At 34.4% G+C, this 64,937-nt stretch overlaps 10 protein-coding genes across 12 annotated transcripts in view; 5 read left to right on the top strand and 5 right to left on the bottom strand.

Annotated features, from left to right (window-relative positions):
• Cbl (E3 ubiquitin-protein ligase CBL) overlaps window positions 1–2,769 on the bottom strand; it is a 6,347-nt gene extending 3,578 nt beyond the window's left edge. The window contains exon 1 of the mRNA XM_088030760.1: window positions 2,017–2,769. Within this exon, the coding sequence (XP_087886886.1) occupies window positions 2,017–2,558 (542 nt within the window). The 5' untranslated portion in view covers window positions 2,559–2,769. The remainder of the gene's footprint in view (window positions 1–2,016) is intronic.
• A 4,581-nt stretch (window positions 2,770–7,350) lies between these two features.
• On the top strand, window positions 7,351–21,120 carry LOC148178832 (frequenin-2). Its single transcript, XM_088030423.1, has 7 exons — window positions 7,351–7,640; window positions 18,346–18,370; window positions 18,455–18,503; window positions 18,552–18,641; window positions 18,698–18,776; window positions 18,884–18,972; window positions 19,649–21,120. Exons 1-7 carry the CDS (start codon window positions 7,577–7,579, stop codon window positions 19,811–19,813), a joined length of 561 nt encoding a protein of 186 aa, XP_087886549.1. The 5' UTR covers window positions 7,351–7,576; the 3' UTR covers window positions 19,814–21,120.
• A 494-nt stretch (window positions 21,121–21,614) lies between these two features.
• Window positions 21,615–22,180, top strand: LOC148178831 (uncharacterized). The gene is made up of 2 exons (XM_088050923.1): window positions 21,615–21,959; window positions 22,005–22,180. Exons 1-2 carry the CDS (start codon window positions 21,867–21,869, stop codon window positions 22,110–22,112), a joined length of 201 nt encoding a protein of 66 aa, XP_087907049.1. The 5' UTR covers window positions 21,615–21,866; the 3' UTR covers window positions 22,113–22,180.
• On the bottom strand, window positions 22,122–24,400 carry LOC148178830 (transmembrane protein 145). The gene is made up of 5 exons (XM_088050920.1): window positions 23,922–24,400; window positions 23,466–23,871; window positions 23,281–23,418; window positions 22,975–23,230; window positions 22,122–22,893 (listed from the first exon to the last, which is right to left on the bottom strand). The coding sequence occupies exons 1-5, from the start codon at window positions 24,398–24,400 to the stop codon at window positions 22,655–22,657; spliced, it is 1,518 nt and encodes a 505-aa protein (XP_087907046.1). The 3' UTR covers window positions 22,122–22,654.
• A 313-nt stretch (window positions 24,401–24,713) lies between these two features.
• Window positions 24,714–25,810, top strand: Syx8 (syntaxin 8). Its single transcript, XM_088050922.1, has 5 exons — window positions 24,714–24,819; window positions 24,867–25,061; window positions 25,113–25,342; window positions 25,390–25,482; window positions 25,541–25,810. Exons 1-5 carry the CDS (start codon window positions 24,788–24,790, stop codon window positions 25,699–25,701), a joined length of 711 nt encoding a protein of 236 aa, XP_087907048.1. The 5' UTR covers window positions 24,714–24,787; the 3' UTR covers window positions 25,702–25,810.
• LOC148178828 (cytochrome b-c1 complex subunit 2, mitochondrial-like) lies at window positions 25,647–28,000 on the bottom strand. The gene is made up of 5 exons (XM_088050921.1): window positions 27,825–28,000; window positions 27,259–27,401; window positions 26,904–27,210; window positions 25,952–26,707; window positions 25,647–25,900 (listed from the first exon to the last, which is right to left on the bottom strand). Exons 1-5 carry the CDS (start codon window positions 27,867–27,869, stop codon window positions 25,814–25,816), a joined length of 1,338 nt encoding a protein of 445 aa, XP_087907047.1. The 5' UTR covers window positions 27,870–28,000; the 3' UTR covers window positions 25,647–25,813.
• A 232-nt stretch (window positions 28,001–28,232) lies between these two features.
• CSN1b (COP9 signalosome subunit 1b) lies at window positions 28,233–30,023 on the bottom strand. Of its 2 annotated transcripts, none has more exons than XM_088050932.1 (3): window positions 29,851–30,023; window positions 28,450–29,796; window positions 28,233–28,401 (listed from the first exon to the last, which is right to left on the bottom strand). In XM_088050932.1, exons 1-3 carry the CDS (start codon window positions 29,881–29,883, stop codon window positions 28,318–28,320), a joined length of 1,464 nt encoding a protein of 487 aa, XP_087907058.1. In that variant the 5' UTR covers window positions 29,884–30,023; the 3' UTR covers window positions 28,233–28,317. The 2 variants fall into 2 exon arrangements, with proteins under 2 accessions (XP_087907058.1, XP_087907059.1); XM_088050933.1 differs by having other exon boundaries at window positions 28,233–28,392.
• A 6-nt stretch (window positions 30,024–30,029) lies between these two features.
• On the top strand, window positions 30,030–30,930 carry LOC148178826 (GEL complex subunit OPTI). Its single transcript, XM_088050935.1, has 4 exons — window positions 30,030–30,256; window positions 30,309–30,412; window positions 30,463–30,592; window positions 30,642–30,930. Exons 1-4 carry the CDS (start codon window positions 30,149–30,151, stop codon window positions 30,693–30,695), a joined length of 396 nt encoding a protein of 131 aa, XP_087907061.1. The 5' UTR covers window positions 30,030–30,148; the 3' UTR covers window positions 30,696–30,930.
• Window positions 30,931–31,050: 120 nt separating this feature from the next.
• Window positions 31,051–32,112, top strand: LOC148178825 (U6 snRNA phosphodiesterase 1). The gene is made up of 4 exons (XM_088050934.1): window positions 31,051–31,274; window positions 31,325–31,452; window positions 31,499–31,682; window positions 31,731–32,112. Exons 1-4 carry the CDS (start codon window positions 31,051–31,053, stop codon window positions 32,080–32,082), a joined length of 888 nt encoding a protein of 295 aa, XP_087907060.1. The 3' UTR covers window positions 32,083–32,112.
• On the bottom strand, window positions 32,068–34,393 carry csul (protein arginine N-methyltransferase 5). Of its 2 annotated transcripts, none has more exons than XM_088050929.1 (5): window positions 34,293–34,393; window positions 33,874–34,136; window positions 33,205–33,826; window positions 32,316–33,156; window positions 32,068–32,268 (listed from the first exon to the last, which is right to left on the bottom strand). In XM_088050929.1, the coding sequence occupies exons 2-5, from the start codon at window positions 34,127–34,129 to the stop codon at window positions 32,113–32,115; spliced, it is 1,875 nt and encodes a 624-aa protein (XP_087907055.1). In that variant the 5' UTR covers window positions 34,130–34,136; window positions 34,293–34,393; the 3' UTR covers window positions 32,068–32,112. The 2 variants fall into 2 exon arrangements, with proteins under 2 accessions (XP_087907055.1, XP_087907056.1); XM_088050930.1 differs by having other exon boundaries at window positions 33,874–34,183; window positions 34,293–34,376.
• Between the last annotated feature and the right edge of the window lie 30,544 nt (window positions 34,394–64,937).

Below are 64,937 nucleotides of genomic sequence, written 5' to 3'. Positions count from 1 at the left end.
AGAATCATAAATAAATTTCCCATATTTGCTCCACGATAGTCTTAGCCACGAGTTCCGCTGCAGCTATCTTTTCCATTATCCTGATGTTTTGCGTTCCCGCATATCCGGGATGCCTTTCCACAATATAAAGCGTTTATGTTATTCAATTTTCATCTTTTTGAATCAAAGAATTGTTGAGAACTTTCCAACGGGCCCGATAAGAGACATCCTGTATAATTACCAAGTCTGATCACGGCGTCATCGCGTTAATAATATTTAATTAATGTCTTATTTGAACACTTAGAGGAGAAACCACATGTGGAATTTTTTTAATTAAGACGACTGATGGCATGGTAAACTGAGTTTTAGCTCAAGGTTCAATCAATAAATTGGAGGTAGGAACTTTAGCCAGACTTCGTAATTAATCAATTAAGGGCTGTAGGTCGTATTGTTGCCATCTAACTGGAAGTGATGTTAAAAATTAAAATCATGATCGTCCTGAGGGTTTCTGTTATTACGTGCTCAAAATGGGTTGTCATGTACCTACTGGACAAATAAAACGAGCGGACACAGAAGCTAATTAAATTAATAATAAAGGTAAAAATAGGATTGAAGGGCGGTCCCTCCCTTCTGTACGGCATTAAGAAATTAAAAGTAATTTTTTGACGCCTAGTCAAAGGCGATCAACCTAACAACTGCACTTTGCCAACGTCGGACTGCATTATTTTTAAGTTATTCGTGATGGTTTTTATCGGTCTATACGTTTTTACGGGCATTATTCATCAATTGCATAATGGCGTTTTAGTGACAGGGTCGGTTAGCCCACTCACCAGACGATTATATAATGAAAAAACAACAAAAACGGTGTTGACTATTTTCCTGCTCTGATTTGATTTGGAACAGGGTCAAGGGCCCAACCTAATTCGGAGTGACAATAGTACCACATAAAATGATTAGATTAAGAATAATAAAAAAGACAAATAATATTGAAACGCATTTTTTTTTTCAAAATAATTAGCTAAAATTGTGTCAATTTCCGAGTAGATTGGGGCTTTAAAATCACCATTTCTTCATTTCATTAACTTAAATTCAGGTTCGAATTCTGATGTATTTTGATCAAAAATGATTTCTGAAACTGCGGAAATAATACGGAAATGTATCAAGAACTGTATCCATTTCCCAACTCCTTTCAAAACAGAAAAATAAGTTTAATGGTGACTAACTGTCGTTTCAACCCTCTGTCTCTTCAGAGACCAGTTCTAGATCCCCTCGTTTTAAAAACCATCCCCTAAGCCTTGAATTATTGAATGAAACCTCGTCGCGTTACTAAGACACATTAAATTTTCTCTAATCTAGCAAAAACTCCCACGTTTCCACGTAGATTCGAATGAATGAGCAGCAGGAGAGACAGTCATTCTACTACATTTAAATTCCGACGAAATTGTATTTTTGGTCTCGCGCGAATCAATATTTCATTGATGCCCACGCTGTGCCGAGTCGGTCCGTTTCACTCACACATCAGTGTAGTTGCGCAAAGTTACACTGAAAAAATGAATGGAACGTCCTTGGCGATTTTTTTATTGTTTTGCTGATGAGAATCACAAGATTTTCTTGGAGTAAATGATTCATTTGATGATGCGAAAATGGAATGTTGAAATAAAGGAAATGGGGGACAAGGAATTCTCACGTTATTAGACGGACAATGAGTTGGGAAAATAGATTAACTGAGAGTGACAAATATGTAGTTTAATGGGTTAATTTAACTTTTGCAAATTGTTTTTTCGTTATTGTTGTTTGGAGACCTAAAGTAAACATTTATAATTATTTCATGAAACCAAAGTGGAACCCCTTCAAGTGTCCGATAAAAATATACAGTAAACCAATTGATAAATAATGTGAAAAAAGTTATCATAAGAGATTGATAAACAGGGTTGCATTGAAGTGCATCATGAGGTGTTTTCATGGTAGAACAATATGTGATGTAATGTTGAGATTTTCAAACAGTTGTGTTCTCACGATTTGAATGTAATTGTTTACCTGTTCCCAAAGTTGGTCTTCCAGAAATCTGCAGCATCTGATTTTGTTATGCGAAACTGGTCTCCAGCAAACACTCCATTGGGAAACAAGGCCTTTAATTCACTTAACATATGACTAAACACTAAACTAAGCTTCGTTAAATTCCTTCTATAATGCGAATTCTCGTCGAACATTTTCTCTTTACCCTCTTTAAACAATTTAATCGCCTGCTTACACTTCCGCATCAAATTGATAATAAATATATGAAAATGTTCGTTATTGTGCAAAGCAATCATATTGTCTTCGTATTTCGAACAAATAAATCTGAGTCTCTGATAAGTATCTGGTAAAATATCTAAAATAAAAGGGGGCGAATTTTTCAAGTTCATTTTTTGATGTTGGCACAATTTCACTACTTTGTCCATAAGTTTGGACGTTTTTTCCAAAGTCCTTTTGTCTGTGGCATATTTTTGATGTGTTACGGCATCGGAAAAAGCACCCTGTAGCTTCGAAAATATTGTACAAAAGTTCTTATGCTGAACTGGACGATTTCGACCTGCCATTTTGAAACGTGACGGTGACCTCACACCAAAGTTTTTAAAGCACTATCACACGAGATATTTTATAACAATCATTTTATTACTTATTATTAATTTAAAACACTTAATTAATTAACTTGAACAGTAAACATTTACAACTACTGTCGACACACATCGTTGACATTCTTAGCCACATCGCTCTGAAGTTGGCTACAACGCGCATCCAGGACCGCACTGACATGGATAACGGGATATTCGGCCAACAAACGAAACGGACAATAAAATCACGACAGCAACTGATTAGTTGCCAAATAACCGGACAAATGTAAATATATGCCAACTTTTTATGGCACGATGCCGCGAGACTTCAAAATTACTACCAACGGTAAATATACCAATACCCCAAATTAAATCAACATTGCTTTTTTTACTTTGCAACTTTCGGCTTTTTGTAGAATACCTATTCAATTGCAACACATTAAGCACAAATTGTTATTTGCCAGACTCTTCAAAAATTGTAGCTGAAATTTGCTTTTTATTTGAGGAAGTTTTATGTTAAAAGTTAAGTTGGTGTGGCGACAAAAATGTGTTTCTGCGAAAATTTCTTTTTAATCAATTAAGTCGTCTACAAAACAACCAATTATAATTTTGGGTTTAAATCAATTCTTTAATTCACATAATTAAGTTAAATTTTGAAAATTTAAATTTTAATATATATTTTTTTTATTTTTTATAACTTAATCTAGCATTTCTTTGCTATCAAATCATGTTATATTACGAAATCATTGAATTTAAACATTTATCAATTTTATTTTACTTTTGCTTGAATCCGCTCCTGCTCTTCGTCAGTCTAATAAGAAACCGCTAACTTCCGACCACTACCAACATAAACACTGAAATCCCCCATTACTATACGGCACGACCTTCGGTCGGTAACTGTAGTGAATCCCATTCCAGGCCAAGTTTTTTTTCCACATCAAAAATGCATCAGATATGTAATTTTCGATTTGGACTAAGTAATGTCGATACAATATGGTATTGGTATTGATCAGGGTACTATAACTAGCTTCGTTCATTTGATATGCATGTGCACGCGTGTTTATCGTCGAATCGCTTCAAAATTGTAATTTTATTTAAGTAAAAGTAGCAAAATATGTTGGTCATATCTTTTTAAAGTTTATTATTATGTGGGCGCTGATAAGCAGATAAAAGTATGATTAGGTGTGTTTTTTTTCTGCGGTGATTTGAAATTTAAAAATTGTTGATAAGCTTTCCGCTTTGGTTTATTTAGGTGGGTGTAACATAGAAACCACGCGAAATTAATAGTAATTGAGAATAATTTATTTTAAGTGTCTTCAGGGAACAGCAGGAGAATTCTCATTTCGAACATGATCATTTTGCATGAATTTGATTGATGGCCTCGCTTCCTGCTTGTGATGTTTTCTTGAAAAAATGACACTAATTTGCCTATCTGACAACGCGTCAGATGTTCGTCGCAACATCGATTATCTTCACGCAACTCTTTTTTGTCAGAAAATCGACTGAGCTTTATTGATTTGAAATTTAAAGTACCAAAAGCACCAGAAAATGTCTCAAGATTTAATAAATCCAACGATAGTAATCAGTGTACACAGCTTTCAGCCGTAGATCTTATCGGGATCGAAACTCGAACTTGGGTTTCGAAAATCCGTACTTCCCACCTACGTAACAAATTGATTAATTATCCGCCCACTGTTGCTAAACTGCAAGCTTTTCCCACTTCGGAATTAATAAATAATTGTTGGAGTTTTACGGAGCACCGGTTTTCCCGATTAATCTATTTTTAATTTGGTTCAAAATGTTAACCTTTCGATTATTGGTAACTAGTCGCAAATGGCCAAGAAAGCAACCGGAAGAGATTCAAGCAAGTGAAACGAACTGGGTTTTAATGCGCGTTTTTGCGGATTCCACATGAGTAATCGGTTTTCTGCATCGGTTGTCAAAACTTGGTTTTGTGGGGGCTCGCTTGCACGAAATTATAATTATATTTCCGAGTGCGAAACTTCCAAAAGTTTTATAGCTAAAAAGTCATTTAGTACAATTTTTTGCTTACTTCATCCTGACAGGATTATCCAAAAAACGTAACGATTAAATAATAGCCTCGTTCGTGTACTCGTAATTTGCCCCGGCTTCCAAACATCGCTTATTTACGAATAAGCCATCGAAAATGCAAAACTCCGCTCAGAAATGCAGATTAACGTAAAACTGTCCAAGAAACTTTCTAAATGATTCAAGCCAGAATCCATTTAAAGCCTTTTTTAGCCGATGAAATAATTATGGTGAACCTTAAGTAAACATACAAATAACAGTCACAAGTACGAGGGTGAGTTTAGTACTCTAACCCTTGTTTTTTTCTGTTCCCAAGCGGATTATTCGCTTTATTCTGCCACGGCACTATTCCTGGATCCCACAAAACGACGTGTTATTGAGGGGATAAATTAATAATGAGGGAAATATTTTAGGGAAAATTTGAATGCTTGTGGAACCGGGGAATGCTGCTTAGGGATGTGGTTAGATTTCGTGTTTAATTTGGTTTTGGGAGCAAAAAGTGTTATTTTGCGGTTGAGAAATAAAAAAATTATCACTTTACAAAATGAATCTTTTTGTGTTCATCAGAAATGCTTTTACATTCATGTATGTATGTATTAATCAGAAAGGTATCGATTTAATTAATTTATTATAATATTTCAAGTAACGTTTATCTTTATTGTAATTCAAAAACTAATCTTTTTATGGTTAAATGTACTTGAGTGATTCTAGGTTAAGAGGTAAATTTGGTGGCAATGTGAAAAAAATTCAAAAATTACACTGCGCGGCAAATTCAAATTAATTTTAAGTAGCTTTTTTGAAAGTTGTTGTTTTGTGATCTAACCAAAGTGCCAAACAAGATTTTCACCTCAAAAACTATCATGTACAATTTTTTGTTATGTTAAAAAACAGAAAAAAGACTTTATTTTTTCAGGTTTATTTAAGATTATTACATAGTTATGGTCATAGACTCAAAATATATCTGAAAAAACGAAAATTAAAAAAAATGATGAAAATCTATGCTAATCACTAATCATAACTAGTCACATTTGTTTTTGTCATTTTTTTCTCCCCTGGCATACTTACTTCAAGCGTGTGAAATTGAAATAATTTATGTTCAATATGCGTATAGTATAGAGAGGTTTGTAAATATTTAAAATTAGAAATAAATAATACACCAACTGTTTTATACTTTACAAGAATTTGTTAGGGCTTTGTAAGTGTCTTTGCGACACTTACAGTTGATTTCAGTTGATCAAAATTTCTCTTCAGTGGCAGGTCATATTTCCTAATGAATAGAAAGAAGTTAAACTTTTTTAGTTATTTAAAAATTTGCGTCAAAATCTTTGTCCCCTAGCTGTTTCTTCTGGTGAGTTTGTAATTAGTACAAATTATCAGACGATTAGGTAAACGATGATAGCACATTGTTTCTTGAAATTCGGCAATTTCTAACCGATTTCAATTGTCGATGTTTTACAATTTTTACAACATTAATTTAATTAAATAATTTAAAAACTTCTACATATAAATAAATTGCGATGAGTGTTGCAGTTGGATGTTAATGTTCATTTACACTATAAAGCATTTTTATTGCGTCATTCTGAGGGCATAACGTGGCACTTTATAATGCAAAGGTTTATACATACTAGTAAAATAACTAATTTTCATTTTACAGTTACAACATATTGTTCATTTATTATTGGTTTATATTTTTTATTATATTTATTTTACATTAACTTCAATCTCTTCACTTTAAAAAGATTTTTAAGAATATAAGATGTTATGAGTTTATCAAAGTTGACAGTTTTCCTAATTTTACATTTATACTCATTTTACTAACAGTCTTTTTAACAGATAAGGAAATGTAATCATTTCTTTACACTTCTAATTTAAAATTGCGACTTTTAACCTTTAAATTTTATTTTTATTACGGTCAAAGTTCAGGGTCCAAAAACATGCATAATTTTATACATTTCTCCCTATAAAAGCGAGAATTATTTATTTATTTTTTATGGCATTATATGGAGTGAAAATGCAGACGGTTAATTTTACGATGCACTACCCACTTATTACATTTTTCTATATTGTACACGAAAGTTTCAACGTTATTAATATTTTTTGTTGCAATCTCTTTCTGTCAATAAAGAATAGCTATATTTTCAGTAATGTTTGTTGTAAAAAAATTACAGCGCTTTGCCAACTTCAATATTAAACCAAAGTTTTTGGATGTCTTTTATTTATTAGCGTACAAATAAAACTGGCAGACATTTATATTAAGGATTTCCGACATTATTTTCGTTCTGAATTTACCATTGAGTAAAGCACAATGTAATGCGATTATTACTTCTGGAAGCATCAAGTGTTATTCTCATTATCCTTATTGTTTTGGTCTGGAGCTCCCTCTTATCTGTCCTAATACGTAATTACAGCAACAGCTCAAAATCTGGAAACTCAGCACTACTAAAAATTGTAAATGTTAACAATGGCCCTTCTTTGAAGCTATTATTGATTTTCCGTTGGTGCAATTTTTCATGTCTTCACGATTACATCCGCGTCCAGAAAACTTGTTGATGTGAAATACTCCGTTAAGTAGTGTCTAGCTTAAACTTCTTCAGAGCGGTTCTAACGTAATCAATACCATTTCTGCACCAGCCGTGGTAATTCCTCCACTTTGATTACCATAGTATTGACGGCCGAGAGTGGAGCGGCTTGATCCACTGCGGTGATATTGTGTTTCTCTTGGAGGCCTAAGCCATTCCAGATAACCGAATCGATTTTTTCCCAAATTTGTCCCTTGTACTCGCATTTGCAGATAGTTAAGTGCAGGATGTGCGACAGTGGACTTCCTGGTGAGAGGGCGCAAGCGTGACGACGATCTGCCCCGTTTAGGGGGGACTTTGCGCGTCACCCCTTAGTGTTGTGTGATCGGGAGAAATTCGTGCGCTGTTCTTGTAAGTTTCCAGCGAAACTCCGTCATGGGCAAGAAAAACTCAAAGCTAAAGCAGGACACCATCGACAGGCTCACCACGGCCACATACTGTGAGTTTTTCTACACACTTTCATTCACGCTTACGTAACTTTCGCTCGCTGAAATGTAGGACAGCGAAAAATGCAAGTGGAACGAAAATTAGGAGCGGCGATGATGGGACAGACGGTTATGGGTTAATTAGTGCAGGGGGCAGTTATCACTCTTATCATATGTACAAAGCATTGTTTACTTACATTATTCAACAGTTGGACTAGTTTTCAACGTGTGAAACAAATTTATCTGGACTTGGCGACCAAGACATTTGTTGAACGCTTTGATGACATTTCGGGACGAGAAAGTTTTATGCAAGTTGAATGCATGCCACGGCTATTCATTCCAAATTAAACAAGTGCCAGAAATTTAAAGGTAAATTTTCACTTTCACCGGGAAATCTTGCAAAACACGGAATATTAAACGAAGATAACATGATTTTACATGACCAATTAAACCAACCATTTGCATACGAAACACTTCGATTTTACATCACTGATATTTTAAATCGATTATTGTATTACGTGCATAATAAGTGTCATTACCGGAGAGACATGTTCACTTTTTCCATTTAATGTAGGTCAAAGGTAACAAATTTTAATTTTAAATTAATAATTCCCAAATGTTTTGACTCATCAAAAATTAACCATCACCATAATCATTTTTCATGTTGCTTTATGTGCCGTAATTTACATTGGAATGATCCGGAATCATGACAGTACATTAATAAAAATAAATCATAAAATATGCCATTATCCTATCACACATCTAAATCGTCTGCCTAAAATAGATTTTTTATTAAAGCTGTGACAGCGACAGCGAAAACGTGGAATTATTTAAGAGAGAAAATTGTTTTGATATTTGGACAGGTGCACAACATTTTTTAGTGGTAATAATAGAGAAAGTTTTACGTATCAGGAAGAGATGTGGAAAAATTCCTTCGTTTATAGTGTTTTGAATGTAGAAAATTTTTGTAAACTTTAGAAGAAGTAATAAAAGCACTGATGAACAAACGTTTATTTTATAACTTATTGTGAATAAAAAAAATCATAAACACAGAGACAGTTATCGATTTTATTAAATGGACTTTAAATGGATTTTCCATTTCCACTGCTTTTTTAATACATATTTGATAAGTTAAAATGCCGACATAAAGAAGGAAATTGGAAAAAAATTTGTCCTGTTAAAATCACATTGATTCGTTGTAATAAAGGATGATTTTAAAACTTCTCTGAAGATTGGATTTCTAAACATCAGACTTCGGTTTATACGCCAAAAAAAAAAGAATTTTAAAATTTTCTTTTCCAATTTGGAACTCTTACAACATGACTATAGTTTAGTGGTCAACATAATTTTTCACTATTTAAGAAAATAATATTATTTTCTCCATTTAGGCTGGTTCTCAAACTTTTGAAGATAAGACCTTTATAATATAAGTATTGTGTTTTAGAAATTTTAGAGGTCAAATTTAAAGGTACGATCAGAATAGGGGAGAGGGGGGCATAGTGGGGTACCGGGGCATAGCGGGGCAATACTGCTGCTGCTCAAATCAAACGCCGTGAAAAAAGTCGAATAGCCTGTTTTGATTGGTTGTCAGTTGACAGTTAACCATGTGTGTTTTATAAAACAAAGTGTGAAAACCTATATGTTTTATAAAACAAAATGTAAAATTCAGTGTTTTCGTTAAAAAATTCGCGAAGTTAGGGAGCAAGTTTTTTTTCAAATCTAGTCATACAAATGTAATGACTAAATATGATGAACCTGCTCATTTATGTGCAATATGCATTGATGCCTAAGTAATTTTAAAATGTTACTTTTTCTAAGTAGGTACACAGTTATTCAAAAATTTGATTTCCCCATAGGGTACCCCACTTTACCCCTAGGTGCGGGGCAAAGCGGGGCAAATCCCATTTTTCAAAATAATGCTCACATGTCGTAAGTTTTTTATTGTAATCAAAAAAAGTACAACAAAAATCATCCGCAATACATTAGTCTATGATATTTAGTGAAAAAAAATTGTTAATTTCTATTATTTTAAGATGCGTGGCTAATTGATTGTTAAGTACCCCACTATGCCCCCCTCTCCCCTATATTATTTTTTCACTGGTAAAGTCGATAAAAATATTATAGTCTTTGACAGGAAACAATAAAAATAAAATTGTCTAACTATTAACATGAATCGAATAGAGCCATATTTCAAAGACTTCCATTTCGGTGTTAGCATCAATGGTGGATGCGCAGGGTTATCTTTTTATAACTCGACCACAAAGATCTTCTCAAAACTTAGTTACGATCGCATGTTTAGCCCGATGATTAGAACTGAGACTGGATTATTGTATAAATTCTCGCCAATTCGCAATGAAAATTTTCGCCCTACGCAGACAGCTCGATGACATTTAAAAAGCCACCCCATGTTACTTTAAAATTTCCATAAATTAACCACCATTTCCAGCCTCAAAATATCGACTCTCCTTCCAGTTCTCTGACATTTAACATGTTGATCTGCTCGTTATTTATAGTCCCTTAGCAGGCAATCCCGATTCCATCGTTAAGATCCGATAAATCCTGACGTGGGCACCCTTTTTTAAAATGCTTTGTCCAACTAAAGATTGAAATCTTGGCGCAGAAGGTTAGAGAAATGACATTAAAGTGGTTTTCTACTTAAAAACACGTAAATTCAGTTCAAATAACGTCATTCTCATTTAATGAGTGAAAACCAACTTTCCCCTTCCATTTGCTGTACAAATACTCATCTGGACTGAAATTATTCATTGGAAACTTTGTGGATAAACGCACGATTATATCTTTAAACAGACACAATTGGGAGATAAATGTGTGCTCATTAAATTATAGGTGTGCATACATACCGAGCTAATTTACATTTTCAATTTCGAAGAGATTAAATATAAACGCGATTTAATGTGGTGAATTGAATACCTGGAAAGGAATCGAATAAGTTCGTTGGAGGGTAATTTCTGCTTTTTTGTTTTGATGCAGCAAAAGTCTCAAAACTAGCTTCCTGATCGAAGCGCCCTACTTATTTTATTATTTATCAATAACGTATTATTGATCAACAAGTGTCCTCTTCCAACTCGCTGGCAATTTTTCTAAATTTGGGAGCATCACCTGCAAACGTCAACGGTTGAGTTGACACCAGGGAAATAAGGAAATTTCAAAATGACGTTTTTTAATATAGGCCCCAATAAAATTGACGTTCACTGCGAAATTAGCACTTGAGACCTTGAAAAGTCAATAAAACTCCACATACCCAAACTTTTACAAACTTCCCTACATGGTTTATTCAAATTGTGAATCTCATGAGCTTTTACCGAGAAAGACTTTTATTGATTTTTTAATATGAAGGTCAATATTACCACAGTTAAACGATTTCGCAATATTGTTACGACTTGGGAGGGTCGAGCATAAAAACTTTTTTTATTAAAGCCTTTTTATTGCACTTTTGTTTATATTGATTCTTTTGTTGTTTTCAACTGTTACTTTTAGGTGTCGGAACAAAAGAGCTAATCGATGCCGGCTGGTAATTAGTTGAACAAACCCGCCAATAAATGCACAAGTTGAGATATTGATCATAAAAAAACTAAATGAATAAAGCGGAATTTTCGGTCATTATGATAAAACACACATGAAGTAGTTTCGCTCAGTCTGAGTGTTTTTTCGTTTCCCACTTATCTTTCCATCGATTCTGTTATTTTTAGTAATCTGAACAGAATCATTTAATCAATGGACAATAAGTTTGTCACAGTTTTATTTTGGACTTTTGTTCGGAAACAATCAGTCTGAAATACAATAGAAATTTTACCGTTTTGCTGGTTGTGCAACCGTCAGATTGTCTTATTTTATCACAAAAGATCACTGGACCTACACCTTTTCGCTCCATAGAATTTTAACGGGTTAGTTACTGGAAACTATCGAATTTATCTTGGGTGTGAACGGCGTCTTTCCTCCGTAAAACCTTTCTACCTTTTATGCATCAGTAATTTTTACAAAAATGTAATCAGGTTTTCTTTGTCTGAAAATTTATGTGCACTTGGAAATTGTAAAGTTTTAATAAGAACACGTGGAAATAATGTGAAATTTTAACGACCTATTTTTTCGAGACTTTATTTTAAGTGTGAATAATGGTGGATGCGCCGGGTTATTTAACTTGACTCTTCACTTCCGGTTTCCTTTCGTGTCGGATTCCAATAACCGCCCCAATCAGTGAAAAATCCGTTTAAACTGCTCACAAACAAACGTCGCATGTAATATCTTCGTGTTTGCGTAGCGTTATGCTCCCTCCGATCATCTCTAATTTAACGTCACCAAAAGAATCCTCTTTGTGCATTCGCATGCTGACAGTAAATTGGATTCAATGTGCAAATACGTCGTTTAAGTAATCAAATAATGGTATACAGCACGCATACTTCCAACCAATTCGGATAGTTGCGACGAAATTTATGACACAACCTTTAGACTCTATTGAAAAGAATATAAAGAGATAGCGTCTGACGTTCCTTTATTTGAAAATGTTGTGTGCGCGCTAGAATCAATTTCATTATTTTATTTATCCAACACGCGGTTCGAGATCCGAGGATATTGGAACTACATGAACAAATACGCAGTTTGCGACCCGGATAGAATTTTGACGGGGATATGAAAGTACAGATGTTTGTAGCCAAGATGGACTTGGAAAAAAAGTAGGATGGAAGTTTGCGGTTTGGGACGGAGAATGGCGATTTAAAGGGGCTTAGCACGTCATCGTCGGGATGTAATGAATGAATCTAGCTGTCCGGATGTGTTAAGGGAAGTTTATGGTATGAAAATCTTGCGGATTTTACAGTTGCTAGACATGAAGCCGTAGATTCTGAAAAGGTACAGGCTCAAAATCAAAATTGCTTGTCTCTTTCAAAGTCCCACTATTTTAGCTCCTTTGTTGCTTTTTCTGCCTCTGCTACATTACCAAAAGTAGAGGCTCTAAAAGCAATTTTTAGGTATGCAGTTCACGTATGGTAAAATGTGAATGAGCATCGTACGGTGTTTGTCGCCGTCAGCGTCTGGACAGGCGCCGCCAGTCCTGGCGCCGTCTCTCGCAACCCCAGCTGCAGGAAGAACGAAAACAACTTAGGTATATCAGGAGAACTCAACCTGTTCATTCACCTGATCAATCATTTTACCTTTAATAAAAACGAATCACAACGTTTCTTTGATTGATCTGCTATAAAAATAAAGTTAAGCCAGCGAAAACAAAAAGACAAATGTCTCATTTCATTTTTTCCCCAACTTTTTGCCCCACTTTTCACCCATCTACTAACGCACAATTGTCAGAACCCTTCCCAAATCAAGTAAATCAAGATAATGTCCCGAAATCGATGTTGTTAACTCTAAAGTTTGTTGACGCTGGCTTGAAAAGCCCCCTAGAACTGTAGCGTGATTCTCATTTAAAACTGTTCACAGTTTCTACATTGATTTATCATGTCGATTGAACGTATGAGGTCAGACAGGTTTTGAAGATTTGGGGATATTATGCCAAGTTTCGAGTTGGAACAAATAAAAGATGGATAATGGTAGGAACTGTCTGATTTCTTTTCCGAAGTCACGTTGGGAAATAGAAGTCGGAAAGTAAATACTGGAGTTTAAACTAAAAGGAAGTAACGTTTTGTTGAAATATTTATTTGGAAACGAGTTACGTAACTTTCCAGCAGAGTGGAAAAAGCGGTAGGGAAATTGGCTGGAATTATGAGCTTTCCTCTCGAAATGAGAAAAAAATAATGTCGGAGGATAATTTTGCAGTTAGCTTTCGCACACTTATTCGAGGGTCTAAGTGCTGTTCCTATTTTTCCCAAGATATACTCCGTTTTTTGCAAACCTAATGTTAATATTGCCAAATTTCCAAGTTTTCTGTGCTAAATTGGAAGAAGAGCTCCACTGGAATTAATTTTTCCTGTGAAAGTGACGTAGTCCCCTGGCCCCGAAAGTTGTACACCTATTTACGTTATTTGGTTAATCCGTATATGAAAAGATTTTATTTTATAATTGCACTTCAGAGCCAGTTTGTAGCTGGTAAGCTTTTATTAAGAAATTAATCTCGTTTATGACTTAAGTCAGTTTAGAAATGTCTGTGCGGATGAAATATCTTATTTTATCATATCTTCACTTGTGACGTAAATAGACCTACAAAAACTTCAACTTTCGGAGCTATTTTACTGTGTGGAACTGTCATATTGGTCGTAGGCAAATGACATTTGGAATAAGTAAGAAATTGACTATTGTCGAGACTCATTGTCTGTTTTAGATAAAGAGCAGTAGAAAAAATAATGTACATAACTTGTAAAAAAGTGTCTTTGCGCCTCGTGCATTTACTTGACACATTTTGTACTTGTTATGAAAATATTTATTATTTGATTCATTGTAAAATGGTGGATACGCCGGTTTAGTAGGTGCTCATTTCTTTCTACTTTCTTGAAATTTACGCTTGTAAATTGAAAAATATTCTCCCCAAATAAACCGCACTTGCTCCAGCAAGGATGTTGCAGACAATTATTCATAACCTGCAAAGCTCAGTCCCATGACATAACTATAACTCAGCATTCATTACCATGAACCCCTTGTCCCACAGGAATAAACCATGCGCAACACTCTAGAACGCCAGTTCTGCCAACCTGCCAGTCTCAACCAAAAACTGGATTCCATAAATTCCAATTTTAATTACTGTCGGCCCTTTCGACGACGTACACTAATAATTTATACGTTTCTAACAAGCTACGATTTAAGGCAAGGTAGAGCAAATTTGCCAGAATTTACCATAATCCGAGTCTGATTATAATTCACTTACTAAACATGTTGACAATTTTCTCCCGGCGCATCCACCATAATTGCAACCGCAATATTTTCGTTCAATAAGTGGGTGTCTCTGTGCCAAATTAGTTTAAGATATAGCCTTCTGGTCGTGAGTTGTAGTACTGACAGTCTTTGATTTATCGGTTAATTTACGCTGCTGGAAATGATGTATTAGTTCGAGTTGATGAAAGAGCTTAAAACTGCGAAACTTGACAGGAAAATAAAGCAACAATTATCGTGGATGGGATTTCGACTGCCCGGTTATGAGATGATGAGTGTTACAGTCTGAAATTAACACATTTTATTTCAGCTCCACATTTTTTGTTTCGTTGTCGCATTGTTCGCTTCTCTTGTCTGACCTACATATTTCTTGCCACAACTGCATTCAATTGGGGATGCGACGTAAGTCATGTAATTTTCATCTAACTTGTGCTATCTTTTATTGGATGGCAAAAACGACCGTAATGTAAGTTTGATAGTAAATTTTTCCATTCAATATTAGCCTGGGACGTGCCAAATCCTAAATATTTTAAAACACATTGTTATTTCTGTTTCTATATTAGAAACGAAGAGGGATAAGAACGCAAGTTTTTCCAGAGGGTATTTTGTGAATTTTTTACCTAACACCCTCTGAACCGTGATTAGATAAATAAACATACTATCTCAAGCTAGAATCGACAAGTGGATCACGGTTCCACCACTCCCTCTATCCTCGAGTATAAAATAACGTTCAAGCACGCTTTCAGAGCATTTGAGGCATGAAATGTGTTGGGTGGATTGTTATTTTTGTATATTACAAAAGAGCGAAAGTCAATTTCCGACGCACTAGAAACGTGTTATAATTTTAAACGGGATCATTTTTTGTGTGATTTTGAACAGTCAGAATTTTCTGCTTGGATATTTTCGGAAATAATCGACCAGGTTTTTTAAGTATCAATATCGGAGATCATCACAGCAGAGATCAATGATTGTTTGCTTTCAATAATTGAGTAGATTAAAAACAGAAAGAAAGGCTTTTTCCACTCTCGGCGCATCCACCATTTTTGTAGACTTGAAAATTTCGAACATAATTTGTCACGGACTTACTTTTTATTCTCTAATATGACAAATGGAACCATGAAAACCCTCCGACCTATGAATAAACATGCGCAAATTCGCGCCATTCGTGTAGAAATCCAAGCACGAGTTCAGTATTGGAACTCAATCACATGACGGAAATCCTTCTGGACGAGTGTCTAGGGATTTCCATTTTTTCCAGAGCGTGCCAAGTTGCATTACGTCCAGGGATGTATTTGAAATGATTTATTAAAGTTGAGCGAAAGTGCGTTTTATGCGCTCGAGCATAAAGATTATTTATGCAATGTTGTTATGAATCACAAATATAACCCGAAATATGGTTATTTATCGGTGCAATCAACCGTTGCTCGATGCTGGCAAAGTTCCGCCAACGTCAAATTACGATTTACATTAATATAAACTATGATAACAACAGATGAAATTGTTGTTGCAGATCGTGAATATTTACAGAAAGGTGGTGGTTGTTTAGAAATAGCGCAGGCGGTGTTGAAATATCGATTGGACTACTTCACACATGTGGCTATTAAGAAGAAATGTCGCTCTTCGGCCTTGGACGTGCATTATTAATTTATCAGTAAATTGCGAAACTTTCATAATTTATCAAGCTCTTGAAAGGAATTATATATGTGGGTAGTTTAAGAGCAATACAAAATAATGGGCATCGATTTAACACGTAAACGTTTAGCTCCCTCATTACTTATTTATCGTAAAAAATGATCGGCGAGGCCATCGCTTAAAGAATCATTTTACATGTGGAGATGTAGATTGTAAAAACTAGTGGATGAAATCAATAAATTGTTAAACTGAGAATAAATGAAAATTTGTTTTTGTCTCGTCGCCGTCGGCGCATCCACCATTTTAATTCTCCTAATAAAAGGGGTTTGTGTTAGCCAATTAATGTAAATTAGCTGCTACAAAGCTTAAAAGAGTAGTGTAGTGGAAATATGAAAATGTCATCTGAATCTGCTCTAATTATTATTATTATTCCAAAAATAAATTAGCCAATGTAATTTAAAGTTGCAATAAAGTTTTTAATTAAGTTTGTGGCAGTCGCGGTGGAGCTAGAGATATTTTTTTTTCCTCAAAGTTATTTAATTTACCGTTTATTTTAAAATCACATGAAATCTATATCACCACTCTTTATGGCACTGGCACTCTTCATCATCATCATCTTCACTAGTACCGATATTTGCGCACTTAGTCTCCCAATCAGTCCACTGTTTCTTCTTATCCAATTCAAGATATTTCCATATTGCATCTTTGTAATTTCCGAAATAGATTCCTCCAATAAGCCCGATAGTAAAGAGAGCAAGTGTTTGGAAACCCCTCATTTTACAAAGGTAACCATAAATCTTCTTAAACTATTAAATAAATTAACTGACACACCTGTTGCTGACGTAAGTCTTGGTAAAAGCACGAAGATTTGGGTGTACAAAATTTGCACTAACCATGAAATATTTCACTCAATCACAGACCCCAAGATTCATCGAAGGTGTCGGCGAAGCAATTTGAACAAAATTGCTGTAGAGGTAACATTCAATTTGCGACAAAGTGTGACATGAAATGTGGATATTAGAAACGTCAGTAATTGAATCAATGGTCACTCAATTTTAGAGCGTTCAGACAAATTGCGGGGTGAAAGTTTCTTGTTCTCTGAGAATTAAATTAAGGGTTGTAATTCTCTTTAATGGTTTTTTGCGAGCGTGAAACAGATAAACCGTAAGTTTAATGTGGATAAATAAAACACGTTGTAGCAACAGATGCTGAGTTTCTTTTGACGGTGAATCGTAACAGCATGAATTTTCTTATTACAAATCTTGATAAAAGTGTTTAAATTGCTGGAAAAGTGTCTCTGGAAACATTGTCGATTCAAGATAATAATCTGGCACGATATAGCGATCGATGGCAGGCATTGTACATAGCCAAGACCGCGTTATTTGCTGAATTCAGTTGATATAAATTGTACTTTTAAAAGTAATAACGTAAAGTATCATCAACTTGTTCGATCGTTTTATCTGTCTTTGCGGATTCCACTTAAATTGGATTGCTGAGGAGAGTGCTGGTGGTACGTGAAACTTATAATAATGCAACATTACTGGAAAATTTTACAGCAACTTGTGTCTGTAAGCATGAAATTTTTTATTTTTCCACAGAAATTTTATACCACTTTGGTGAATAAAAAGCATAGACCTTGGAATTTTATACACTAAATTTTCTTCTTGGGTGGTTCTAAATGGAAATTTAACATCATGGGATTGTTTGTTACCTATATTATGGTAATTTTGCCAATACAATTTTCTCTATGCTCTGAAATACGAGTATCATTCGGCTGTTTCCAAATTAAAAATCAATAGTACGCCTTCTGGGAAAACTTTAATGTGTTTCAGTTTGAAAAATAACACGGCGTCTAGAGATTTCTCTGTGAATCATGGAAAATTCTCTGTTCCATGGCACTTAAATTGATGAAATAAGTAAAAGGCAGAAATAAATAGACATAAAAAAAAAAACATAAAATTTTTCCTTTCCGTCTGTAATCGGCTCCATTAAAAGAAAGATTGCAGTTTTTCTTCGTGTTATAAATAGGCCCTTAAAACTAGATTTTATCTCAAAACTGCGTTTTAGTATCGATCACTAAATTTTTATGAAAACTTGGAGCATTTATTGACTTTATGTCAATAAATCTCTCGCTTTTATGTCGTTATGAAAATATGTCTAATACGTACTATAAAATATCATCCATTTTGTTTTATATTTCAAATTATCTGTGAAAATAAAAATGAAAAATATTCTAATAATTGATATTTGTTGCAGTTACGGAGAAAGAAATAAGGCAGTGGTGAGTACTAACAAAACTACTCTTATTTTCAGGTCTATAAACACGAACACAGGTGTCCTAAACATTACACTTGCATTGTTGCAGGCACAAAGGTTTCTTGAAAGACTGTCCAAACGGTCTTCTGACAGAACAGGTAAATTAATTTTCGCGTCTTTCTACACTTTAACATTTATTTTCTCAGGGCTTCATTAAAATTTACAAACAATTCTTCCCACAAGGAGATCCTTCCAAATTCGCCTCATTAGTCTTTAGAGTGTTCGACGAAAACAATGTAAGTTAACATGTTCAAAAATGTCATTAATATTTATAAGATTAATTTAATTTCAGGACGGTTCCATCGAGTTCGAGGAGTTTATCCGAGCTCTTTCTGTAACGTCTCGAGGCAACCTCGATGAGAAATTGCACTGTAAGCATAACAGACTGCCTTCCAAATAAAAATTGCTAGTTTTATAACAATACGATGCACGATATCTGATACAAAATTGATGTTATCTCATCTAATATGAATTTCAGGGGCATTCCGACTTTATGACGTGGACAACGATGGCTTCATAACACGAGACGAAATGTATAATATAGTAGATGCCATTTACCAAATGGTGGTAAGTAGTAGAGATGAAAAAACGACATCTTATTTTCATAAAAACGTAATGAGCGAACTGCGAATTAACGTCGTCGCTACGGTTTTATGATGCAAAAAATTCTACGTTTCCATTCCTGTTTTATTACGAGGGACATTACATTTTGACAAGTTGGAGTTGATCTTCGTAACCTCCATTTTGTGCATTAACTGTTTGCATGATTTAGTTTGCACTTTGTCGTTGTAAATGTTTAAATTGCGTTACATGAGAAGGTCAAATATTTGGACGGTTTGAGCTGTTGCGACAAAATTAAGGGACTCGAAACAGACAAATATTAAATTACTGAAGATTCAAGATTAACGCTCTCATTTTTTTAAATGGTACACATTTATTAATCTTCGAGTTTTAATTTTCGTGCTGTTAATTATTATGCTTCAAGCGAGCAGAACTTAATTAGAGTGTCCTTGGGCTCACTACTAAATGATTTAATCTTCAACGGGTCAAACTGAGAAAAATGCTTTTGCCCTAGATTTTAAAAATGGTGGATGCGCTGTTTATGGTTAACTCTTCTAAAATCGATTATAATATTTTTCACGTCATGCAAGCCCTCCACTGCCTCGTTATTCTCAGACGTATCATGCGGGTCATTTCTTTTGATCTTATGAAGAATATCCCTAATTTTTTGTCGAACTTCCAGGGCCAACAGCCGTCCGAGGACGAGAACACGCCGCAAAAACGCGTCGACAAAATCTTCGACCAAATGGATAAGAACCACGACGATCGCTTAACACTCGAAGAGTTCCGAGAAGGCAGCAAAGCTGATCCCAGGATTGTGCAAGCGCTGACGTTAGGTCCCGAATAGCATCCGGGTGCGGGGATTTTACCCGGAACACTCTGACGCAAACAAGGGACGTTATTCGGGATCCTCTTCAAATTTAAAAGCAGTCTCCGCGACATCAGGAGACACAGTATACATCGTATGCTGATCGAATTTTGTCCCTAAATGATGGCTACGACGCTCAATTATTATTAGTAAATCACAATCGTGTATCGAAAGTCAATTTTATTTTGTAAAAAAAAGTGTGAGATGAACACGTTAGGGTTTTTTTCACTCAGACAATCATGAACTTCGGTTTGTCAAGTGGTGTTGGGTTAGATTTCATGTTGTTTTTTGCGAGTTTGTTTCGTTGTTGTTCTCGTGAAAAACGTCAAGTGTCAAAAGTACATTATAAACACCATACCTGTTGTTGTAAAGAGATTTTATACATAGTTTGAGCTAGCAATAACCTTTTTACGTCCAGTGCTGCTGGGTTGAAATTTCAAATAAAACACTTTTCGGGCAAAATGTGTGGTTACTCTTCACACTGTTAACTAATATTCTAAAATCCAGTCGTTGTAGCTACTAATATACTCTAGTACACTAGAACTTTGCGTAGATCTAGGTCCAGTTAACGTAGTTTTCGAACATTCCATGTTAAATAGGTATTGACATTTTAATTGAATCCTTAAAACTTGTCTCATTTTACCTCAGCTTCATGCCACAATTCCGTTCAATGCCAAGCGGTGTTTTATTCTTACATTCAACAAGTTCTAAGGATCTAACTACACATTTTATGTATTTAGGTGGAATAAGTCTTAAAATCTAGTCTAGTAAAACGCATTTTAAAAATCCTTAAAAAAAACGATTTCAGTGTCGAAATGACTACTTTTAAACCTAGTCGCTATCTCTACTTCGCTTTGTTTTATCGCAACTAATCTATTTCTTCAGATTAGAGTTGTCAGTCGTGCTATAACTAACTCACACGAACGAAAGTTCTGACGAAAACACAAAGTACTGAAGCTCGTTCTTTTTCTTATTTCCATGTACATAACGTGGCCTAAATCAATGCGTTTAAATTGTGATGATTTGAAAAATATGACTTTAGCAACGCGCTAAATCTTTCTGTTTACAACCTTCTGTGATAATTACAATCATTGTATCGCAATAATGAAAATGCTGTGTCTTGTATTGCAGTAGGCTGTTCTTGTTGTTTTAGATAATTGATAACATGGTTGTTTCGTTTGACACTGTTTGTTGTTGTATATTATACATAAAATGAAAAATACCTATTGTGTTGTAAGTTTTGTAACATTAAAACTGAATGTACAAAATAAATAGACTAACAGAGCCATCCCAAGTTTTTCTCTGTTTTAACGCATTCTGTATTTTCATTATTATTCGACACCAAAGGACTGAAATCACCGGCATTGAAAAATATAATTTGCGCCGTGTATTTTGACATCTTAAAATCGCCTTTCCATTTCAACCAAAATTATTAGTATTTGATTGAACTCTTCGTTAAACAAAAACAACACACCAATAAGTTGCGAAATGGTATTTTTACGCTCTAAACATCAAATTGTTTAAAATAAACACAAAGGAATCGATTTTTTTTGCATAAAATGCACAATTTTGAAAAAATTACCGAAAACGCGAAGAAAACTATTAGATTTATATACTTAGAAACCTAATATTGATGTACCTATTTATTTAAATAAAGTTGTTTAATTGTTGTAACAAACCACTATGCTTTCTTAGTTGCCAAGGCATTTTTTTTTGAATTGAGTCCGAAAAAGACTTATGGACTTAAATAAGTCCGTAAAATGACACTTTTTTTAATGATCAAATTTGCGCGGGTACACACGTCAAACTTTTGACAATTTTGACTTTGGGGTTGGGTTATTTTTGTTTAAAATGTGGCCAAATTCTAACCACAAAGCTTAAAAAAGTATTATTACAAATAAAGCTATTTGTAGAATTTTACTAGTACGTGTCCCTTCCTCAATATTTAATCTTTAATCATTCTCAAATGTCATAATAACCTCAAAACTTTCACCTTTTTTTCAAATTGCTGGAAACGTTATTAATTATAAAAATGAGTCTCAATCACGGTAAGCAGGAAATCACTGATCCCGTCGAAGAAATGTTAAAAAGAACTGGTTGCATCAACCATCATTATAAAGTCCAAGTAAGTGAGGTTACAGCACGTTTATTTTTTGTAATTTTTTCTCAGGAATGCATCGCAGGGACTCAGGACTGGAGAAAATGTAAGCAGGAGGTAACCAATTTTAAAAAGTGTATGTCAGAGTATGAAGAAAGAAAAAAGCAGGGATTAGTATGAACTCATAGAAACTGTTGTAATAATTTATTTGTGTTATAAGAATATCTTACATTAAATTCTCAAAATTTCTCGATGTGTGTTAAATTGACCATTCAAATACACATTTAGAAAACAGCAACGAATCACAATAGTCACATCCAAACAGTTTTTTTTTTCCGCATTACAATAACATTACGAGTTAAAGACACACAGTGGAAATGTGAATGGGAGACAGTTGGCACGAAGTAATACCACTATAGTGAGGAACTGGTAACAAAAACATTAGACACATAAATAATACGTATAAAGTCTTTCTTAAAAAAAAAACTCATATTCCTATCACATAAATAAAATGATTGAGCAATACCACTACATACATAAATAATAAAAAAGTGAACGTTATGTACACATCTAGTAAAAATCAACACAGTTTCGTGAGTCTTTGGCAACATCTCATTTCAATCGGACATTTAAAAACAACGCTGTAAACTTGATGCCAAAATTTTAACAAGTTATTTACAATAAATTGACAATTGGACTGTAATCGTCGCACTTACATCACATTACGCAGTCACAGATTTATTTTTAGGTGCATCTTCATATCGACAGATCTCTAGAGAACTCATTGTGCTTAAGGACGTGTACGAATTATTTACTATGTGAGGAGCTTCGTTGAATTCGTCTAGTTCCTCGATATCAGCTGAGGAAGGACCCTTCAGCAAGAAGTATTGCTCGGAACGGGTAGGCCATAATAGGTGGGCCATTACACAATAGGCAAAACAGTCAGCGGAATAAGTTATACCTGAAAGTAATGAGTTGTTGGGAAAGTGAAGAGAAGCAAAATGGTGGATGCGCCGGGTTACATAACACATATTTTTCTCACCTAAAAGTAGCTTAAATCTCCACAATGCCGAGACGTGGAGCGCTATTAAAGCTAAAATTGGCAAATAGATAAACCAGACCAAACTTGAAGCTCCAAAGTGCAACAAAAAGTTCAATTTCTGGGTGTTATGCTCGTACAACATGGTTGTGCGCAATTCGTACAAAAACCAGACCATAATGAGCGATCTGAAGACAATAATGAGCCATCCTGGCCACGTTTGGTACTCATCAATGTCTTCAATAATATCCACTTCAGTCTGAAATTGCCAAAATAATAAACCAATAAAAGACACCCCTAAAATCTTACCAAATTCCATACATAAAGAAGAATATGGACGATACCATAGCACAACCAAATCGCAAACACCAGAGGCTTCCATGAAAGTTCTAAACGAGTGACAGCCCAACCTTTAGCCAGCAATAAGAGCAAGAGCATAAAAGATGTCTAAAATACACAAATTAGATAATTTTGAGTATTTTTGAGAACAGTACCCTTGAAAGAATATCAAAAATATCGCCAGACATTGCCAATTTTGGGTACCCTTGTCCATCTAGGGCGAACTTCAAGGTGTGAATTAATATTAAACAGAGCGCCAAAAAATCCAAGAATAAACTAGCTGTAAAAAGTTTTGTGACGGGGTGTTTTTGGGTTTTTACTGCATGGCACTGTAAAGGCACCAACACCATGTAACACAACCAGAACAAGAGATAAAGTTCTAAGGTATTTTGGCGGTCAAAAGAAAATTGGTACGTCAGCGTACTATATGAAGAGGCGTTAGGATTTCCATTCACCAACCATAAATCATATTCTATTGTATATGTATGGGATGGCTGATAATGGTGCCATTCACAAGTCGTCATATTTAGATAACACGCCACCATGGACACGTACCAAAAACTACAACAAAGACATTAATTCATTCAATTCTCAAACCACAACCAAATTACGAAGGCTGCTTGAAATCCTGTATAACATAAGTAAATTGATTTCCTTTCACAACATTCCACTCTTTATCTTCATCAATGCATAGTTTTCCTTTTGGACAAGGAATTCTACGCAAATAATCCTGTCCTTTGGGATTGCACTTGTGTTCATATGCATGTGTACTAATCTTACTGAACATCCTCTTACAAGCTGCCTCTTTGTTATACAACACTCTGTTTTGGTAATACTCTAAAAAATAGGACCTTTCCAATACTGAAAATGTCACTTTTGCTGGAATATCGTCGTGAGATGTGATATTCCCGAAAATGTAACCGTGTGTCACATCTGCTTGATGTCGGTCAGTTTTTTGGAACCCGAACTTGACTAGAAATTTGAAGAACTCGTTGCTTTTAAACGTCCCTTTTAAATGTGTGCACTGTTGCATTTCAAAACACAAGAGAACCACTAGGAGGATCGGAAACAACACATTTTTGTTCCGCATTTTGTTTGAAAATATGGCAACGACAGGTTAGAGTGGTGTCACTCATTTGACAACTCTTGACACTAGTGTTTTTTAAATAAAATCCCCAGATACTTGTCAATAACAAAACTCAAAAAACAGGGAAATAATTAAAATAACCTTCATTAAGTACCGTCCAGCATAGTTTTTCATTTACATCGGTGTTGATGAATTGTGTTAACTGAGCCGTTGTTTCACTCCTGATTGAAGTGACAGTCAAGAATTTTGAGGTTACCACGGGTTGTCAAATTTTTGGGACACTTCTTGGCACTTCTTGGTTGTCTTATTATACTTCGTGTGATTTTAGTCACTCAACACCAGGTTATGTTCTACTGATGAACCAGTGTAAAACTTCCTAAATTTTCAATAATGGCGCTATTGAATCTAGGAGAGGACCCCTGGTAATCATCGCTTAATGATAATTTCTCTTTTATAAACTCCTTTTTAGGCTGCTGGAACATGAATCTTGCGAAAAACTTCACAGAGATATAATGGAACAGCTCATGCAAAGACAGAGGCTCCCGCGAACCACCGATAAGTATGCTCATTTATCGGCGACGATTCGTTTGCGGCTCAAACAATACAATAATGAGGTGGGACAATTGAAGCAAAAGTTAGATATAGCAGCCAGAAGTGATTCTATGTAGGCATCTCCATAGCATGCACTGTCATTTTTTTTATTATCACTTTTTAGAACTGCAGCTGAGTCTGAAAGAAGGACAAGACAAGTGGAAATCTTGCATTCCAAATCAATTCAAATGCAGAAAATGTTTGATGAGCAAGTTACAAGTAAGGTTCAAGAAGATAGAAAGATGCTGATTGGAGATAGTGGGTCTAGTTGGGGCCCCAATTCAGACGGCAGTGGGGAAGCTTCTGGATACTCCGTTGATCAGTTGAAAACTGACCAGAAACGGATGATTGGGGGTTGTTTTTGTTGTTTGGAGAGATTGAGTTTAATGTATTGTTTGTAGAGCAAAACGAGGGTCTTGATAACTTATCGCAGATAATTGCGCGGCAGAAAAATATTGCTCATACCATCTCTGATGAAGTGGATCTTCATAATGGTAAAATCGGTTTTATTTAAAAAAATCATTACCCTAAGAAACAATTTTTTTTTAACAGAAATCTTGGACGATTTGGGCACTAATGTCGATAGAACCGATGCAAGAGTCAGAACCGAGACCCAACATATATCTGTAGTGGACGCAAAAGACAAAACTTGCGTATATTGGGTGATAATAATTTTATTACTTGTAAGTATAATTATCGTGGCTGCAATCTAACGCTTGGAAAAAATAATTTACATTGTGATTGAAATGAAGATTGCCAAAAATTGTAAACAACATAAATGTTTTTTATATTGTATAAAACAAATAAATATATTTAACAATATTTCTATTTCAATTCATCTAAATAAGGAACGCTGCGCAGGTCCCCATACGATGCCATGGATAACTTACCAGAAGCTACTCTCTTGAGCGCCTGAGAAAAAACTTTGTTCACAACCAACGATAATTCTTTTTTTCAACTTACCGAATTAACATCTGACGTGGTAATAGAGTCGATTTCTGCAGCAACTTGGCTTGGAGTCCTCGCTCCTCTCAACAACGCAGACTGAATTCCAATGCTTGCGATAGCGTTGCTTCCGCTTTCATTATCCAAAAGCATAGCAGCCCTCAATTGGTTTTTACCTCTATTAACATCAGCATCTGACAAGTTACCACTTTTAAGTAGCTTCACCGCCGCTTCGGCTGACTTTCCTGCGGTGGCGGCGGGTGCCACAACCAAAGCACCAAAAAGACCAGCGTCGCTGTATGTTGCATTCAGGGCACTAACTGCAATTCCTTCACCAGCTCCAGCACCGATGGCTCGACTTAAAGCTCCATTGTCCAAAGTTCCCCACTTCAGTTGAGGCCCTACCCCTAAAGCTCTTTCCAAAACGGCGTAAGTTAGAGCTTGTTTGGTATCTTTTAAGGCGGCACCTGGACCTCCGATTGCGATAAAAGCAAATTGACCAGCTTTATCAGAGCGGAGTTCGCCGCCGTGGTAAGGAGATGGAGTAGACGAGCCTTCACCGGTTGGTAAAGACAAGCTTTGGGCATATTGAACAAGTTGGGAGTGTTCAACACCGAGACCAACGACGGCAGCACGACCAGAGGTGAAATTGGAGGTGACGTAATGTTGGAGGGTTTCAGCAGAGATGTTGCCGAGGTGGTATTTGGCGCTGTAAAGCGAGTTTCCTAAGCCTCTGCGAAAGGCGGCTTTGTGAAGAAGGTCGACGGCACGCAACTGGAATGGGAAGAATGAATGCAATTGGAATCAGAATAATCAAGTGACCGCACAGTGACATCCATTTGAAATCGAAAACTCAGTTTTTTTATTAGTTTATTAAAAAGTTGGTGCCGTTGAGTTAGAAACTTCAAAGTTTGGCCTTCACAAGAGATTTTGAGTTCATATTTGATGTTTTAATGGTTATAATACAAACCTGTGGAGGGCGAAGTGCCAATTCCAACCTCTGTCTTGGCACAGTGTCGGAAACCTCCCATGGTAGGAAAACCTGCTTTGTCGTAACTTCAGTAAGATAAGGCAAAGATTTCTGAACCGCTTGTCTTGTGCCCTCAAGAGTATAAGCGACAATTTCCCTGTCAGAAGTGCATGACAAGTTAGCCCCAACTTGTTGGATGTTACGAGTAATGGCAAACTGGGACACATTTTTTGTGGATAATCCTGCACAGATACGGAGAGTGTGAGTTACACCAGCATTTTCGGTCACTTCGTTGCGAGAACCAGCTCTGAAATTATTTTTTTAGATATTAAAGCGGACGTGTGGAGTTTAAAACCTGAAAACGATGGAAACACGAGAGATGGGGGCATCATTTTCGCCAGTGGTAACTACCAAGTTGTTGGGGAGAGTTGTGCTTTTGAGTTCATAATTGGTGACGCCACCGATGGGTGTGGGAGCGGTGGAGGCAAAGCCCCTGGTCTAAGAGCGAACAAACTAAAGTTAGTAAAGTTTGGCAAAGTACAACAGTTGAAATGGCTAATAAATTGTGTGAAGTGAAAATTAAATGTTGATACAAAAAAAAGAAAGTAATTGATGGAATTGGTTTCAGTGACCAAACGAAAATGGTTGAATAAGTTAAATAAGCCAAAATCCGTGAATCACCCTGTATATTAGCACCGGTCAATTTTTTGCCAATTTGACATCTTGTTCCATGGCCTTCCCTAATTTAAATTTAAGAACAATCGTCTAAAAATTAATAATTTTAGGTCTCAGGAACTTGATTGGGTGTATTTTGCGACATGAATAACAATTTTATCATGAAAAGAGATTACTTTTTAAAAAGTAAAGGTTAAATTCAGCATGAAGTATTTACATAACAGGTCGACTCTTGTCTTTACTTACCGCTACCGTACGCAGTAATGGAACTTTGGTTATATTGGTGGCCATTATTTCTTTTTTACACCCAAATTGATCACAAAATAGTGGCTAAAACTCAGCCCTTGTAAAATCAACCCTTCGCTGCCCCAACTGTCATATGCTGGGATTGTCGTATTACGTAAGTAAAATCAAAATTCCCTAGATATTTTTGCAAGAAAAAAAATACTAAAAACACATGTAATCGATTTAAAAAATTAGAAACATGACACATTAGTTTATTAACTGAAATCGATTTTAATGAAAAATTTGTAGCTTTTTTCTTTAATTTCTAGTTACCAAACCTAGGGACTTTCAAGTTACATGAGCTTATTGAGATTACTCACACGAGCGGGAAATAAAAAAATTCGTACTATTAATTAGAAAGAACACATCTTTTAATAAATTGTTAGTTATTTACGTTTTATTTCTTTTTAAAATTAACACAATCTGATAATATAGAAGAAAAGCCTTAATTAATTTAATTTCTGGCAGTCAATACGCTGCTAGTTCCTGGGGCCACCGTGACTTCGCCCGCCTGTCCTGACGTGTCTCTCTGTGGACTCTGAAAGTCATTAATTCCCTAAAAAATCCCTAAGACAACTTAAATTACCTTAACATGAATTTTGCTCTTCAAAACCGCAGCTCTCAATATAAGCATCCTCGTTCTTCTCTGATACTCTTTGCCCATCAACAAACTCCTTTCAAAAGTCGTACTTCTTTGGTCAACGTCTTTAGCAAACAGAATTTTATTATGGGAGTCAATCCTCGCTTGGATTTGCCCATCCAAAATCAACTGCATAAGCTCATCTTCTAACGCTGGGACTGTTCTATTGAACGCCACAGCCATTTTATGCATGTCAGCGGACAAGTACGGGCTGAAGTATTGAATAAGTGCTCGGTTACGTATCTGAGTGTATAGAGTGTTAATATGTGGAGCTATGTACATGTCTAATAACAAATTATCTTTGATTTCATCCAACAACTTTAAGCAAGACGCGTATTTTGATTCATAGAACTTAAAAATGATGTCGCGTAGTTGCGGCTCTAGCTCCAGAAACAATTTAAAAGAGCTACTGAAAATTACGTTTTTCTGTAGTTCATGTCTGTCAAAAGTAGCTAGAGCGCATAGTCCGCCGTACATCGCAACATTATTTGCCGAGAGTAACTCAGGGAAATCACAGTGATCCAAATTAGCTTGAAGAAAATGTTTAGCTGCTGACTTGTACTTTTTTGTGGCTAGTTCTGCCAACCCGGCAGCACATTTGAGTTTTGTAACAATAACTTGATTAGAATCTTTAGCTTGAGCTTCTGTAAAATCAGGAGTACTCTCAGCTTTAGAGACATAACTCAAAACATGTGACCAATTTTGTAAATAAACTGATACTTTGATAACATTTAGACACATATTGACTACGTGTTTACCGCTAGTGCAGTAGTCCCTAGCGCGTGAGTAACACTTGAGAGCATTGGATAAGTCCCCACAGTCTAAATAATGGTCGCCCAAATCATCATGGCCCCTTCTGATACTTTCTTTGATTGAATTAGATTTGTAATTCTTGAGATCATTATCAAGTTTTTCTAACTTAAGAGCAGCTTTCTTCGAGCGAGTTTCGGTCCAGAGATTGTCGATGACTGGAATATCTTGAGAAGTCGAGGGGGCTGCCACGTCTGGGACACTGAGTGCAGTAGTGACTTCCGCGAGTTTCTGGTGCAGAACTTGGTACAAATTCACGTTGTACGTTGTCATCACGTATGAAATTGCCATTTTGAGGGCTTCTAAGCGCAGGGAGGGACAGTGATCTATGATGAATATGAGTCTGTATAGTTTAGCCAAACCAGAGTAACTATTAGCGTAGACTTCTAGGTCTAACGACGGATTCTCGACTACATAACTCTCTTCTTCATTGTTGTCGTTGTCTTCCGGAGGAGCATCCACTTGCATGGGCTCCACTGCGTTCTAAAAGAAAATATTTCATGGCTGTGGTTCTAAGAAAAAACGAGGCTTTCTTACCAATGCAACTATTGTCTGCATTTGCAGGGGCATTTGGGACTTGTTATTAACGTTTAGAGTCGAAGAATCCCCTATTTTCGTTTGATTTGGTTCCGTTTTTTCACTAATTTTATTTCGGTTTTTTAGTTATGTCAAATGTCAAAAAGAGATCCGCGCAAAACAAAAGTTCCCAAATCTAGTGAATTTGAAAGGTTGGTATTGCAGATTCGACAGTTGTGTCCAGTGACAGGTCTATTTTTTTTTAATTCGGAATAAAAAATTGGAATGAAAATAAGGACAGTCTAATAAAACGTGTAAAATGTCGACAAAGACCAAAACCGTGGAGAAAAATGGCACAGTGAAATCGTCTGAATTAAAATCTGTCTTTAATAGGGCAATAACAGCAAATTCAGAGTGGCCTGATAAGGTTAGTTTTAGAAATCGGAAATTATTCAATTAAAACTATTCATATATTGCAGGATGAGTTTCTGGATGTTATTTATTGGGCGAGGCAGGCCATTGGTCTAATTTTGGGTATATTCTGGGGCTTAATACCTCTAAAAGGGTTCTTAGGTTTATTATTGTAAGTTTTGAGTTTTAGTCTGGCCAACACGTGATTACCTTTCAATTTAGGTTTGTTATAGTCAATGCAGCTGTTATCTATTTATACTTCAGTAGTTTTCAATGTGTAGATGAAGAGGAATATGGTGGTGCTTGGGAGTTAACTAAAGAAGGATTTATGACTTCATTTGCAGGCTTTCTGGTATTTCATTTATTCCATGTTTTTACCATTTATTACGATTTATTTTTAGGTTACTTGGATTATTATATACTCAGGATTATATCAAGATTCAGGACAGTTATGATAGAACAACCCATTTTTACAAGATTTCCATTTTATATAAATTTATATAAAGTATTGATCATGTTTGTGACTAAAATGTCTTCTAGTGTGGGCCAAGCAATCCCGTTTTAATTATTGGAAATTTGATGTATTTTACTAAGCCCATTGTAAAAAAATAGGTTTTGTTTGATTTTGGTTGTTTGTGAAATTATAACACTGGTTATCAGGCATTCTTAAAAATAAAGTACAAAAACACATATGATCTTTTGTTTTAAAATCACTTGAAACTAACAATAAATAATTTTGAACCGATGGCGATGAATGCATTTTATTATATCATTATTTTGAATTTCCCGCTAACACGTCATTCTTAAGCGATGATCGCCATTGGACAGCCAGTAAACGATTTTTTTCACCTTCACAAACCCAGTGGAATTAGAAATGGGATGAAATTCGAAATGTCCAATAAAGGGGCCTTAGCATTATTAGCCGACTATGGGGGCGACAGTTCTGATGAAGAAGTCCCTGGTAGTCGCGTCTCTACCAAAAGAGTGCACAAAGATGACGACGAAGTTGAACCTCAAACCAAACGTTTAGAGAGGTTAGGATCATACAAGTCTATTTATCTGTATTTTCGTATTAATTTTTAAGATTACCGCCGCCAAACTTTACCATTCAAAGACTTGAAGAAGTCACAGATGACCCGTCGTTGCACGATGGTCGAGTCAGAAGTTTCCAGCATGAAAGGGGCAACTGGGCCACTTACGTGTACATCCCTTGTAATCCACCCCTTTAGAAATTTCTCAAGTAATTGAAGAATTTCAGGTGAAACGAGTGAAGGCTTGCAAAGGTTACTAGACTCTGTTGCAAGAGTAGGGGCAGAGCACCACCTTGATCTGAAATGTTTCAATGATTTACATTTAAGTCTCACAAGAACTGTGATTTTGAGGCATCACTGGATTGAGCCTTTTATTGCCAGTTTAAGAGAAAATTTAGTTCAATTTAATAAGTATGTTATGTAGAAAAGTGGTATTATCAACTTAATGAGTTTTTTTAGATTTATTATCATGTTCAATAGTTTGGAAGTTTATTGTAATGAAGAAAAAACTCGCTCTTTTATTGGATTACAAATTAAGACTGGTTATGATTCCCTTCTGAAAACGGTGCACTGCTTGGACAACTGTCTTGCAGAATTCAAGCTACCAGAGTTCTACAAGGATCCATCATTTCACATCAGCATTGCGTGGGGCCTTGGAGACTTAACAGAAAAAATCAAAGCAATTCTTCCTCAGTTAAATCAAGACTTGGATGATTTAATGAGGGAATACCCCCAAGATAATTGGTATATTTATGTTGAGAGGCTTTTGTGTAAGACAGGAAACAAAGTTTTCCAGTTTCAGCTCAAATAGGATTTATTTTTGTATAAAAGTAAAGAGAGATCAATGCTTTTTTATAAAGTAAGAGCGTCCAGCTGGGTTCATAATCGTGCCTTTTGTGGGGGCTTCCAGAGACCATTCATACCAAACTTTATCTTGATTCTCTACCCTCCAGAACGAAATTTCGATGACGTTTCCGCCTTCAACTTTCAGGGGCTCCTATTAAATATGCGTTAATTAAAAATATGTACTTTGTGGGTTCTTACCATTAACGGGAACACAATTGGGAACCAACTGACCATCTCATGGGTGTGGGTGTCTGGGTGGATACTCAACATCACGTCTTTGTATAAGACAGTATCGAAAAATCCCACGAAACCTGTGAGGACACACGCTTGCGTGCAATGAAACCTCAACTTTTTGTACCGCTCGTTGCAAATAGAACTGTTCCAATTTGGATGCTCGAATTTGAAGAGAGCTTGAGGGGGCGCAATTTGATAATAATTAACCAAATGGATAACATAAGGTGTCTCGTAACACGTCCGTAGCGTCTTATCCGCTGGCCGATTATTCCTAATTTCATTAAAAATCTTTATGCTCTGAAGCGGGGCCAAATACGACGTATAGGAGCATGGAATCGAGACCCCGGTACGTTTGAGAAATCTTTGCGCTCCATCAAGACACTCTGGCGACAGTTCGTTATCGCCAAATGACCCCAACAATTCTGAAACTAAAATGTCGGCTTTTTCTGGTGGTTCATAGACACGCATGTCTTCGTTGATGAGGGTGACTTGGTCGTGCCATTCATGTTTCACACGATCAATGAGGGTGTTAATGGCGAACGGGTTCTTTTCAACAGCGTAAACTTTAACTTTGCGGTGAAGTATGTAGGAGACATTGAGAGCAGCTTGGACGAGTGGGCCACGGCCGGCACCCACCACCATGATGATGGGGGTGGTGACTTCGGGGGGGACGTCTTCTAACGCCTTCTGGATCGCGTTTTGATATGTAGTGTACTTGATTTGGTCTTTTTCAAAAACCTCGTAGATGTTGGTTTCTAGGTGTTCCGTGAGGGGCTGTAGCGGGTTCTGGAGAAAGTCTTCACAGCTAGATAAAGTGTATTAATCCTGATTTATCAAACGAAATGAAACCTACCCTTGAACGAATTCCATGTTTGGATCAGAAACATACAATTTTTTTCCCAAAAAGTGTAAGTATTTTGCGTACAACGACAGGTCCCCCTCGTTGTTTGTCTTAATTATGTACTGAACATCGATGGTTAAAAATCTCTGGATGAGTTCCTGGTGGAGGCGTGGTAGCACCGGTTTTCCATGATTATTTAAAATAAAATAGGAAGTCGGAATAATGAGTGCTTTGACCGGTTCCCCAATCCAACGATCGATCTCACTTTTAGAAGGAATGTAATTAACATCTGGTAACTCCAATACAACTCCCACATGCTTGTTATAATTACAATAAGTCCGAAATTCGTCCCACCATCTCCAGGAGTCTTCTTTTTCATCTTCCTCGCAAATGGGGCTATATTGTGACGGATGAATCATCGGAAGAGTAACCCAAAACGTGGACGTAAACCCATTGACGAGTTTCTCGTTGATGATGCGCCCCAATTGCGCATTGCATCTTTTAGTTAGAGAAAATTTGATTACTGGGACACCTAAATGAGAAGCGAAACCCAATTCTTGCAACAACAGTGCTTTGCTTTTACGCTGGACATGATCAATTTCACTGTCCACATTCATAGTTGGTGTGAGCTCAGCTATAAAAACACTTTTAGTTAACATTTGAGGTGCCAAAATTACATACCAACTACATAGCGCCCCCATTCGACACTCTGTAGAATACGGTCGGTCCTTCCTATTGCCGGAGGAGGCTTTGATTTCAGCAGTTCTCTAGCATAGTTTGGATGCGTTATTTGAGTGACTATGAAATGGTAACCAAACTCATATGCTGACTGAATAGCGAGCCGGAGGCTGTGGGGACAGTTTATCTGGATTCCGGTAGACATGCGTTTGCGCTTCTCATTGTCCCCGTCGGGATAATACTGGGTTTCGACGCTCATTGTGGGTCTGTAACATGTTGTGGATTGAGGTTATGTTAGCTTGACAGGTGGGGGCTAAAAATAATCCGGTATCAGTTAAGCAGGGGAATTAGACGTGTGTAAAATAGAGGTGTGACAATTTTGGGGGCTCCTAATAATGATTTTGTCGGAGAAAACGGCTTACCAGGCACAAATTTGAAATGTGTATCTGTCAATGTGACGTTTGAGATTCCACTGCGGATGTGAACTGCTTGTATCCTATTGGTGGGAATTAAAAGTAGTAATTTAAAAAATTGGCGCGTTAAAGTCTAGGTTTATATTTTTTTTAAACATTTTTTTACGAGAGTCAAGTAACTGTATCTAAATGTAGGTAGAGTTTTTTAATTAAAAGAAAAACTAATTTAAGTAATGATTTCAAAGAATAAAAAAGTGTAAAAATAGTTAACCAGATAAAAAATGGATAAAAACAACACTGATTGACTGTAGATTTTTGTTTTTTTTTTAACAAAAATTTGAAATGTATTGTTTTTTGTTCGTCGGTGTATTAGTTGCGTTTGGTACATTGGTTCTTTTATCAATGTCTCAAAATTATCTTCGAAAATATTTGTGTTGGCTGGTCTGTGTCAAACTTCCCCTAATCCATCGATAGCCAATCAATTCCTCTCTTTAGTCACGTGCGATCCCTCGTGGTTCGCCACGTGATCTCAAAACACCCAAGTGAAATGAAACCCGCCAAAAAAGCCTCTGCTTGACTAGTTCATTTAAAGATAAGCGTCCGCTTTCCATTAAACCATCATTTGTACGTATTCATGCAACACGGCATCAGATAAGTGTTGCCAACCGTACATCGAAGGTATACATAAAATTGCATCCACTTTTCGTCTGTAGAGTCGGAGTCATTTTACCATCGGACTCCGCCCTTACGATGGGAGGGATGGAAGTGTGTTCCCGCCCTCTGCTGGCACCCTTGGGTACTCTACCGGCCATCATTGCTAGGGTGAGCGAGGGTGGAAACAGGGTGTATTGCAGCGTCACCCCAACTTGTTATGTTCTGAAGTGTTCGATCGCCATATTGATAGGAATACTCAGTTTTTATTGGTGGATTTATAATGAGTGCGAAAAATGCCATGAAGTCGAAATATGTATTTTATCGATTTCGTGTAAATAAAAGGAGGGTGGGTTTTTTTCGTTGGGTGCGGATTTGTTTATCGTTTTTGGTTGGATTTAATTACGTAGGTTTACTCTCTATGAATAATTGATAGTGAAACAACGAGGCCAAATTATTTACATACAAACAAACTATTCATTTTTATGACGTTTACGCTCGTAAATTTTCATATGATTACATTGCACGCAAGACGAAAAATTACTTCCGGTACGGCCGTGAGCTCCTCCCAAATTGCAGTAGTACCGGCCCACTCAAGAAGGTGATGTTCGCATTTCCGGTAATTATGGCCGCAAATCAAATTTCGCCATTCCAGATTGAAATTCTTAATAATATTCCTGTATTATTATCAACAGAAGGGGGAGTGGTTGAATATGGAGAATGAGAAGATGTTAACTTTGGTGGATCTGATAGCTAACTTTTCATTTTATTAAGAGAATAATGGCTTCATTAATTTTTATACTCATTAATGTCGCTTCTCGCGGTTTTTATGAGCATTCTTGTAGATATTTTCCGAGTTGTATCTCAAGAAGATAAACACATCAGAAGCAAATGACTAAGCGACTTCTCAGGTTTGTAGACAAAGTTACTGAATTTGAAGACCGGAAACTCATCTGGAAAACTATTTGGAAAATCAGTTTGTCAGGCTCATAAAATCTCAAGTCCATGGGCAAACATCTAATTCTAATTAAAGCTGAAACATTATAAAATTATTATGTTGTTTTTATATTACATAATCTGTTAATAAAAAGTTTAGAATTTTAGGTTCCAAATTTTAGATTGACAGATTGAAATTTATTTTACAAAAATGAAATTATAATTTTTATCCCATTTCCTCATTTTTGACCTGTAGTTGAGAGTTATTCTTATTATACAGTTTGGTCCACGACTAGCTTATGTCTACAAATCAACAAATCACAATTGTTTTGAATAAGCTTTAGTTTAAATACCTTGATGATTATAAAATTTATTTTTTTATGGACGATTATACAAAAATTAGGTGTTTTTGAACAGATTTTGGTTCAAAAAGTAGCCGTTTAGTGAACTGTTTCTTTAAGCATCATCTGTTAGATTTGATTTATTTTGATGTTTTATGACACATGATTTTTAACTATTTTTTTTATAAATTAGAAATGAGCGCAATCGAAATCGTAGATAAAACGTTATAAGACACACATCTAAACACTATTTTGATTATATTACAAATGAAGATAGGTATTTTAGGTATTAATTCCAACACATTAACATTAATAGACCTTTTACGATAGTCTTTTGTACCGCAAAACCTAATTCACATAACACCGTTATTACATCATTTGCAACAGGAACGAATTACAAGATGAAAATTTAAAAATTTGTGGTCTTGAGTGGACATTTGCAACCTAAATTAACTGTTGTATGTACCTATAGGAAAAAACTAGTTTTGCATTTCGTAGTTTTTAGTTTTGTTTTAACTTAGTAGGTGCTTAAACGTCATCAGTCAGATAAAGAATGTTTGCTACATTAGGAACTTTACTAAATGGAAGTGGCAGAAACAAAATAAAAAAATTAGCAGTTTATCCGATTCTTTAAGCGATAAAATAAGATTTTAATTTTTTGCCTGTGTATTTTCGGGCTCTTTAAACAGAATCTTCCATTTCTCATCTTGAACTGCTCCACTTTTTTCTCTTCAGGACAATGACAGATGACAGTGCCGTATTTATTTATAACCACCTTTTTATAATTCAAATGAGATACTGTAAACAGTCGTCGTAATCTCGTAGAGATCTCAATTTATTATAGTAGCAAACCTCTTGTCAAAGAGTATGACAAGCTCATTTGCAACCAGGCTGGTATATTTAATTTCGAGTTTACTTTTTTCAACTGCTTCAATCGATCTTCGATATACTCACACCCGTTCGAAGAACAACAAATATAACGGGGCCTCTGGGAACCACCTCTGAGGGCTATAACGGGTTATTGAGAGCCAGAGGCGGAGCACACATCTTACAAAAATCTGCAAAACTCCATTTTGCTACTTTGTATGACTATTAAACTGTATTTGACTGTGTACTGTTTCGTTTGTGGTATTCCCAAAAAATAATATTGTTGATTTTGATGAGATTATTGGTGAGATTTCTGCCTCCGCCGCTGCTTGGGTAATAAATCCAGGTGCTGGTAATGTTCGAACTTTGACCATGACCCAGCCGGCCACCGGTCTATCGACAACAAAGCACCCTTTGAAAAAAAGTAACCCAACGGTCCTAGGGCAGCATCCGTTCATGATGGGCTCGCGAGGGTTACGGTTATGGATTTATGATCCCATATGCAGATGTAGGGACCAGATGTCCAGCGTGTGTGTATTTACCGTTTGCTTTTTTTGGGTCATCAATTATTTTTAAGTTTGGTACTGGTTGTAATTAGAAAGTTGCATTGAAGGGGATGTGGAAGGATATGGGAGAATTTCGAAAAAGGGGTAGAGAAAGCGGAATTTTGAGAGAACCAAAACCAGGTTTATGTAGATTCTGAGAAAGCTCTTTGCAAGCTTGGATCTTTATCTTTATCATCTCAATTTTTTGTCGTTATCTCCCTGCATCACCTGGCCCTTTCTGGTCCTCTGAAAGTCCTCACCGGACACACTTCTTATCCCAACCCTTTTTCAATCCCCATCTGATTCGCTATGCATGTTATGCAAATGAGTGCCATAATGAAACAAAGTTTTTTTAAGCCATAACTGATTTTAGTTTTTTTTCTTCGTCCAACCCGAGTGACAATTGTTTCGGATTGTAACAGTGACGGCGCATTGAATTATATCCCTGAAGGGTGCTTCATGCATTGAAACAATAGTTATAAAAAACATCCAGAAACGTCCGTTCCATTGCTGAAATCTAATATTGTGTTCGCCTAGGGTGCAGCTTTGTTCGTTTCGTTTTTTACAGCGAAATTTCCATTGAAACGCGAAAATATCGCGGAGGGGTTTTCTTTCGTTTATTGATCACGGAGGGTGTGCGAAGAGGGGTCGAAAGAGTTGAAAAGAAGGAGCGCGGGTAGATATTTTATCTCTGAAATTCTAAACATTAAAGAGAGGAAGAAATTATTCCGGAGTGCTTTTGGCGAACGTCTTTGAAAAGTTTCCACGAATTTAATAATTTTATTATATTAAAACAACATCTAAGGAGCTTATATTTATGATCTCAGGCGACGTGGAAACGTCTCGACGAGAAATTTATTTATTGCGTTGCATTCATTAAAAACACTGCCGTGAGCCAACATTGCTTACAACGAAATCGTTAGAATTAACTAATTAGCTAAGGAACGTAATTAAGAACCGCATCGCTGCAAGTTTAATAAGGTTCGGTCATTTTTGAGACTTTTTTCCAATTTTAACCATCGAACAATGCGGAAAGTTGGCGAGGATCGGATTAGTAGCAGGAATAAAAGACCTTTTACAGCAGGAGATTTGCCAGAATTATTCGTGTTGTCTTTTCTTAGTTTTGAATTGCAGATGAAGCGAGTCATTTGCTTGTGATTGATAGTAATTATAGATTCCTGAGATGTATTAACTCGCTTTATAGAGTGATAGACACGCGCGGTGGGACGCCAAAGAAAATGGTGATTCGGTATTTGAAAGACAGAAATGGTTTTATGGTGACATTTTAATTAATAGTTAACAAGCTCTAGAAGACAACATACAGAGATATCTTTCTTCATCACACATTTACATTTCCTAAATAGGTTACGAAATAACAACAAGAAATCGAATAAACTGAAACTGTAATTTTTTAAATGAAAAGTATTCTAATGAATCAAGGAATTATACTAGTCAACAAATTTTGGACGAAATGAGTACAATGGAAAAAATTTCTAAAAGAAAATTGTTTCGTGATTCTGATTCCCAAAGTTCGTTTTGCTCTATCAGGTTAGGATATTTGTAAAAAAAAATTTTTTAGTAGGTATATCGCGCTCACTTTTGTTTTTTTTAGTTTTGCTTAACAATTTGCAAAATCATAACACTTTATAATACATCATTGAAAAGATAATTAAATAAGCTTCCCAACAAACTATAAATATCTGCTTGGAAATTATCATTTTGTGAGCAAATGCATTAATTTTTTAATCGCCAAAAAATAACAAAAGTTTTATTTTTTTTTAACTTTTTAATGTTTTTTGTTTTAGAGGATAAGATAATAGCAATGCATTTTTTATCAGCGCCTCGAAAAAGCAAGATTTTCGGGTTTTCAAAGATGCATTAGGTATACAATGAGAAGTCGACGTATTCATTTTGGAGTTATACGCAAAATTGCATTTGAAAATGACTTAAAACATTGTCATTTATGACAATTAATGAAAGTAGTTAGTTAAAGTCGGCTAGACATTGATCTGTAATCGAAAAACCAAGAGCCATTGCAAAATTTGAAGAAAACCGATCGCTAAGAGCAGTGGCTGCTTATTATTAAAAGTTGTATAAGTAATATAAAATGATTAGAAAAAATCAAAAAGAACGTCACTGCTCAAAGCTTGATTTACATTATGGAAATTAAAAGTAAAATCCATGACAACGAAAAAATCGTTCACATTTTAGTGTCGCCAATAGTACATACTAGCCCTAACAATGAGTTTTATACAGGTCTAAGGACAAAACACTGCCAAACAATTTCATAACTGTGCATATTTTCAAGATAAAGTAAAGAAAATAAATTTTTGTACAGTAGAACTTAAAAAAATACTTTTCAAGAAAATCTCTGAATTCGAACCTGATGGAGCAGAATGGAGATTCGGAATCAAGAATCTCTTTCACTTCGCCAGTTCAAAATTTGTTGATTTAGTGTTGTTAGTGTTGTTAGTGTTGATTATACCAATAAAGCTAATTTTTATATGATTATATGCTGGAACAAAGCAGAAAACCATTATAAAAATTGTACATAAAAATCGTACCAAAAGAATGAAAATAAGTTTTTTTATTTTTTATCGCCAAATTTTATTTTAAAATTTTTAGCTTGTGGTAACTATAAATATTTTTAAATTAAAACCAACGTCAGATCCAATCTAGAATGATTAATTAGTTGTAATATTAAATTAGACCCGTTATCTAGTGCATTAAACTACAAACAACACTAAATATTACGTTATCGAAACCTATTAATTAAAAAACTTAAATTTACAATCTTGGCACCATTAGAATTTCCATTTATTTCTTATCCTCACGCACTTTTCCGTTCGTCTTTGATCCTTTTGGAATGGAAATGCACGACTTCTAATGAAAGAAAGCAGGAAAAAAGTCGCCGTAACAAGATCGGAATTTGATGAAGGATAAAAGCTGCGAAAAAGAGCGTTACATGGCAGAAATGGAAATGAGGATAATTAAAATCGGGGAGAGGCCCGTGTTGCGTAGGAAACGAGTCAGAGAAAAGCGGCTTTTCTTTTCTAGAAACCGTCGATTTCGTCTCGACCGAACCCACAGACAGGATATAATTCATTAGTCCATTAATCAACTTCTAAATATGATTAATTGTATCAATGATGGACAGAAGGGGTTGTTTCGGTTAGAAAGAATTTTTTTGGATACTTCAGGTATGCGCACATGGCTCATGGAATTTATCGTGGACAGTGACATGGACGAGGAATTATGGGTTTACTTGGACGGCGTCAGAAGAGAAAGGAAGCGTCAGATATCCGAGATAATGTACGTCAACTTGGGCGTTTTATTGTTAAAGTCTCAGGTTCGGGGAGATATTTAATATGCGTGATTAATATCGTTGTAATTGGCGGTGTTTGAAAAGGAAGTGCCACAATGTTGAGGGAAAACTTTCAAGTCACAGATTTCTGTAAAAAGAAGCTTCAAAGCTCAATCAAATTTTGCCAACTAAAATTTCGCATGTTAATTGAAAACCAGTCACTGTTTGATATAAAGCTGCAACAGTTTTAATTAATTTTTGCTTACTTTGTTTCTAGATAACGCAAATTAGCAAATGGTAAAAAGCAGGAATTTATTATTTGCAGCTTTATCATTTGACTGCAGTTCCTGCAGCTCGCGTGTTCTTGTACACTTCTTGCAGATGATAGCCAGTAAACTAATAGAACTTTGTCACTTTCATACGCACTTCAATTAGTTTTTTAGATGAACATAGAAATGTGCTTAGAATCACCTGCAGATCTTTAGATTATGGTTTCCGCCGGCGATTACGAAAAAAATTCATTACTCCAACAAAAAGTGGAGCATCATGTTAAAGTAACGCGTGTTACGTAAGTCCACCTTACAACAAACTTCGACATAAATTACCCGCAAATGTCAATTAATATTCCAAATGGGGAATTGTGTTTTCGATATTCGTCGGGCGATTTATTATGTTACGTAAGCACTGTTCTTAATTAGTTTTGCACACTGTGTAGACAAAGAGTTTTTTCAGCGTTGACACCTGCATGATTTATGAATGCAAATTGGCGGCAGTAAATTAATCGAGCAATAAAATTTCGAAAAATATGATGACAAAATTAGCAATAAAATTTCAGTTGGAGCGTGGTAAAAAATCGTCGATGGCCAGATGCGTCCAGAAAAAAACGTTTGTCAAACATCTGAGGTCCTTTTAAAGGGTTGGACGGTTAAATGCTCGAAAGCGTGCCCATAAATGACCCTCGACCCTTTCACAACGTCGGTCAGCGATTTAAAAAAGGGTATTTTATTGTTTCCTGCTTACTAAGCGTGGTCCACCTTTGTACCGATCTGCATACCTAGATTACTAATCGTAAGAAAAAAATAGACAAAGATGTCGACGCTGTAATTACTATCAGATGGTGGATGGACAATGGAAGGATTTCCTTTGTGGGCTTTGTGTGGTCGCATAAACCAGCCATATTATGCGGATGCAAGGGACCCTTTGGACCGCCGGAAATGGGAATGCCGCAATTTTATGCGTGCCGAAGACGTAAATGGCCAGATTTATGGGCTAATTCGCGAAGAGGAAATCATGAATAAAATGTGAACACAACATGAGCGAAATTTCATGTTGCAGAGTGAATTTTACAAAATTCCGCGATGAACATTCTATTCAAAATTTGTTCGACAAGTTTTTGAAAATGTCAAGTGGTTTAGTACTTTGGATATGAAAATAATCGATTTTTGGATATATTTTTTTTAGATTCAATACATACCTATGTAGAAAATTGGATTTCTTTGCATCTACTAATTTGTTCATTTTATCAGTATATACCGACTGGTCAAGAAAATTTAGATTTCGGTTTTTGCAGTAATAAAGGATCTGAATGAATAATCTAGCTTAAATAAATTGCGTGGAAGTTTTCTGTTTGTTCTAAATTAAAAATAAAAAAATATGAGAGAAACAATTGCTTGTTTCATACTACTTGCGTTTTATTGGTAAATTAGAAAAAATATTGTACGAAACGCCAAGCAGAATTGTCTCTTAGCAGCTTATTATACGTTGTCTTTGACGTGATGGATAATAAATCAATTCTAGTGATAAAATGGATCTTTTCTATCCATTGATGAAAAAATAGCTAATTTCTCATTATCTCTAATACAAAATTGAAACAAGTTTACATATTCATTCATCTCACAGTTGAATTTTGGAACAGACGAAGGTAAACTTTAAATCATGAGACAAGTTAGCTACGTCATCAAATTAAGAATTAAGAAAAAATATACGCCATTGTCTTAATGTTATGAACTAAAAAGGATATCTAAAAAAAGTATGTCTAAACGTTCTGAACCAGATCATTTTGATTGATTACGTAGCCGCCTTCTCTCGTAATTTAGAGTTTAGGCAGATTTGAATTGATTAAGTCAATGTTGGGTAATAAATTTCTTTTTGTTTTAATCTCTCTATTTTTGGCTCTCACACGTCCAAGAAAGTTACAATTTTTGGAACATAGTGGGTCTTTTTTTAACAAAGTTTTAGCGGAACAATTTTCATAACTAAACGATAAAATATGTTAGGCATTACATTTTCTACTAGCTCATAATTACAAAAAAAATAAGTGTAAACAATGCTTTATCGTTAGGTATCCTTTCAGAAGTGAAAAATAATGATTGAAGTAGGAATGATAATTTTATCAAAATTAATAAAACGCTTTTTTGAAAATAACAAATTCTAAATATAATATATCTGGAAACTTATAGCTATACATTTTTTTATACAGCAGGTACATACATATTCGATTCTCTGCGAAAATTACCAAATTTGCAACTTAAACTTAAGCCCTAAACGGGCTGTAAATAGGTTTATCCAAAAAAATGTAAGCCTCCGGCTCCCAGCAGGTTTATGTTCATAAATAAGTATGTTTAGGAAACTTACCTAAGTTTGTCCATTTTCTAAAAAAATATTCTTTACACACATTAGATAAAAAAAATCTACTAATTCTTGTTATAAAGGTTGATTGTAATTTAGGTAAAACATAAACTTATAATTTTAGTGGTTTAAATGTGAACATAGTTTAGTTCTTGATATCAGCCCGTTTAGGTTGAAAACATCTACTTTGATATTTATTTCTTTATTTAAGAGTGAAATTTTTTCAATTCAGTTTGGAAATTTAAAGATGACAAGGTTGGTATATACCACTACTCCCTCCTCTGTCAAATTAACATTTGTCTATTTTGACATCAAATTTCTTGTGAATTTAGGTTAGTGAAAGATGTTTAAAACAGTTACAAAGAAATTTCCACATGTTATATTGGCAGAATTTACTCGATCGTCTTTTGTTCTTCGAAATCCAACTGCAACATTTGCGGGAACAAATTACTCGATAACAATTTTAAAAGGTACAAGTTTAGATGGACATTTGCAACCTGACTGTAAATAGGTTTATCCAAAAAAATGTAAGTTTCCGGCTCCCAGCAGGTTTATGTTCATAAATAAGTATGTTTAGGAAACTTACCTAAGTTTGTCCATTTTCTAAAAAAATATTCTTTACACACATTAGATAAAAAAAATCTACTAATTCTTGTTATAAAGGTTGATTGTAATTTTGACCGAGCTCATCTCAAATCTGGCACTTCTTTCTGAACAGAGGGAGATTTTTTTCAGTTGAAATCCCGTCAAGTTGAATTTTTAAATATATTATATTCATTATTTACCCACAGATATCAAACAAACGACAGTTGTCCCAGGGCTATTAAAAAATTAAGTGATCCAGCTTCTTTGTGCCCCTCCCCCTCATTACCAAAGATGTTATAATTCCACCTCTCCGTGCGTCCGTCCGTAAAAAACCATTCTCAAGCTTTGAAAGCTCGAAATAACCTGTCCTCCCATCTCGAAACCAGTTACAGTTTTTCATCTCGCCACCCAGTAGCATGCACCCTTTCAAGTCTCCTATTATTTTTACCTATTCATTTGCATACTGTGAAATGTTAATTTCTATTTCACATCCGCATTCAGGCCGGTTTTGTTTTTTTCTCTTCTCTCACCGTGTGTACATTCCTCCCTTTACAACCCTAGTGGTACAAAGCACATCTTTCATTACGAAATGAATGGTCCCGTTAAACAATGCCCTCTGCTAAGGGATGAAGATTCGACACATTATTATTAAAGAGGCGACTGCTACAATCGCGGCACTGTTTCGCATATTTTCTCTTCCATTTACTTCCAATTGTGTGCGTCGCTCAAAGGCTCGAGCTTTAATTAATTGATTAATTTTATTTCGTTTGAGTTTCTTTGCGCTGTAATTAGACAGAAAAAAACAAGAAAAAGTCTTTAAAATTTACTGTTTGTTTTTCTAAATACAATGAGAAGATGATTTGTGGCGCCTGTTAACGTCACATTTGTATATTGAAAGCTGTAAAACTCAACGGTGACTGGCGTTCATAATTTTTTTAATTTCAGCTTAGAACGTTAAATGACAAATAAACGTCTTGTGAGTGGTTCATAAATCAATTTGTTTAAGGTGCGGTTTTTGGACAAATTTAATGACAGCAAGGGAGTTCAAGAGTTGATTTATTGATGATGGAAAGTTCACGAAAAGTGTATTAATATCGATCAGTGTCAAAATTCGGTTCCAATTCCTGCTGAGCTTTCAAGTTTGAAGGCGGAATTTATTTATTATTTCTTAATTTTGCCACAGAGTAAATAAACTACTGCCACCAACTGTGTAAAAGTGATTAATTCTCGGAACTAAATTTTAAATTTGGAAAAAATTAACGTATTGGACTGACATAAAATAATTCCACCAATTTTTTTAATTCTTCGCATTTCCCCTCGTTTAATTAAAGCATGCCTCAAAAAAAAAGAGATCCGTGAGAATTGATGCCGGAACAAAACATACCTCTTTTGCATACGCTTTTGTATTTAAGAACAACAGTGTGTCAACGTGACTAGATTTTTTTACAGGTACCTATTGTCCCAAATTTGCATACGCCACCGGTTATAGTTTCTAGTTATGAACTAATTATTATTCGGATAGGAGCCGACGGACAAAAAGACATTTCAGAAAGACGAATTTTTTCTCTCTGTGAAGGGTTAAAACAGGTCGAGAGCAGAGGTCCAATGGGGAACAAGGGGACTACGGTAAATTTGGATGGCAGTCCGATAAAGACCGAGTGGTCATCGGATCTCTGGGCTGTTTATTAATATTCATGGTACCATTCAAGGTTCATCGGATTTATTGGTGTTGGACAGTGTTGGTGGTTTGTGATATACAGTGTACGTGATCGAGGTGTCCGTTTCACACCTACTTTCGGACGGCTGTGGGGTTTCATTGATTAAAAGAAAATTGTTTAATTGGTTGTGAGGGATTTGGCATGATTGATTTTGGTTGTGATGGTGGCCCAAAAGTGAAGAATTGAAAGAAAAACTGTTCGGTTATAAATATAGGCTTTTCATTAAATATCTTAAGTCTAATCTTCTAAAGAGCTCGTGCTTATCTTTAGTCAAGAATTTTTTTTCTGTTCTGTTTGCTCAAAATTCAAATTAAATGTCGGTTCAACTTTATTGAAATTTTTGGTTTTGCTGTGGAAAGACGGTTATTCAAAATTTAATATTATTTCCGCGTTAACATTATGTGGTACAAGAGCGAATTAAAAAATCGGTTACATTTGATAAGTACAAATTTTTTATACCGCATTTTTCTAATTTCTTTTTTAATTAAATATGATTAGTTATACATATTATACCTAGTAGCAAAATATTTACTTTAAATTAATAAGAACTTTACTTCTTAAAGTTGTTTTTTAATTGTTAATTTTGTCTTGTTAGCACAATTGTTATGAACAATAAATTTAAATCGTTTTTAAAGATAATATGAAACTATTTATTTAATTAAATTCCTTTTTCTTTCTAGGTATATTGGGGAGCATTGGTCTGACAATAATTTATCTAAAATAAGAAGCTTGACAATGTGCTGAAATTTCTGGTGTCGTTCTAAATAGGACATACCTATGTACTTTATAAAATTCTTTCTTTTTCTAAAATTTTATTATTTGTTTATTCAATTATAGAATTTTTATTGCTAAATGGTGAAATTAAATTGACGGATAAAAATAAATGGAAATTCTTGATTTGTTCATAAAAACTATACAAACAAAATTTTCTAGCAGTTTGAAAATTTTACTGTACAGGATTCGGCTACACTTGTGGCCGTCTGTAAGGTCGTCCTTTAAAGATAAAAATTTGAAAATTTGCATTCGCTTAACAGTTGACCAAAAAGTGAGGAAAAAAATTGTTTTTATCACCGATAGTTTCGCATTATTTGCAATGTCAAAAAATTGTAATTTTTAGCGATTTTTGAGTTTTCGCGCTTTGTCAAAATCATTTTCAAACTCGTGACGTGACATTTGGAAACTACCTACGTTTACATTAAATTGTCAGAAGTCACCCAATTAAATTTTTATAAATGATTGAGCTGGTTGTGTTTCACGTTTTGTACACTAAAAACTATTATAATCAACAGCAAAAAAGCAACAAGGACAGTTAGACTTTTGTTGCAACCTGAAGCGAATTGAAGGATAAACTTCATTTTGATACAAATTGTTGGTGTAAACGTAGTATCCAACTATGACTTGACGAGTTTGGAAAGTAACTTTGTAGATCAGTGTTTTTCTCTCAATTTTCAACATAATTTGCACAAAATTTAAAATAAACTGGGATTTATTTAACGTAGTTTTATTGAAATAAATTTGAGTTATCGATTGTTTTCCATAAAAAATAAAAAATCGACAAAAGTTACATTTGCTAGGCGTCACGACGCCAAACAATCGCTGATGAAAATCAAATTTTTGTCTTAAATTCTTGAGCTGTGTCAACTATAAACATGTGAAAATTTCCAATTTTTTATTTTTGAAATTAAAGACGATTTATTAGACGGCCACAAGTGTAACCTTTAATTTTTAAGCTTTTAATTGGAGATTGGAAACATTTTTTAAAACAATTAATACAAAAAATATGGCTTTCTCTCTACCGAAGTCTTAGCTTTGATTGGAAAACTTAATTGTTCTGTTCTTGACAACAACTGTTACTTTACTGTTCAGAATTTAATAAAATAAGAAAAACTGGTAATAAAGTAGCTATAAAATATTTATATTCAACAATAAATTTAAGGATTTTAAAATTCGTCTTTCTATAAAACTAGTGGCACTAAATCAAAATTTTTGCTCAATTATCTATGAATTCCTGAATTGTTTTGACAATATGTACTAAATCTTCATTTTAAGTTATAAACTACTTGCGTTTTTGATTGTTGCCCGGATCTACGCTGCAGGAATTCTAATAAAAAAAGCGCGTGATAAAAATCTGACAGTTAAACTCTTAAAACTTCTACCAAGAATTTATGTGTGAAATCTGAAACATAATTTGTATAATTTACTATTACTGTAGATTTAACGCACTGAAGAAATAATTTCAGTTTATAGATACTTAAACATTCAACTGAAGTATACCGGGTGTTAGGATTAAATTTGGCACTCAATACCTCTAACACTCTGTTAAGGAATTTGTAGCTAAAACTATTAACAAATTATGTTGAATTACACATTAATAACCCGTTAACAAATTTCATCCATTAAAAAATAAAAAAAAATTTCTTCTGGTGTTTAAACTGAATTATTTTTATGAATTTTTGATAGATTTTGTATTTGGCAGTATATTGTCCAGTGTATCAATGCTTACGCTGGATGTTGCTTGTGGTTACCATAACTAAAGTTCTGCCTAATTGTTGTCTTTTGATTTCATGTAGGTACGTAAGAATTATTACAATGTTGCTAAATTGTCTCAGATAAATGTTTCAATTTCTTTGAACTGAGACAACAAAATGAAATTTAAATAATAAATTTCGGTTAACATTAATAAAGTTAATAATTCTTTGTCATTATTTGCGGCAGCTTTGTATCACCTGTATAAACCGAGAAAAAAATTCGATCAACATCATCAATTTCCCAACCTTAAAGCTACAAAAAATCACCAAACAAGTGCTATTATAGGTACATAAGGATCATCAATAGCGGCACGTGCCAAACACTCAAGTCGATAATTTTTCTACCTGAGTATCAGGTAAAAAAAACCCATCGATTGATTTTTGGGTCGATAGAGCATTTGGAAGGGCGTCACAGAATTTGCATGAAAATTACAGGCATCCTAAAAATAAACATTCTGACTTAAAAAAAAACATTGTATCCTGTTTAACATGTAGTTAAATTATTATTTGATAATATCGCACGCCATCTGTTCTCCGTGAAATACAATATTGCGAAAAATTTTTAATTAAGCATCGTCTCGTCGAATCTTGAACGTTTTTATTATGGCATGTCTCTGACAGATTAAGTCGTGTTTTAAATTAAGACCGACCCTGTAATCTCTATTGACGTTAACAGGGAATCACTGGAGTGGGAATAGAACAATGCAGTCTTCAATTAAAATAATTTAATAATAAAAAAAAATGTTGCGAGGAGTGGAGAAAGAAGCGTCCCCTTCTGAGTTTTAAAGAAGGGAACTTTTTTATCGGGCGATAAATAAGGACATGAACAAGGTACAAATGAAATGAAAAATAAAATGTTTGGCGATTAATTTAATTTATGGGACGCACTGCATTAGCGAAAAGTAATAGAGCTTTTATCGTTATTCGCATCCATCATGGATGAAATGAGGCAGAGGGAAGAGCTTTCGTGGTAGAGAGAAAATTTAAGTTGTTGTTTTTAGAGCGTAGTTTAGCTTGTAATTGAATAATTGTAATTTTTGCTTCTCGCATTTCATATAAACAGTGAAATGTTGATATGTTGTTTATTTGCAAACTTTTTCTGCTCTTCAACATTTTGCGAAATGTAAATTTATAAACTCTTTTGTTTAGTCTTGGTGGTTGCCGGTTTATCTTACACAGGCGTATTAACAATAAAAGTTTCTAGAATACGTAGTAAAAAGTGACTGGACGAAATTAAAAAAAACTGTTTTTTTTTCTTAAAGTTTTTTAATTTTTTAATTATGTAAAAGTATTGAAGAATCTGTATTTCAATTTTGAGTTATTTGACTATCTCTGAAGTTCTAAAATCTTTGAGAGAGATTAAGATTTTAAATTATTAGCAAATTTTGTATATGTTTAGTTTCTAGATTTTTAAAGTTTGAAATTTAGATCTTTGATGAGATACATTTTCACTAAATGTGCTAATTTTTGAGAATCGTATCGCCATATTCAAATTCAAATTTTTCTGCATTTCCAAATTTATCAAATTCTGTTGTTAATATTTGGATTCAAAAAAACAAAATGTGAATTTTAAAATCTTTCGTATGAACCAAATTTTTGAATGTTGGTTTTTCAAATTTTGCAATAATTGAAGATTATACCTACTATTAAATCTTTCAATCATTTTTAGTTTCTCTAATTTTTGGTTCTTATTTTTGTTACATCGTACCTAAACATGCAATTTTTATTTTTAAGATTTCGAAAAATTTCCTTCGTAGTGTAGAATCAAATTTTAAATCTTAAATTTTAAAACTAAAGTTAAAGTTTTAAACGTTTTTTACACGTTTTTGTTTTTTTTTTTGAGATACCTGGATGAGTTTTTGAGTTCTAAATTTTTAAATTACAAGGTTTTACTTTGGTTCCCAATTCATATATTCAAAATTCAATTCAAAAGTCTTCTTGAATTGGTAAACATAACTTTTGCAATTAGAATTTTACTTATTTTTTAATGAAAGCAGTTTTGAGTTGAATTTTTGATTTTTTACATTTTTGGATAGCTTAAAATCAAGCATATTTTTATAAATTATCATTAATAAATATAACAATAACAAATAAATGTGTTAATTCAATGCAAGTTGCAGTATTTTTAACTTTTATTTCTCCGACTGAAGACTTTTTAGACATTTTTGTAAACCTGATCTTTTGATCTAAACTTGTAAATGTCTCCCAGTGCCGTTTGTTTGCTTAAAAATGCAATTTCCCGTCGGCCGCTCATGACGCCGCCATTAATATTTAATGATGGTGAATAATTCAGAAAAAGTGGTCCCAGATAACGACGCGATTTCCACGTCGTGCGCCCATCACCTGGAGCGTCGCGACGCCGGGAAAAGAATCGCCATGGCAACGGCGAGGGGCGAGCTTTTTAAGAATGTAGGAGGGTGGCGTCGACCAACGCCCTTTTTTACGCCATCTTACTTTTTTATTATCGTCGTCGTTATTATTTTTTCCCTTCTCGGAGGGTCGCATGTACCTTAATGAACGTTTTCAAAAATTCCGTCTGCGGAGGGCGCGTAATTAGTGAGTGGATGCACGCTTTTCTGGAAGTTGCTACCCTCGAGTTTTATTAGAGTCGAGACTAAATGAAGCAATTTGCGATGAAAAGAAATGGCAATTTGCAACTCGGCTCGATAATGAGCGGGCGTGCGTTCGATGTTTAACAGCTTTTAGAGGGGTGGTTGTCATCGGGGGTGGTGGATGGAGACAAAATTCTTTTGTTGTATTGAGGAAAAAAGTCAAAGGATATTAACAACAGGAAAATCACGACAAATGTTGTATACAAGTCTTTGTTTTAATTTCTGAAACGTAGCTAAGGTTTAATAATTACTTTTTTGCATTAAAAAGCAATACGTTTTAATTTTCAAGTAAATGTAAATTCGGCAAGGAACTCAGAAAAAAATCACGCAATTTCTGCACATTAAACACTTTTTTACATTATCATTCAAATTCATAAACGAAATTTCATTTTAATAAAAGTTGGTATAAGTGAGGTTTTATCGAAAACCTGATTTAGAAAAAATTTACATTTTAAGCGTGTTTTATACATTTTTTTTATTTAAGATTTTAACCAAGCAGTTGGTTAGGATATAAAAGAAAAAAATATAACATAATGTGAAATAAACTACGTTATTAATTTTGCAAAGATTAAGAAGTTTTATTTATTTTTTTACTGAAATGAGGAAAATGAATCTTGAATTTACACACACTTTACTCACAGCTGCAAACTTAAAAAATCGCCATTTTTTAAATATATCAGTTAAACAGTTCAATTTTTTAGGACAAATATTTAAAAATCTCTAAAAGGGTTGTCTAAATGGGTCTATGGAATTTTACGTCAAAGCATAAATTGAGAAGGATCTTATTATTGTTGACACGATTCTCATGACCTGGACAGTCTGTTCCAACCTGTTCCAAATTTGAAAGCCCTTTTTATCAAATCGTGTAAAATACAGATAAGCTCATGTAAAAAAATGCAACTTTTTTAAATACTTTATTCGTGGTAATTTAAACATCAACAGTTGGACAAGATTTAAGTTTGATTATGTCAATAAAGCTCGTATAAAGATTACAGACAAAAGCTTAAAGAGATTGAAATCTGCTGTACCTACTGAAAAAATGTTATTATTGTTCAGAATAAGTGTTTCAAATTGAATAATAATTAAAAAACGCCATTGCAGGGGGAATTTCTTCTAAAATTCCTTATTACAATAAGACTAATATTTAATAACAAAATCAGAGGAAGGATTATTTATTACAAAAATTTATTATAATTTTCATTACACATCAAACTAAACTACAGTACAATCTTGATTATTCTTATTCGAAACGTTTTTTTTAACTCAAAATATATAAAAAATTACAAAAAATTATCAACATCTTAAAAATAACAATTTTAAATATGTATTGAAAGAAATAGAAACAATCATCCTTTATCAGACATATTACATAAAAATAACTATTCTGTAGTAAAAAAATCTGGTACTTTAATTTATTTTTTCTGTGGTCACAAAATTTTCTCTTTAATTATGAAGGTTTTCGTTGCAAAAGAATTTATTTCAAGCATTTTTGTTAATGTTTGCGAACACTACTATTCAAACACAAAAATTTTAACTGATAATTTTGTTTTTGCTGTTTGTACTGACTTAAATCTCATTAAACTACAGAAACCGTTACGCGTTAAATTCCAAATTTTATGTTTTCTAACATTGGATGCAAAAGTATGAAGTAGTTGGTTTTATTTATGTGTTTTTTGGAATGCACGGATAATCGAACGAACACCCTTGCACGGATAATCCGCACCCGGATTATGGAGGTTCTTCTGTAATGTAGTTCAATTTAAATTAATTTTGCATAAATTTCTCTATACAAATTGTCTGCATTTTATTAATTTTTTCAACAAAATTTGAATAATTTGTGTTATTTATTTCCCCAACAGGAATATAAATGAAACAAAATAAATTTAATTAAGCTTTCGTTAATTTCTGACAATTAAGTCAATCAATATTTAGCTTAAAATATAGTTAATTAGTTAACAGCGGAGTTACAACATTTCTGCATAAATTGTTTTAGTTTTATAACTTTATCATTTTGTGCCACTCCATATTTCTCAGTTAATTATTATTTTAGCTAACCAGCAGAATTTAATTACATATCCGTACTGTTAAAAGTAGGGCAACTAACAAAATTAGTGGAGAATTTCTACGGGGCCGGATTAGTCAGATTTAACAGAATATGCAAAAATTAAGCAAATTTTTCACTTGTTAATTTGGCGACAGCATCAAATTCACCTATCAGTTTTAAAGCTCTCTGAAATTGAATGCGAGTCCTCTTGATGGAAAACAATCACTTTCAGTATTTCCCGCATCTGTCCCAATGAATTTCATCTTGAAAGGCAAGGCCACGTCGAGCGTCTCTTGAATATTAAACATAGATTTAGCAATTATTACCGCGAACTACGAGAAGAGACAGAGGCGTCAAATTTAATAATGAATGAATGTTTCCACGTTTCACACTCTCCGACAACAAACAATTTCTGTAGCAGAGATGTTTGAGTCAATATTTGAAATCTATAAAATAAATGTAGTCACACATATCCTAGAGCGGAATTCCGCTTCTGTCCAAATAAAGTCAGCTTCTAGTTAATAACGTGGACGAGCAAATGAAGTTTGCAACTCTATCGGATTTGTTACAGACGAGAGGGATTTCGAGGGAATTTGCATACGAGTGGAATGGACTTTAGCCATTGGAAAAAAATTGTAGTGGTTGTTTGTTTTAGAGTTATAAAAGCAGAGATTAATTCAGTTGTTACGAAAAAAATTATAAAAGTTTTTTATTCATTGCATAAATTAGTTTAGAAAATATCGTAACATTTGTGTTTGTTGGCTAAATCGTAAAACTTTTCAGCCGGAAATATGAAGCTTGTCTACGTTGAAACTGGTGTGTTTTTCAAAACAAAATATTAATTTCTACCAGAAATTGTTTAAATTATACTGTAAGGTTTTTGAAGGGAGTCTGTGGGACATAGAGAGCTGCCAATACATTTCAAATTTCAAAGTCTGCTTAATAAAAAAATCTACAAAAGCTAGTTTTTTCTTTGTCGTCATGTTCCATTTTCCCATTTGTTCTCTTTCAATCTCTAATTTACTTCGTAAAAACCCCGCTAATTACGCCGGTGAAAAACGGCCCCCGTTAAGCTAATAAACCCCGAAAAAAATGCATAAATCACCCCGAAACGCGAATTCCGCCGCAATAAAACAATAAAAGTGCGCATCGATCCAATCCTAAATACTGCATTAATTAGATAATGATGTCGGCAATCTTGCAGTTTAATTAACCGAAAACGATATCTGTTTGTCTGAGAATATAAACCGACATTTCGAGAATAGAAAGCTTAATCTTTATTTTCTTCTAATTACAAATAGGCGACTTCAAAGTTCGTCTTATTGACAGTCGGAGCGAAAGAAATAAAAGAGGGAGGAAAAGTTGAAAAAGCGGGGTTCAAAACGATGCGTTCATAAAAGCTAACACTTTTTTCATGATAATGAGAAAGTCTTCAAGAGCAATTATTCAAAACAGAACTGTAACAAATGTCAATCCTTGTCAGATGTTGGGCACTGATATGTTATTAATTTATTTCAAATATTTATAAATTTAAATGTGTTTTGTTGGGATGTAAAGTCAGGTGTGTGCTCAAAAAAACGAAAGTGGAGGTTATTGAATTTATAATCATGGTGATGGGCGATTTACAAATTTTCGTTGGGTAGATTGCTGATTTTGAAGGTTGCCAGAGGCTAATTTGTGCTTTGGATGCTGATGTTTCGAAAATCAAATGGAATTACTGCAGAATATTAAATGTCATGTACGGATGATTTGTTATTAGGAAACAAATCATTTTTGTATTGTTTGTTCGGTTCTAATCGTTATTCTAATTGCAGGTGCAAGATTTTCAACAAATAAATATCACTGCAAGAAGAAGGGAAGGAAACAAATAATGTATCTGTAAAATTTAAAAGAAAATAAAAAAAGAAAAAGTACGAGTTTTGTTTTTGCAGAAATGTAGTTTACTGAACCTGACTGTTTTATGCAACATTTTTTTGTTCTTTCAGAGAATGAAGAAATTTGTCAAATTGTATCTGAGGAATTAGACGTTCGAATTTCATTTTAAATTATACTCCATCAAACAAAGTCTATTGTGTTTGATATTTTTGTTTGATGTTGTCAATTGTACTTTGTAGCAGTTAATATTTCTTTCAATAAAAATTTATTTTGTTTTACATATAGATTTAGAAATTTTACAAAAGATACTTCCAAATCTAGCCATCTTTTTGATTTTTTTTGCAAACTATCTATTCAAAAATTTATTTTTTCTACAACCGTCAAAAAAAGGTGACATTTGCACACCATTTACAGTGCGTGAAGTAACTGTTTTGCGCACTAGACTAAAAAAAAAACGAAAAAACACTGACAAAATAATGTCAAAGTTTATTTTCTTTTAAATTACAAAGGCCATAATTTAATTCATAACAATAATAAGCTCTGTACTTCCTGTAGATTTCAATGTACTCCGAATTTGAAACACTAAAAGTTCTTTCGCAGTGATTTTTACTATCCGGAACATTGACAATCAAAACGGTCCCAACATCTTGAATGCCATCAACAGTCATTTTCATCAGTTCTTCTCGACGACAAGCGCTACTCCCAAAATTAAAGCTGACATTCAGAGTGGCTTTCAGCATGGAAAAAGTACTCCATAAAGTTGGTGGTTTTACCTTCCTGGACTTCTCTTCTAAATATGATAGTAATACGTTTTCTGTAACTTGCAATACGTTTTCCTTCGTGCACCATTCTCGAAATTGCATGTAGGCTTTCTCCTACATCGGTTTTGATTCACCAGGGAGAAGATTGGATATCGCAGCAGCAGCAACTGCTTCCACATCGTCGTCTTCGCTAGTAAAATCCATTGTTTGCACTCCAAAATTGGAAAAACGCCAAAAAACGGTTTTTTGTTTATGAAAACAACAAGTGCATTTCCTTAGATACGCGCGACGCTGGTAACTCTAATTTCTGTAATTTTTTTACAGGAGGAGTTTTATTCGATTACTAGCGGTTGTAGAAAAAATATTGTTTGTATTTCGTGGCTCATTCGTGTTTTTATGGCGCTTTCGAATGCCTTTACGGTCTCGACCTATCGGTCTCGACCAAAATTAGCATTCTTAAGCGCCATTAAAAAAACACGCATTTTGCGCACTTAATACAAAAATAACTATTTTGTTTGAAATAAGTTTTTTTATTAAATTTTCTAATGTACTGTAAAAAAATCACAATAAAAATTTTTCCCAAAATCAGGTTGATATGAAGATGGCCGCTATTGAAACCAATCGACTCAATTGCTGGTTTTATAATACCTAAACTGCAATATTATATTCGAATATAACCACAATATTTTATACCAATATTTTAGCCCCAGTTGATTTTAATTTAAGCATTACAAAAATTGATAAAAGTCTTATCATTCGCATTTGAAAAGCCATGCCTGTTGTTATAGCAATGATTTTTAATCATAGGTGGACCGTTTACTAATGAGCCGTAGGGGAAAAAGTGTAATTATTTTTTTTTCAATTTTGCTAAAACTAACAATTAAAAAACAGTTGCCAATTGTGACATGTCAAAAGACTTTGTCATTGCTTTGTGAGGCTTAATTTTCAATTTTTTTGATAACTGGCTCACTCAAGTTTACTCTAAATAAGTTAAATGCTTTTTTAAATGATTTCAGAACTTAATTTAATCAAAAACGTAACTGAAATATCAAACTCGTGAAGCACGGTTGCTATGAAAATGTAAGTAAAAAAACGAAAAATTTTAATTTGAATCGCCAATTAATGACGAGTTTTTTACACAGCGGCAGCGCCACAAAATTAACGTAAAATTTGAAAATTTAGGTTTTTTTTAATAAATTATTTTTGTTTTCAGAACTGGTCTAATGTTAATTAAAGTAACTTTGACAATTTAAAATCTAAAGTTTTTTGAAAAATTAACACTTAGTTTTGAATGGATTGCAGAACGCAGGTGCAGCAATTTAATTAGCATTTTCGGATTGTCCTCCTTCAAATCAAAGTCTTGTTAAGTTGGTGTGAATCGTCAATAATTTTTTTAAAGTAAGTAGTTTTTAAAATGAGTAAGTTGATTTTGCGTAAATTTTGCGGGGCAGTGTATTTTGCTTCTTTTGTTTTCTTTCTTTAAATAGACAAATTCTTAAAATCTTGAAACATAGACTGCTCACAAAACAATGTTCAACATTCTCTTACAAAGTAATAAAAATTCTATTGTCAAAAATGCTCTTCTGTGAAAGATTTACTTAGCTCATTAGTTTTAAAATTAATCTAATAATTACAAATGTTAGGCATCTAAAATTTTTTAATAAATAATAGTAATTTATATTGTTGAGAGTAGAGCTTAAACTTTTTGTATTGAATCCAGACAATTGCGATGGAGGCGACAAGGTGAGTCTTATAATAACGGGACCTTAACGAACTGCAACACAAAATACACATTTCATAGGCATTGATTTGTAAATTTTATTTCTACAAATTTTTTAAAAATTACATAGTTGGTCGATCATTTTGACATTTACTATAATTATGTCAAATAAACGAATTAAATTTAAATTTAAATAAAAAGGACTTGATTTTGTTTCTCAAAACGATAAATATCGGCAGTGATAAAATGTAGTCGTCTTGTCGTTTGCATTTGAAATTTTTATTTATTTTTGTATCGCATTGTTCAGAAACAAAATCGCAGCCAATGATTCGAACAGTAACAGGCATAGAAATGAAGTCTAAGTAATCAAAATTGATGAATTGTACAAAGTGGATGCCCACCTACGTCGATCCTTAATTTTATTGCAAATATTTTGGTACTCAAGGAAAAGTAATTGTTTTTTGTGTTGCAGTTGAAATTCATTAAGGTCTCGTTATTATGAAACCACCTTGTATATTATACAGAAAAATCAACCAAACATAAGAGAATATTAAAAAACCAAAATATTAACATACGTTTTGTTATTGTTAATCATATTTTCTTCATTATTGGATGGCTTTACCCTGATTCGCAAATTAGCATACATGGGCGGTGTTTTTTTGATTGAGCAATCTAACAGAACTGACAAGCCGTTAAGTAGCAAGGTGTTTTTATAGATGACTTGGCGCTAGTATAAAACAGATATAAAAATGAAAATCAGAAAACCTGAAATGTGGTTACATAGTGCATACTTAAAAATTTGAAAAAAACTCTCTTGTGAAGATGGAAAACATTATAATCAATTTCAAGCAGTTTTAGATCGTTTGTTCTTTTTGCTTTCAGTCGTTAATTAACTTCAGAACCTGAGTCCGATGTATTAAACAGGAAATTAAGTAAATTGCCTTAAAGGAGGTGTAATAAAGTAACTTTTTCGAGAAGTCCTCTTATTCTATAGGGTTATAACTGTGTCTTCGCTTTGAACTTTATTAATTTTTGATAACATTTTGGTTTTGTAAAAGTACTTAAGGAGAATATTTTAATTAACTATTTGCATTTAAACAGGTAAACCAAACACATTTGAAAACTATTAAAAGCTGTTTAACTTTTTCTCTTTAATGTAGAAATTTCGTCTTGTTTTCTTGATCGAAGCTGCGGTTTGCGTCTTGGTCGTTTCAACCCTCGCCGCAATCGAATAAGTTCCGCATTTGTATTCTCAATTTAACTTGGCTCGTAAAGGGTTGTAATGGTTTTAACGGGATCGATCGGTCACATGACCGTAGTTGGAGTTTACCGACCGAGCAGTGGTGCGACCACGATAGCTCCCCGATTTATATCTCTCCACCACGCGAAAACAACAAATATATTAAAATTGCCAACTAATATGACAAATATAATCGAGTCGTGCTGGGCACCGAATCGATAACCCAAGGAAAATCCCCCACGAAAAGGCGACGGCCACCGATTGGCTCGACGAGGGGAAAACGGAAAAATGCTTGCGAATGGGGTGGGATTAACATAACACACCCTCCGAAAAAATCGCCACAAGACACCGCTCTTCGATAAACGGTGCGTGACTGCAACGGAGGGTGCAGGATTTTTCAATTTCTTTTACCCTTTGAGGGTTTCTTATTTACACAGCCACCCCCAAGCCGCCTCCTGCCCGGATATAATGATCTTATAACCAAAGTTACTTCAACTTTTTTAATCAGCTCCGAGTTTAATTATAGAAACGCCAAGTCCTCGAATAGGGCTGTGGTTGCTTGCTGTTGACGTTCACCAACTGCTGACACTTTCACCCAAAATAAGACGACGAATGTAGGCACTAATTTAATTTGAAATCACACGGAGCTACTCTCATAATTTTTGCCAAAATGTTGAAATTTTAATTCAATCCATTTTTTTTCCAAAACCTCGTTATTTTTTGCTTCCAAACTCAAACTAAATGTTAGTATTGCAAAAAATAACGACTCGAAACTGTTAATTTGAATTTTTGTCTAACAGATGTTCATCATTTTTTATTTCTTGTCTTGAATTTCAAATCGTATCAAACGATTGAATTAGCCTTTTTTCCGCTTACAATCTTCTAATAACCAATTACGAAGCTTATTAAAATCAATAAATCCTGATTTATTTCGGTCTATTTCTATCGGTCGACATATCAGTAATTAATGTTGTCAGGTTATCATCTTCAACTTATTTTAATTGGCTTGAATTAATAATAATAGGATCGGTCATTTATAAATTCAAATTATCCAAGTCTGGCAAAAAGATCAATTTCCAAACCAGCACAGTCTCTATCGATCTTCCATCATTTTGATTTTTTATTCAAATCCGTGTCGTGATTTTAGCTTACAAATCGCCGCCGACTTTCGAATCTGGTTCCATTTGTATGCATATCGCATGAGTGTATTAGTGTTAATGGTGTTTGAGTCGACAGAACTAACGCTACTTGAAAAAATATGGCAGGTGATTATCGTAAATCCTCGTACTTACCTAGATGCATATTTTTACAGCTTTTCGAGACAGTCTGTGTGCGATAAGCAGTGACGGATTTTTTGTTGGGTCACATTTTATACGTTAGGACTTCCACTCTGGTTAATTGTGAAAATCGAAACATAAAAAGGGTATCACTGCCGGGAATTAGGGTGCAGAAAAGGGTTTATTGATTAAAGAAGGACGCATCCAACCCTTTCTTTCAAGGTTTGCTACACCACTCCACAGTAAATCAAACGTGATAATTACAACCCTTGCTTCTCTCGGTGGAGAGCATCGACGGAAATAGCGAGTTATAATTAACGCAGAACTAAGCTCAGGTTGTTGGAAAATGGGTGCAGATGAAAAAAGGGGTGAAGCGAGGGGTTTTCTATTGCCTGGGGCAGAAATTGCAGCGGAAATAATTTTTCACTGGAAATACGCGTTAAGACTTTAGAAACTAGCAGAAAGTCAATATTTATTTATCGACACTTCAAAATGATTCACAAATAGGAATTTTTGAAGAAATTTGATTTTGTGAAAAAAAAATAAAAGAAAATTTAGAAGACTAAACGCTAATTCATCTCATTGTTACAAAAATTGAGATCCTTTTTCTTAAAAACTCTTAATTTCTTTCATGATCCATAGCCAACTTCTTATTTGATCCACAAAAGCCATTTTCGTGTCGAACCATTTCCCATCTAAACTTTTCGTTCTTCCTGCATTGTATCGATTCTGCTAATCCCTGCAAAGCTCATTAAAATGCCGTTTTGAGTCCTACACGGCACTGTGCCATCACTTTTTGTTTCCGAAAGGACAATAATTCCGCATTTAAAATTCAAATAACGGTAAGGGTCGCTTCACCTCGAAATAGATCCAAGTTGAGACGCACCCCCGAAAAACCACCCTATCACTGTTTATCACAAATCCCCTTACAATTTAGAAAAAAAACCATAGAAATAAATATTAGTCAGGAGCATCGTTGTCTTTCGATTAAAATGCAAAAGTGGTGGCTATTAGCGGGTCACCTGAGTCGCTGCTTCTGTCGTAGATTTAGGGGAGTCAGAAGCAGGCGAGGGATGTTGATGGCATCTGACAAGACATTTTTACCCCTTTTTTAGGGAGCGTTATCGGAGGGCCGCATTGCACCATCGTTCGCTCGATAAAAGACGAAGACACTTTGATTAAAAACTGCTGGGTTATGTACATAATGGAGATTTTTAAATGCAAGGAATACGAACGGAGGAAATTGAATCGGCAAATATTGAACTGTTGTACTTATCAGCACGCTTCGTGGAGCCGGCGGCGGCGATGGGGTGGCGGACATAACTCAGAACTGGAAAAAATGGATGAGTTGAAGATATTATAAAATCACTGCAAAGTCGTAAAAAAGAGATCTAAATTATGTTTCTATATATTGCAGCAAGAGACGCCACATCTTTTAGTAAATTTCCTGAAATAACTTTTTCATTGCATTAGCGGCTCGCCATGTTGCGTCCCATCTTCGCAAACGTTCATTACACCGAAAACGTTTGCAATTTCTCTAATAATAGCCTCTCGACTCCGAAAAACCGATTTAACACACAATTGCCGGTTTGCAACGGACGTCGGTAAATTAAAACGATGAAAATATGGATCTCGCTTCATTTTCCGGCTTTTTAATTTCCCGACCGTTCACAAATTGCTCCAATTTTTCCGCCGCCATATTATTACACAATCATTTGCCAAAATATCGATTAACTATGCAAACAAGCCAGTAATTACAGTCATTGCAGGTAATAGGGGTGTCTCATTTCGCATAATGTCTACCAATTTCGCTTCGCTAAAGCGAGGTTAGGACACGAACAATAATCAACAATATAATGGAACACCTGTGCAAAAGGAGAGATCTCAACAGCCGTGAGAAAAAGCCCACCATTAGACACGTCTTCAGACATAATTTTTAAGTGTTAAATTTGGGTTTTTGAGGCTATAAGTTTATCATTATCGCTAGTAAATGGGAGCTTAATACGTAATGATGGTAGTGTGGTACTAATTGGATACAAGTTGATGTCGTGTTTGCGATAATTGTAATTATCTTTAGCGAGCTAATCAGGTTGAGATTACAAATTGGAGGAGTTATGTCATGTATAATAAGTACGTAATTTTGATTTCAAGCAGCTGCTCTGCAATTAAGGCAATTAATTTCAGGCGCGTTGAATTGGTTTGTTGAGTTAAATAGCAGTTCTGGAGAAAGAGAATAGTGTGGATTTTATAATTGGTGAAGTGGAAAAAAATTGCAAAATTGCAAAAAAAAACTAATAAAAGTTTGGCCCGATCTCATTTACATGTTTCGTTTAGTTACAATTCGGGAGGTATAGCAATTCCACGTTGTAAGTGCAACATAACGCTAGACAGTTTTTTCAATTTTAAAAAAGCTACATTGCACTATTAAAGTGCTTTTTACTTGCTCATTTGATCCAGAAAGTTCCCATGACAACAACGCAGACTTGGCTTTCTAAATGTTAATAAATTTGTATTTGCTCTCATTTCTGTCAATTTAATAATCATATTATTTACTTTAAAAGATAATAAATAATTTTTTTTGACGTGTATAGAATGTGCCATTATACTCTTATATAATAATTACGCACTTGTTTTCCAAAAATTCTTCGATTTAAAAACGGAGAATGCTATTTAGTCATGCATTGCCTGCAAAATTTTGAATAAGAACCAACCGCTAACTTATCTTATGTTTGCACATTTTACAACTACCATAACCTTTACATAAACGGATTAAAATTTGGAGGACTAGAATAATAGAATTATTAGTGTTATATCAATTATCGGACTTGTGAAACAGGTTAAAACTAGTACCTAACTTTATACCTACTAAATTTATTATTTATCAACCCATCGAAGTTGTGGTACTTATAGTAATGAGGAGACGAAAGTTTTACACTCCTACGAAAATTTAAATGTTACAAAATCTGCATTAAGGTATATGATTTCTTGTACATTGCAGAAACATTCAAAACCAATTTCAAAATTATGTTCATAGTGTGTTGTAAATCGACGATAAACTCAGTGAATCGTAAAATTCTGCTCTTAAAATGGCATAAAACGCAGGCCAGTTAAAGTAACTAGAAATATGATTATTAAAGGCTAAATAAAGCAAAATTAATAGACTGTATATGGTCAAAACAAAATATATAAAACTACTCAAATCAAAACTCTTAATTTTAAGGAAAGAACATGCTGAAAAATTAACTGAAAATACACAAAATTTATGTAAAAACGACTTTCCTCCTTTTTCCTAACATTTTTATTAAAATTGTAACAATAAGTAGGTACATAAATAATTTAATTTTGTATAAACTTATATTATAATTATTACAAACCCAATTTATTAAATGTAAACGCATCTGAAATCATTATGATTGTATTTTATTTATTATATTTTTTTGAAACGGTTAGTAAAATGATTGATATCAACACCAAGTTATCTGATCAGTAGTCGTATTATTGTGCGTTATATATTATAATTTAATTTAAATCAGATAATTGATATTATTTTATATTAATTTAATTAGTTATCTACATTATTTGCTCTAAAATCATTTAAAAAGAATAATTTTTAATTATTTATTGGTAGTTATTATTTGAAACCAAAAATATTTTGTTTAAATATAATTATTAAAATGAAACAAAAAAAAAACGGTTTGACATGTAATACATAAATTTAGTTGAGATGAATTGATTTAGAAATTGGATCTATAAATCTAAATAATTGTAAGATAATAACGGTTTTCCATTTTTAAATTTAAGCGAAGCTGTTATAGTTAATCAAAAGTGATTTAATCGTAGTTTTTAATAATTGCTTACAATAATTACTTAGAAGGTTAGCAAGTTTACTAGTGTTGCTAGGATCGGCGATTTTTTTAATTAAAATGGAAAAACATGCAGTTAAAACAGACAATTGATTAATATTTTTGTAAAAATATTGTTTTATGCCCCTCAAAAAAGCAAGCAATTCTATTCAATTCTTTATTTTAAAAAAACATGAGTTTGAAAGGTCGCTTCTGACTTCAGTCTTCACTATTTGTTTGTAAGTGTATAAATTTTGTCTTACCTTTCTAAAAATACCAAAATTGCGCTTACTCATTCAATAACCAATTTTAATTTTTTATTACAAAAACTGTATGGTTCATAATATGACAGGCAATTTATATGTGATACTGTAATTAGTTGTAATTATAATTAATTAAAATTGTGTTCTTCGTAAGTACGACGTGGCAATATTCAGTACGAGCACAACGCATCCGGGTACAGTATTTGGACAACCCTGCGAGTTGTAACTTTCATGCGCCGCTCTGTATAGGCAACTCCGTAACATGCTAGAGTTTAGCTACTGACTACAAGAGGGCGCTAGCAGTCGTACCTTCGTGAAGAAGCTAGGGGTAGTTCGATATTTTTATGTATGTATCAGTACTGGTATGTATTCAAAGAAATCTCGCTCATATCATTGTTTGTGAATTAAGTTTAAATTACAATAGTTTGTATTGGTACTTGTAACGTGCAACAGAAACAAGTAAATCAAGTGAGTACCTATTGGTTACACCTGATGATGACATCTTATGAGCCGAAACGTACTGCTGCATCATTACAAAAAATTATTGTGAAAAACGCCAAAAAAAAACACAAACCATTTTTATCTTTTGCTAGACTAAGTAATTGATCGGGGTGGTTACATAAGACTGATTAGCACCCCCGAAAATATCACTTAGAGAGAAAATGATTCCCCAGGCCTGCTTGATAAATGACTGACATCTTTCTTAGCGAGAGCAGTCATGGTCTAGAAGGAAAACGAGAGGGTGGGAAATTGCGCAGCTCGTGGAGACGATTTTAACGGTGATTTTTTTTACGGGGTGGGTCTGCGACACGTCAAACTAATGATAGTCAGTCAAGACTGCCATGTGCACCCGCTCTGGAAACAACCGAGATGTGTTTATTAAATTCTGGAATGAGTTCCTGCTGGAACAACGCTTC

This window comes from Gnatocerus cornutus, chromosome 2, assembly GCF_029298725.1.
Source record: "Gnatocerus cornutus isolate USDA-ARS CGAHR chromosome 2, icGnaCorn1.1, whole genome shotgun sequence".
In the NCBI taxonomy this organism is placed as follows: domain Eukaryota; kingdom Metazoa; phylum Arthropoda; class Insecta; order Coleoptera; family Tenebrionidae; genus Gnatocerus; species Gnatocerus cornutus.
The sequence above is the reverse complement of the archived record's forward strand: the minus strand, read 5'-3'. Positions and strand labels throughout refer to the sequence as shown.

What these genes read in the sequence shown, in the direction of transcription:
- LOC148178830 (XM_088050920.1), bottom strand. Translation starts at nt 24,400, where the DNA reads ATGCGGAACAAAAATGTGTTGTTTCCGATCCTCCTAGTGGTTCTCTTG. An exon ending in TTTTTGATATTCTTTCAAGG is followed by an intron (nt 23,419 to 23,465) that starts GTACTGTTCTCA and finishes TGTGTATTTTAG; the next exon opens with ACATCTTTTATGCTCTTGCT. An exon ending in GAGATTTAAGCTACTTTTAG is followed by an intron (nt 22,894 to 22,974) that starts GTGAGAAAAATA and finishes CATTACTTTCAG; the next exon opens with GTATAACTTATTCCGCTGAC.
- CSN1b (XM_088050932.1), bottom strand. Translation starts at nt 29,883, where the DNA reads ATGCCCCTGCAAATGCAGACAATAGTTGCATTG. An exon ending in TGCAGACAATAGTTGCATTG is followed by an intron (nt 29,797 to 29,850) that starts GTAAGAAAGCCT and finishes ATTTTCTTTTAG; the next exon opens with AACGCAGTGGAGCCCATGCA. An exon ending in AGAGCAAAATTCATGTTAAG is followed by an intron (nt 28,402 to 28,449) that starts GTAATTTAAGTT and finishes AATGACTTTCAG; the next exon opens with AGTCCACAGAGAGACACGTC.
- LOC148178825 (XM_088050934.1), top strand. Translation starts at nt 31,051, where the DNA reads ATGATCGCCATTGGACAGCCAGTAAACGATTTTTTTCACCTTCACAAA. An exon ending in CAAACCAAACGTTTAGAGAG is followed by an intron (nt 31,275 to 31,324) that starts GTTAGGATCATA and finishes TTAATTTTTAAG; the next exon opens with ATTACCGCCGCCAAACTTTA. An exon ending in CACTTACGTGTACATCCCTT is followed by an intron (nt 31,453 to 31,498) that starts GTAATCCACCCC and finishes GAAGAATTTCAG; the next exon opens with GTGAAACGAGTGAAGGCTTG.
- csul (XM_088050929.1), bottom strand. Translation starts at nt 34,129, where the DNA reads ATGAGCGTCGAAACCCAGTATTATCCCGACGGGGACAATGAGAAGCGC. An exon ending in ATGGGGGCGCTATGTAGTTG is followed by an intron (nt 33,827 to 33,873) that starts GTATGTAATTTT and finishes GTGTTTTTATAG; the next exon opens with CTGAGCTCACACCAACTATG. An exon ending in AACATGGAATTCGTTCAAGG is followed by an intron (nt 33,157 to 33,204) that starts GTAGGTTTCATT and finishes CACTTTATCTAG; the next exon opens with CTGTGAAGACTTTCTCCAGA.
- LOC148178828 (XM_088050921.1), bottom strand. Translation starts at nt 27,869, where the DNA reads ATGGCCACCAATATAACCAAAGTTCCATTACTGCGTACGGTAGCG. An exon ending in TGGCACTTCGCCCTCCACAG is followed by an intron (nt 26,708 to 26,903) that starts GTTTGTATTATA and finishes TTCCCATTCCAG; the next exon opens with TTGCGTGCCGTCGACCTTCT. An exon ending in CCACGTCAGATGTTAATTCG is followed by an intron (nt 25,901 to 25,951) that starts GTAAGTTGAAAA and finishes GTTTTTTCTCAG; the next exon opens with GCGCTCAAGAGAGTAGCTTC.
- Syx8 (XM_088050922.1), top strand. Translation starts at nt 24,788, where the DNA reads ATGGCGCTATTGAATCTAGGAGAGGACCCCTG. An exon ending in CCAGAAACGGATGATTGGGG is followed by an intron (nt 25,343 to 25,389) that starts GTTGTTTTTGTT and finishes TATTGTTTGTAG; the next exon opens with AGCAAAACGAGGGTCTTGAT. An exon ending in TGAAGTGGATCTTCATAATG is followed by an intron (nt 25,483 to 25,540) that starts GTAAAATCGGTT and finishes TTTTTTTAACAG; the next exon opens with AAATCTTGGACGATTTGGGC.
- LOC148178832 (XM_088030423.1), top strand. Translation starts at nt 7,577, where the DNA reads ATGGGCAAGAAAAACTCAAAGCTAAAGCAGGACACCATCGACAGGCTC. An exon ending in ACGGTCTTCTGACAGAACAG is followed by an intron (nt 18,504 to 18,551) that starts GTAAATTAATTT and finishes TTATTTTCTCAG; the next exon opens with GGCTTCATTAAAATTTACAA. An exon ending in GAGTGTTCGACGAAAACAAT is followed by an intron (nt 18,642 to 18,697) that starts GTAAGTTAACAT and finishes ATTTAATTTCAG; the next exon opens with GACGGTTCCATCGAGTTCGA.
- LOC148178831 (XM_088050923.1), top strand. Translation starts at nt 21,867, where the DNA reads ATGAGTCTCAATCACGGTAAGCAGGAAATCACTGATCCCGTCGAAGAA. An exon ending in ACCATCATTATAAAGTCCAA is followed by an intron (nt 21,960 to 22,004) that starts GTAAGTGAGGTT and finishes ATTTTTTCTCAG; the next exon opens with GAATGCATCGCAGGGACTCA.
- LOC148178826 (XM_088050935.1), top strand. Translation starts at nt 30,149, where the DNA reads ATGTCGACAAAGACCAAAACCGTGGAGAAAAATGGCACAGTGAAATCG. An exon ending in GGGTTCTTAGGTTTATTATT is followed by an intron (nt 30,413 to 30,462) that starts GTAAGTTTTGAG and finishes CTTTCAATTTAG; the next exon opens with GTTTGTTATAGTCAATGCAG. An exon ending in CTTCATTTGCAGGCTTTCTG is followed by an intron (nt 30,593 to 30,641) that starts GTATTTCATTTA and finishes ATTTATTTTTAG; the next exon opens with GTTACTTGGATTATTATATA.